Source organism: Triticum aestivum, chromosome 3B, assembly GCF_018294505.1.
Source record: "Triticum aestivum cultivar Chinese Spring chromosome 3B, IWGSC CS RefSeq v2.1, whole genome shotgun sequence".
Lineage (NCBI taxonomy): Eukaryota > Viridiplantae > Streptophyta > Magnoliopsida > Poales > Poaceae > Triticum > Triticum aestivum.
In genome coordinates, this window is record NC_057801.1 from 632,359,576 (window position 1) to 632,431,287 (window position 71,712).

Consider the following 71,712-nt stretch of genomic DNA (forward strand, 5'->3'; position numbering starts at 1 on the left):
AAAGAAACTAAGGTATAGAAATGTAGAATAATCCTACACTATACAATAAAGAAATTACAGCCGATTATACCCACTGGGCATCATGGTTCGGCACAAGTGATAATAAAGCATACACAAATAGCAAATTACATACACTGGGCAAATACAACTCATACATCATGGACGCGCATCAACAGAACTTACCATTTGAACTATAATCTCTTCAGAAAATAGGATTGGCCGGATAAATATAGCACAAATTCCAGTCTGCAAAATCTTCAATTCCTTCATGGTTACCTCTCCAATTCCTTCTGTAGGCACTGAAATTATCGGTAACAGATAGTTTGGTAGTAAGATAATTCGTAACGGGTAACAAGTAACAAGTGTAACAAAAGTGCAGCAAGGTGGCCCAATCCTTTTTGTAGCAAAGGATAAGCATGGACGAACTCTTATATAAAGAAAAGCGCTCCCGAGGACGCATGAGAATTATTGTCAAGCTAGCTAGTTTTCATTTATGCTCATATGATTCGCATTTGTTACTTTGATAATTTGATATGTGGGTGGACCGGTGCTTGGATGTTGTACTTACTTGGACAACCCTCCCACTTATGAATAACCCCTCTTGCAAGCATCCGCAACTACGAAAAAAGAATTAAGATAAATCTAACCATAGCATGAAACATGTGGATCCAAATCAGCCCCTTACGAAGCAACGCATAAACTAGGGTTTAATCTTCTGTCACTCTAGCAACCCATCATCTACTTGCTACTTCTCAATGCCTTCCTCTAGGCCCAAATCATAGTGAAGTGTCATGTAGTCGACATTCACATAACACAACTAGAGAAAAGACAATGTACATCTCATCTAAATATCGAATCAATACCAAATTCACATAATTACTTATAACAAGACTTCTTCCATGTCCTCATGAACAAACGTAACTACTCACAAAGCATGTTCATGTTCAAGATCGGAGGGGTAATAAATATCATTAAGGATCTGAACATATGATCTTTCACCAAATAAACCAACTAGCATCAACTACAAGGAGTAATCAACACTACTAGCAACCCAGAGGTACCAATCTGAGGTTCTGAGGCAAAGATTGAATACAAGAGATGAACTAAGGTTTGAGAGGAGATGGTATTGGTGAAGATGTTGATGAAGATTTACCCTCCCACGATGAGAGGATCATTGGTGACGACAATGGCTTCGATTTCCCCCTCCTGGAGGGAAGTTTCCCCGGCAGAATCACTCTGCCAGAGCCCTAGATTGCTTTTGCCCAGGTTCCACCTCGAGAAGGCGGCACTTTGTCCCGAAAGCTTCTTTATGATTTTTTTTCTAGGTCAAAACCCTCCATATAGCACAAGATGGACACCGGGGGCTGGCCAGGGGGCCCACAAGCTCGGGAGGCGCACCCCCTAGGCTTGTGGCCACCTGGTGGGTCCCTTTCTGTTGTTTCTTCGCCCAATATTTTTTATATATTTCGAAATAATTCTCCGTGAAGTTTCAGGACATTTGGAGTTGTGTACAATAGGTATCTCAGATTTGCTCCTTTGTGGTCCAGAATTCTAGTTGCCGGCATTCTCCCTCTTCATGTAAATCTTATAAAATAAGAGAGAAAAGGCATAAGAATTGTATCTTAAAGTGAAATAACAGTCAATAATGCAATAAATATAAACATAAAAACATGATGCAAAATGGACGTATCAACCCACCTTGGTCACATTCAACGGAGTGGCAATGCCGAACGAAGACAACACGGGGACCGACCCGACCCACTACTCTGGCGACGACCGACGACCGATCGCGCCGCCAGGGACGACGCCAACAAGACTGGCCAAAGCCCACACACTCAGAGAAGATGCAGCCTAGGGACTTGTCGGGGGTGCCATCGTGTCAAGGAGGGAGCAACCCGAGTGGAGAGAGAGCAGGGAAGGGAAGGAGGCTGAGAGACCTGGGCCGGTGGCGGCGAGGTGGGCGCTCGAAGGGGGTGGGCGGGTGGCGACGGCCTTGGGAAACCTAATCGCCCCCCGAGTCATCACACAAGGATGACACAAAAAAAGGCTCATTCGCTTTTGGTGTTTACTCAACAAGACATTTTGGACATCCTTGACTCTCCCCCTCTTTTTATACATGTATCTATAGTCACAAGATCGATGGTGTACCAATCATCGACATGGCTTCTCAAAAGAAAAGAAAAGGAGATGAGAGTTCATGTTAAAATCTACCGTGAAAGTGAGGTCATAACTATGCTCTCAATAGAAAATTGACAACCTCAATCGTATGATCCGAATGACTACAGAAAATAATATCCTAGCTTAATTCTTCAAAAATGCCTGTAGTGCGCCTGAGCTTGCAATCATTCCTTGGTTCCAAAGTCGTGAAAAGAGTTATCATCATGACTATTCTACCTTGAGGTCCTTGGTCTAGCACGCACATTGTGGGTGCCTTTGCCAGCGCTAAAATTTCCCACATCACGCTTTGCACTAAAGTTTCTCTTTGTATCTAGTGTCTAAAACTTTCTCTTGAAGAGAAGAAACAAAATCACCTCTTTCTCCTACCACATTTTCCTTTCTCCCTTTTCATTTCTCCTAGTTGCAATGTGCAGTACCGCAACCAGGCAATCTGTCTCGTCTCTGGTTCCAGTCACAATGCACACTGCGCATGCTCTATGGTGGGATCCACGCAATAAAACAGTATCCAAGTTCGCCTCCATGGATTCTGGTTAGCCAAACCTTGGAACACAAATTTGTTGGTACTAAGAGCAACTCCAACTAGGCGACTCATTTCGTCCGTTGGCGTCCGTTTGGGTCGGCGCGGACGCGCGTCCGTTTTTTATCCGCGGGCGATCCATTCCCGGTCATTTTTTAGCCGGATTTACGTCGACGCGGACACGAGACGAACGCACGCGCGCTTGCCTTCTCCTCCCTCCGGACCCGCTAGTCGGTGGCACATTGGCCTCCCCCCATCCAATAGCAACCACGCCTGCCTCCTTCATCCTCGCCGCCGCCGCCCATTTTTCGGGGACTCTGCCAGTTGTCGGCGCCCGCAACATCCTCTGAGCAACGCCGCCACCTCCGACGTCGCCACCGCCGTCTTGCCGCCGGGAACCGACTGCTTCCCACCCCGAGACAGCCGCGGCCGCGACCAAGCAGACGCCTCGCCGTCCCCGGCCAGATCCTCACCGGCACGCTTGTCGGACATCGGCCCGCTCGTCGGGTGCCGGCAAAGCAGCTAGATGGTCCGTGCGCGCCGCGACTCCCTTCGCCAGCCGTCTTCTTCGTCGACGCCCGCAAGCTGTTCGACAGTTTGCCAAGGTACAAAATGGACTCCGCCGACGAGTTCTTTTTTCACAATTTCCTTTGCGACTCCGACGATTCGTCGTCCGATGACGAGGAGGAGATATTGGCTGTCGTGTTGGTCCATCACCACCTCAATAGCCGGCGGCCGTTGTTCCGTGGCTCCATTCCGGGCCACCATCCAGTGTTGAATCGCAACCGGGAGAGCGGGCATTTCCTTCTTTGAAAAGACTACTTTGATACAATAAATCCGTTGTTCAAACATCAGATATTTCGCCGCCGTTTCCGTATGAGTAGGCATCTTTTCAACCGTATTAGAGAGGGGGTGGTCGGCTACGATGACTACTTCGAGTGCAAAGAGGATGTCGTTGGAAAGATTGGTTTCTCCTCTTATCGGAAATGCACTGCCGCCATCCGAATGCTTGCATACGGAGTGCCCGGTGAACTCATTGATGAGTACGTCGGTATGAGCGAGTCTACATGCCTAGAGTCCCTGTATAAGTTCTGTGAGGCTGATATTGTTGTGTTTGTCCCTGAGTACTTGAGAGAGCCGACTGCTGAAGATACAGCCCGTTTGTTGGCGATGAATGCCAGCAGGGGCTTCCCAGGGATGCTTGGCAGCATAGACTGTATGCATTGGGAGTGGAAAAACTGTCCTTCTGCTTGGCAAGGGCAGTATAAGGGCCATGTCAGGGCTTGCACTGTTATATTTGAGGCCGTGGCGTCTCAAGATCTCTGGATCTGGCACTCTTTCTTTGGCATGTCCGGATCACACAATGATATCAACGTGCTTCAGCGCTCGTCGGTGTTTGCTAGGCTTGCCGAAGGCAACAGCCCACCGGTGAACTTTACTGTCAACGGGCACAACTACAACAAAGGATACTACATGGGTGACGGTATCTATCCTCAGTGGACCACTATTGTCAAAACAATCCCCAACCCTGTCGGAGAGAAGAGGAAAAGATTTGCCTAAGAGCAAGAGAGTGCTAGGAAGGATGTCGAGCGTGCCTTTGGTGTTTTGCAATCTCGATGGGGCATCATTCCGTATCCTGCTAATACTTGGAGCACGAGAAACTATGGAAGGTGATGACTGCTTGTGTGATCATGCACAATATGATCGTAGAAGATGAGCGCCCGGAACGTCTGTACGATCAAGGGTTTCAGTTTCAGGGTGAGAATGTTGTGCCTGAGCATGGAGGGGCGGCAATGTTTGAACAATTCACTCAATTCCATCATGACATGCGTGATTGAGAAACTCACGTGCAACCGTAAAATGATTTGATTGAGCATATGTGGACTCATGTTGGCAACCAATAGATGTATCTTCGTTGGCTTGCAAAACTATGTGAGACATTTTTACCTGTATTCGGCTTGTAAAACTATGCTATTTTATTCGGTTGAAACTATGTTATTTGAATGCAAAAGCAATGCAAAAATGAGCTATTTGTTGAAATAGGGCGGCCAATCGGCCACGCCGGCAGATATGGGTCGGCACACTGGGCGCACTGCCGACCCAAATCTAAAACAGGGCGGACGCCGGGCGGGCGACCGACCCAAACGGACAAAAAGCGGACAAAATCGTCGTCCGTTTGGGTCGGCCCGTTGGAGTTGCTCTAAAGGCCCACTCCAACGCACGACCCTAAACGAACATCCCTTTTGTCCGGATTTTATCCGTTTGGATTGGTAATGGGCGACATTTGGCCGTTTTTCTGGATGCGCCGGCCTGCGTCCAATGCGCAGACGCATCTCGGCCGATTGCATGCAATTTTTTGCAAATGTAATTTTGTCAGCGGACGTAGCTCTTCATGCCAGCGGCCATAGTTCATGTCGACAACAAAGCCAGCGGCCAGTAAACATATGCGAGCCTACAAAATGGTCAAGCCCCAAGTTTCACGCCGGCAACAAAGTCAACGTCCGGCACACTATTCAGCCTTCAAAATGAACAAGTTTTCTCGCCGACAACAAAGCTAGCGGTCGGCACACTTGCCAGCCTTCAAAAAGAACGGCCATAGTCCATGGCCGAGGCCTCCGTAGTGCAGGCCTCCGGTGCTCGCAAACTTGTAGGGCGCAAACTTCCTTCGCTCATGAAAGGTTTTATGAACTATCATCCAGTTGTGGTGGAGATGGACATCACTGAAGCGGTCATGATGTTGAACGCTCGGTCTGTGGACCGTTCACAATCGCGTGCAGTCGTCACGGATATCCAGAGGCTGATTGCGGATGATCCTAGGGAGATTTCGATTACTGCTATTAGATGCTCGCAGAATAAAGTAAACCATGCTCCTGTTGTATATGGTACAAATACGCCTCGTACTGCTGTTTGGTTGGGCTCGGGTATGAGCGACATTGTAAAACTGGTAGTGGCTGACTTGCCACCTTGAGTTAATAGAAATCTCCCTTTACCCCACAAAAAAAATATCGTCCAAAAGACGAATCCTTTTTGCTCGGCACCGGTCTTGGGATCTTGGCCTATCTCCAATTCTCCATCCAATTCGCGCAAATCAAAGTGCCCGCTTCTTTGTTGTATGATCCCGTGTGAATGCTTTGTTTCCTTCTTTGTCTCTCGGCTCTTTGGGTGAGCACATCCATAAACAATGGCTCCTCCGCAATGTCGACCTCTTCTTCCTCATCTGCGCAATACATGTCATCATCTTCATGCCATGAGTTGCCATGGCCGTCGGCCTCTTCTTCTTCATGGGCATCGAAGTGGTCGGCACCATCTTGGCCGCAGTCGTCTTGGCTTTGGGTCTCGTCGGAATCGTAGGCATGGCCTTGGCCATCGACGTGGAAGGCTTGGCCACAACCCTCGTAGATGACGTTCTCCATGAACGCGGTGTAGTTAGGGTTGTCGCCGTCGGGATTGGCATTTCGTCAAACATCTTGCGGGTGTGGGAAGGTTGGCCATAGGAACCGACCAGGGCTGCTTCCTTTGCATCCTGTCGGACGACTGGCCAGCGCCACTGAACCCAGGCGTGATGTTGAGGTCGATGAAAGCCGGGGTGGCCGACCCGATCACGTTGTCGTCCAGCGACGTGGAGAACCGGGTCTAGCCATGCAGTCGAGGCAGATGAAACCCGGGCGTCTCTGGTGTTTTGGTGGAGCTCGACGACTGGTACTGCGGAGGGCGAACGGCTGACGAGCCTGTGCTCACCGCTGCCGGGCGGATGAAACCCGGGCGTCTCTGGTGTTTTGGTGGAGCTCGACGACTGGTACTGCGGAGGGCAAACGGCTGACGAGCCTGTGCTCACCGCTGCCATGGTGGCAGCGGAGAGAATGGCCGGTCCGGGTTGGCACAACCCTAGAACAAGGAGGGTCTGCGTCATCGCCGCCTGCATGGCCTTTGCGAGGATGGCCTCGTTCTGGTTGACGACAGCCTTGTGTTGCGTGGCCTACTGCATGGCCACGGCCTCGGCGGTGAATTCGGCAGCGACTTTCTTCTCTGTCGTGCCCTCCTCTTGGTTGATTCCTAGTTGAGCCACGCAAGCTCCGCTGGCGTCAGCTCCGACCGCGGTTTCTTCGGGTTGTTCTTCTTTCTCGTGGGGCGCTCGGTGGCGGTGGGGGCACCGGGTTTCTTCGGGGCGCTGGCCATGGAGGGAGGGGAGAGGGAGCGCAGGAGGGTTTTTGGGAATGGGGGGGAGTGGGCGCGGTGTGTCCCCGACAAGCGGGCCAGGGGAGGACAAGAGCGCGCGTACCGCCCATCCACACGTTGTCCATTTCGACGCAAACACGGTCTAAATTTTGGCTGGGAATGGGTCGAAATTGGACATTTGAAATGTCTGCTTGTTCTCGCGTGTTGGACCATGTTTTGTGTTCGTTTACGCAGATACGAGCGGACCATCTGTGTCTCGTGTCTAGCCTCTAATCTAGCTACAAGTGCACTTGTCTCATCTACCGCCTCTATGCTAGCTAAAAGTGCACAAACATCTACTAAATCGGGATCTATCAATATATCGATGCACTCTTCTTCCCAATACCAAAACTTGCATCCATGCTACACAATAAAATTTGAAGTTAGCACAACTAGTCAAATCTAGAGCACAAACCGAAGCTACAAAGAGCACATACCACATCGTTTAAGCACTTGATGACCACCCATCCGGGATGTTCCGGCGTTGTAGACACGCGGCGCACGACCTTTTTTGGGCAGTGGTCACACTTAATGAGTGGCAACGGTGCGCCGACGAGCTTTTGGGCTAGCACCGAGCCCAGCCGACCGCCATTCGTGTATCTTTCGGCGGACCACCAACGGTGCAGATCCGAGCGACTAGAGGAGGAGCCACTGCCTACGTGTGGCCTTGCGGCCCTGCCAGGGCCTTTCGGCCAGGTGCCCGGCCAGTCCATGGCGTGGCGCGGCCTCCCACAGTCGGGCGAGCTCAAGACCTACCGTATCCGCCCGAAATTCGGCCGGCGGGTGCGCAAACCAGGTGGCCGTGGTTGGGTAGCTCGGGGGCGCCGAGGGGAAGGGGCTAGGCGAGCGCGCGTCCGAGCTGCACAGCTGCAATGCCAGCGACGGCGGCGGCGAGGGGAAGAGTCTGGAAAAGTGAAGAAGAGTAGAGGGGATGCGACCGGAGGGAGGATAGAAAAAGGCATCCCTGTGCCACCGGCGGACGAGCCAAGGGAGGACACGCGCAGACGGCCCGCGCGTCCACGTGCTGTCAGTTTCCCCCAAAAGCGGCGCAAACTTGGGTTGGAGATGGGTCGAAAGCGGACAGAAAACGGACAAAAGTCCGTTTGCACCTACGCGCTGGGCCATCTGGTTCGTCCGTTTTACCCCAAACGAACGCACGGTGGAGTTGGCCTAACGGAGGTAGCAGTACTTTTGTTTAGGTGAAAGCGCGAAGCCCTGCACTTTCATGTTACCAAAGCAGCAAGAGGACTGAACTTTTCTTTATGAGGTCTCGTCTTCCGACTGAACTTTTCTTTATGAGGTCTCGTCTTCCAGACCGCGCAGGACGTTGAGCCCTTGATTTACTTGCAGTTGGCAGCCTAACTGTAGCAGAAATCCGCCAGAGATTTCAGGGGAAGAGCAGAGCAGCCCACCAGCTTGTTTTCACAAAGTATCCTCGTAATGATGCAAGCAGACTACAGGCTCCATCTACTGCAAAACATCCAAACCGGGCATGTGACCGGCCTCGACTATGAAAGCTGCTTTACATTACTGCCGCTTACGTCCTCTACATAATAATAAAATAAGAGCATTCACTCAACAAGCGCAAAGAAATTTAAAAAAAATGAGGTACCTCACTTGTTTACCTGTGTACTCGATTGATGATTGCTCAGACAATCTCCAGATGATGTTTCCAACATGAGACAAAAGCCAACGACAGAATTTTCACCTTTTGGTGCTCTCCTTCTTTCAACTGTCCAGCTAATAATTCGGGGGCGTCTCTGGTGCTCTCCTTCTTTCAACTGTCCAGACAAAAGCCAATCTCCAGACTAATACAATCTACCCCACATTGGATTACTCCAAAGAAAAGATATTACAGTGAAACTGGGCACATTAGAATAAAATCATCGACGCATTAGAATAAAGTGAACGTTCTGTCTTCGCTTCAAGAATTATATATTATGATTTGTGTTTGCTTCCTAGCCTAGCAATGTACAAGGGAACACTACAAGTCTACAACCACACCAAGAAGGCCTAGAGATGGTTAAGACCTAAGAGATACATCATCTTTTGTAGATGAGGATCGGTGTATTGTTAGCCCCAGAATTAGCCTACATCAAAATAGCCTGAACATGTCTCTACAAAGGTCGACATGAGGGCCATGGAATGAACAACACTGCAACGGGGGTGCTTGACGACGGAAAATCACACCACCAGACTGCACGCAAAGAATGATCACACTATACAATGATGCCAAAATGAATCAGGATCAATCAAACCAGTCATGGCGGATGCTATCTAGCCTGGATGGATTTAGGGCGTTCTGATTTATTTGGATGGCACATGCAGTCAGGGCTTGGAAATGTGTATACAGATTCATTTGCTCTTTTCATTTGAATACCCTTGGCATCGCTGTGCGATCTCATATTAAGCAGCTGGCGTTTTAATGACTTCCATCTGCATAAAAGGGGAGTGCAGTTTTAACAAAATAATACTGTAATTATGATTCCAAAAGTGAAAGATATATAGGAATATCCAGGTCGTGCAAAGTGAAGCAGTATTCTTTTACTGGCCATGAACTACAATAACATACCCGATACGCGGACTGTCAAAGAGTATGGCCAATCTTCTTTTATCAGGCTTAATTGTCTTCGAATGCCCACCATACAAGTATCTTCTATGACCAAGAAGGAAATGAGGAAAATTTCCACCTTGAGTAGTCACGAAAACCTCACTATGGACACAAACGCTGTAGTCAATAGCTGCCATCCTCGAGGAGAAATTCTGGAAAACATCGCGCTATGTTAGAGCAGCATACTTCAAAGTTCAGTAAATAAGACTTTAGAGCTCCAATTCCTACAAACCTTGAACGGAGCAAGTTCTTCATCTGATGCCAATGTTTCTTTGGTCTGTAAGAGAGGGAACATTTCAAGGAGAGGAGCCATGTTCTTCTCTGCTTTATATATTCTCCCAGAAGCCAAATAGATTGAAGTCTTATTGCTGAAACCCATTCCACGAAGCATTAACCCAACCTAAACAACATACAGCATGGACATGTAAATGACTGTAACAAAAAGAATCGGCAACAACTGCTGCTGGAATCAGACTAGATTTGCTGGAAATATAGCTTGTATTCACTTCATAATGAAATTTCTGAAGCATCTTTTGAAGCAGTAACACCAACATTACATACTAGCATACCTCCAAAGGTGTAAGTGGGCATTTCCCATTCATCCTTATTGCTCCAGGCCTTATTACACGTCCGGGCCTTGTAAATTTTCCACGCCAGCCTCTTTCCCTGGCCTCATCCAATTCCTTTTTTTCCTCATCACCACCGTCAAACACACAGCAAGAGAACGCAACCATATCCTGCAAAGACAAAAACAATGGATGACAGTTTTTGTTTTTTTTTTTGCGAATTGGATGACAGTTCTCGTCTGGTAACCATGTGCCTGCCGATATTTCACAAATGAAATTCAGACAGAAGAATGAAGAAACAGTCTTTTAAAGTAGAAGGCCAACCTCTTCAAAACGGAGATGCACTGCTACATATTTCCCGTTGTTTTCCACACTTTTTTCTCTCATTCGAGAAATTAAAGTGTCAGATAAAGCAGTGATTGGTTTAGAAAACTTTAAGGCTTCAAAGTTAGCCAGGCATCTCAGTCGCTGAACAGCAGGCGGAGCATCAACTGAAAGCCGATTTGCAAAAGGTGATATCCTTATGAGCCTATAATTTATTCGCAGACAATAGCGTTAAATGGTCATATAACAGTTAAACACAATAATATCAGAAGAACGTTTTCTTCGGAGCTGCAATAACCAAATTGGCTTTAACTCACCTTTCTTCAATCAACTTCGGAAGAACAACATCTTTGTAGTATTGAATAGGAGACCAAGCCTTTATCTTGAAATTATAAACATTACTCAAATTGTTACTAAACCGCTCCATTATGAATCCAGGCACCTTGTCAACCACTCGAACATCATTTTTCAAACGTTGGACAAAGTGGTCCTGGTCATAGATATCATTGAATTTGCTGTATCAAAAAATAAATATTAGTATCAAACCTTGGCAATTCTAGGCAAAATTAATAGGATTTGTTCATATTAAAGTTGCCCTAAGAACAATAAGTTCCGAGAAATCCCCTCATCCAAACACACCCCTGAGATTTACATTTTATGAACAGCACATTATTTTTCAGAATTGCCAGAACCTTGAAGTTCTGCATAGCTAACAAAAGGCCCATGCATGAAACACATGCCATCACAAATTTATAAAATGGAAACATGCTATCGTGTACAATAGTATATTAAGTGACACATGTATGTGTGCTAAATAAGTGACACATGTATGTGAACTAAAGCTAAAGTGACTAAGTATGTATTTGTGTAGTTATATTGATGTTTGAATCCATTGACCATAGCATGGCACTACAGCAAACAAAAACAAGGATAACAGTTCATAGCTAACAAACTGAGCTCTCTAGTGTGAATCTACCGCAATAAAATGTTAACATGATATACATGTCATCGTTTGTGAAGTCTTTTATATTGTAGAGAATGGTAGAAGTTAAGTACAGTGCAACTGTCGTTGTTCAGAAAAAGATATCAATAACCATGAATTCATTTTTGTCAACCCTAACCAAAAGACATGGTGCTAAAAGACTATATACAGATAGTGGTACGGCCTATGAAAACCCAGTAGCGTCAGCATTAAGGATTACAATCAACATGATGCATATCAAAAAGAGAGAGACCTAGGATCCCTCCAAATGCTGTGGTAGTGAAAATTTGGGATTACAAGAGTTGCGTTCAGAAAACCAGCAACTGCGACTGCATTGCATATCTGCAGAATGGTAGGAAATATCAGTGAGCAACACTTTGTACATTACAAACTTTACAATACAAATTTATTTTGGTAATTGTCACAAAGAGCAACTGATGGAAAGTACCTACCGATGTCCTTTGCTGATTCAAACCACCATTGGCCTCCACATATATGTAGCCGTTTGGTTCGGGCAAACCTACCAAAGTACATAAGTAACCAATTATTGATCTGAACTTCCTTCAATATGAAATGCTTTGTGCGAAATGGCATCTGCTATAAACTAAAATAGCAAAATAGAGCAATGCATACACTGTGGCCAAATTGTCAAATACATTAAGTACTCCCTCCGTTTCTTTTTAGTCTGCATATAAGATTTGGTCAATGTCAAACTACACAAAGTTTGACCAAATTTATGTAAAAAAAAATCAACATCTACAATACTAAAGCTATATGATATGAAAATTCATTCCATGATGCATCTAAAAATATTGATTTCATACTGTGATTGTTGATAATTTTTCTTATGAAGTTAGTCAAACATTTACAAAGTTTGACTTTGACCAAATTTTATATGCAGACTAAAAAGAAATGGAGGGAGTATATCGTTTTCCAACTATTAACTTTTGAAGGACTCATACCAGGGCAATCAAACATAGAAAATGTGCTTACGACAAATCAGAGAACGCTCAATTGTAAATGTGCAGAAAAACAAAGATAAGTTTCGTTGAACTTCATCAAGCCATATATCATTAGAATGATACCAGTACATGAAATTAGAAACGCAGAGAAATATTCAGAAGTTTTGAATTGACATACCATAGGTATTATTGCTTATGCAAGGTTGCGAAACACCACCTTTGTAAGCATGCCGCCATACAGTTGCTAGCTACAAAAATGTAGCAATATGAGAATACTAGTAACACATGTATGTGAACTAAATAAGAGACAGAAATAGGTAACACAATGCAGCAAAAAAACGTATCTCATAGACAGATAGAACAAAATACTAATTCTCTTATAGCATACAACATGAACATGAGCTACTACTGAAAAAAAGTCCTTAGAAATTGAGAGGCCATCAGGTATACACAAGTTTCATACACTTGAATAATATGAAAAGCCATGTTCGACCAGATGCTCCTAACCATGTGCATTGTGTACACACATTCATAAGATTCAACTTTTAAAAGCAGTTGTTTTAGACCAGCAGAATTGCAGACTGTTGGATGGATAGTTCACATCGAGTTTCCATAATTCCGTTCAATTAACAATATGTGATGCCGCAATATTTACAACATTTCGGCACATGCTATTGCTTGAGGCAGCTAATCTGACAAATTGTCAAACCGCAATTATCTGATTCTGACCAAGATACACATCTTCTCCCAGTTGACAAAAATACTAGCGCCCCACCGAATCTGAAGTATGTTTCAACCTTCAACTGGTGAAACACCATTTATTTGCCCTGTTATCCACCCTCACATACATTTCCACAATTGTATTGTAGTAATTCTGCAGCAATTGGAGGTAAAACTAACCCATAACTGTCCTAAGACTCCTAACCAGCACGCACCACATAAAGCAAACGAGTATACACACCACTGGCCACAAGCACAAAACGACATGGTTCGGTGTCTGAAGACACGCTGAAAGTCAGCTCACGCACAATGATCCAAGCACCCAACGCCGCAGCTACCACAATCCGAGCATCGACAGAACTCGCTCGTCACCCAAATCCAGTAAACACTTTGATCGCAAACGCAAAGTATTAGCCCAGCGGGCCCGGGCCAGAGACGAGCAGGGTGAAGGGGAAGCGCGGCACTCACCGCGTCCGTGGCGTTGTCGGCGTCCATTTCGGGGCGCAGGCGGGCGTACAGCTGCGGGCTGCGGTAGAGCGAGCCGGGCACGGGGCGGGAGATGATGCGGGGCACGCTGTCGAGGGAGATGGAGCCCATGTAGAGCAGCATCGCGGCGACGTAGAGCAGCGGGGCGAAGAGGAAGACGGCCTGCCGCCGCAGCAGCGCGGCGAGCACCGCCCGCGCGGCCCGCCGCGCCGCGCCTCCCCCTCCCGCCGCCTTCCCCGCGCCCGCGCCGCCCTTGGCCGACGGCCTCCTCCCCCACGCCCGCCGCGGCGACGACGGCGGGGACGCCGCCGCCCCCGCCCCCGCCCCGCCGCCGCCGAGGCTCCCCAGGCGGCTGTACGCGTGGTGCTGCATCGAAGCCCCCGGAACCCCCCGCAGCAGCACAGGCGGCCGCGGACCGCTCCGGCTCGGGGCTGGGGCCAGAGAGCGCTTTGCCAGCCCAGGACTCGCGCCGCGCGGCCGATCGGGTCTGAGCTGAGCGGCGGGCGACGCCGAGGGAGGGGAGAGGGGGAGGCAGAGGAGAGAGGAGGCGCTGCTATGCTGCGACTGTTCAAAGAGGGGGAGAAGGGGGGGGACGCGCAGGGCGTGCGGGTGGGCGGTGGACCTCCTTCCTTCCTTCCTTCCTTCCTTCCTTCTCCCCCTGCTGCTCGGGCGCGTTGGAATTCAAGAGAGGTTTTGGAGTGAGGGGCCCGTCCCCGTCTCCGCCCGTCGCTGACTCGGTATTTTCTGGCGTCTGGTTGCGGGGGCGGCCGGTGGGCGTGGGCGTGGCCGTGTGGGGCAGCAGCACGGGACGGGATAGAATGACGTCGAAGTGGAAGGTCTCTGAGGTTTGTTGCGGGTTTGGACTGGTGGACTGCTTGTGAGTGAGCGAGCGTGCGGGGTGGTCGACAGACGGGTGTGCGGAGAGATACGTTGCGATCATTCGCGTAGTTCTAGGTCGATAATTTAACTATCTAAATATGTATTATATGTGACAAAAAATATATATTTAAAAACTACATCCGTGTGAAAATCTAGTGGCAAGGGCAATAACATGCTTCCCTTTATTCCGGATCCTTCGATAAGATTTATCGCTTTCCCTTGGTTCGAAGCCTCTTAGCTGCGAAAAGGGTGTGCTTGCTGAATAACGTCAAATCCCCTCCAGAAAGGAAAGATGCTAAGCTGCAAAGGGGGGGCCAGGTACAAACGTTTTCTTGTTCTCCTTGCAAGCTGTCGCGTGCGGACGCAGCTCCTCTGGCGTACAGCGCACTCGCTGACGTGTGGACCCGGACCCACGCGTCAGTGGCCCAACGTCAGGTGGCCGTACGTCAGGGAATCCGGCTCCGTCGCGTGCATAGTTGATGTCGATATTCCTTTCCATTCTTTAGACAGATTTTTTTAGTTCGATCATGGTGGCATTTATGTATACGTACGAAAGAGTTCGACTAATAGTGCCCAAGTTCGTATTCACTGAGCAAATAGTATATGGTTGTACACGCCAAGTTTTCTTTCGGACGGAGGGAGTAAATTTGAAGGTCACGCACTTTTTTTTCTGCGAGACATGCAATGACTAACCTTTCAGTACATTTTATTCACAAAGCCCGTCTAGCTCAGTTGGTAGAGCGCAAGGCTCTTAACCTTGTGGTCGTGGGTTCGAGCCCCACGGTGGGCGATCATTTTTTTTCCCGTGCTGACTTTTTTTTGTTTCCTTTCTGACACTCCAGGACACATTACCTCAAACGAACTGGAAATGGTGAGTGAGTATGAACTTTAGGCTCCACAAAACTGGACATGGCAAGCACAGAGCACCTGCAAGAGACGCAGCTCAAAACGAATCCCCAAAGCTTATTCCTCATCATAAACACAACAGATCAGGAGGAACGAAAAGCCTTGAATCCTACGTCCAACTGCTGCCCTATTCGATCGTCTGCTGGCCGTGTGCAACGCGGCATCGATGACCCACCAACAACTCAAACCTCCACTCCAGAAAGGGTAGCAAAAACCCGATCAGGTGAAGCAAAACAAAAACCCGATGTCCGCGACCACGGCCGAGGCCGTGCGCCGGCGAGCTGCGGTCAGCGCTAGCGCATCTGGCCCGCGGCGCGAAGGCGGGCGACGGGGAGCTGGACGTGGCCGCGTGCACGGCGCTCGTCCACGCCTGCTGCAGGACCGGCGACCTGGCGGAGGCGCGGAGGGTGTTCGGCGCAATGCCGCGCCTGGGGCTGGCCCCGAACGAGGTCACCTTCACCGCCCTCATCCACGGACACTTCGTCCGCGGGCGCAGGGACGAGGGCTTCGCCCTGTTCGAGGAGATGAGGAGGGGCGGGGTCGAGCCAAACATCTACACCTACAACGTCCTGGTCGGGGAGTGGTGCAGGACGGGGGAGTTCGAGGGCGCCCGCCGCCTGTTCGACGAAATGCCCGTGAAGGGCGTCGCCCGGAACGCCGTCAGCTATAACACCCTGATCGCGGGGCTGTGCAGGCACGGCAAGATGAAGGACGCTGCCCGGCTGCTGGAGATGATGCGGAAGGAGGGCATCCGTCCGAGCATCGTGACGTTCAACCTCCTTGTTGATGGGTATGGCAAGGCCGGGCAGATGTCCAATGCGGTGCATTTCTCCAACCAAATAAGGGCGGCCGGGTACCAGCCCAACACTCTGACGTACAATGCGCTCATTGCGGGCTTCTGCCGTGCTAGAGATATAGCCCGTGCAAACAGGGCATTCTCTGACATGAAGGAGCGAGGACTGACACCCACAAATGTGACCTACACCATACTGATTGATGCATTGGCCCGAGGCGGTGACATGGACAAAGCTTTTGAGATGTTTGCAGACATGGAGAAGGCTGGTTTAGAGGTGGATGTGCGCACTTACGGTGTTCTGGTGCATGCCCTCTGCATGGAAGGGAAAATGAAGGACGCCAGGAAGCTGTTCCAGTCGATGGAGGAGAAAGGTGTTAAGGCGAACGGTGTGATCTATGACATGATGATTTTTGGCTATGGACGAGAAGGGAACTCTTACAAGGCTATGAAATTAATCACGGAGATGAGGAAGAATGGCTTGGTTCCAAATATCGCTAGCTATGGCCTGACGATCCGTAGTCTTTGTAATGATGGTAAATGTCCGGAAGCTGAAGCTCTTATCAAGGACATGGTGCGAGCTGGTCTACAACCAAACGAATCGGTCTCCCAAGCACTACTGAATGCCAAGGCAAGACAGGGAAGCTCGACCAGTAACTTTTTTACCTAGGCAGTCAAGCATGTGTTTTGTGTTTCTGTGCCAATTCATATGTTGTATGTTTGTCTTGAGAAAGTGGGAAGAGGAAGCACACCCTCTGGTGGAAATCTGATGAAATTTCTTTACTAAACTGAAACACTGCTCAGTGATTTACTGGACATTGCCAAAGCTTAACCAAGGGCGATACGATAGTTATAAGCAAATTCAAAGCAACAAAAAGTAGATGTATGTGCAGAGCACTCTCAGCGAGATAAAGGTCAGTGCATCCATACTTGTATAATTTATGTTGGTTGTGTACATACATTTTTGTTGTATAGCAGCGACCAGGTGATATGCAAGTTGGATAATTCGGTTTCTTCTTTTCCGGATGCTAACAGTAATTCAGTAAATATGCTATATGAATGCTTTCTTTCTGTTTTTCGTTTTTGAGGCAAATAGACATGTTATTTTGAAGACAAATTATTTACCAACTGATTGCGGTCTTCTTTAGACAACAGGGAAAATAGCTTTACATTACCGTAGTTTTCCTTATCTCTGTGATGTAGTCAAATGTTAGTGCAGGTATGTACATTGTGGGATGCCTGGTTTCCCTGGTATTTTTTGTTGCTTTTAACATGCTAGAGCTGGGAGCCGATGCTTGGAAAAACGAGAGATTGCTCACTTATCAGCTTTAAACAATCTAAGAATGGGGGTAAAGAAAAATACCAGCCCATCCAATAATGACTCTGCAGGCTGCCAATTATTACATGAGCGTTCCTGATGAAACCCCAGTTGACACCCTTTTGGGCGTCCCTGTGACCGTCTCTGCAGATTGGCATCAACTGCTTCTTGCTCGATGGCGCCGGCCCTTGCATACATTGACACTGAAGTCTGGTTGTTTTTCTAAGTTGGTGTTGGCGCAGTCACGACCATCAACACTCCTCGTTGCAGTGGCAGGATCGGCGAGCCGCTGGAGGTGGTAGCAGCGATGATAGTTAGTACCGGCTACCGAGGCACCTAGTGTCGGAGAAGAAAACTATGACCCTCACTCCAGCCTCGATGGGTAGTCAGCAACAGGATCAGTCAGCCGGTGGAGTTGGTGTAGATTTTGCCGGAGACATTGGTTAGTCTTAGAGTGAAGTCTGTGGATCGGCCACGGCAAGGTTAATTATGCAAAAAAAAAAAACTCTATGCAAACACGACAATCATTACAGGAAAATGCTTTAGATGAAAGATTTTTTTTTAAAACAACTCTCTCCATTTTGCAAAATAATTTAAGTTATAGGTTTGTCCTAAGTCAAATTTGTTTAAGTTCGACCAACTCTATAGAAAAATGTGATAAGATCTACAACATCAAATACATATACTAAATATATTTCATAAATAATCACATCAGACTCGGTGTTCTAGATGTTAATGTATTTTTCTATAGACTTGCCAAACTTAAACAAGTTTGACTTAGTACAAACCCATAACTTCAATTATTTGGAACAGATGTAGGTACAAAGTAACTCTTAAAACCAAGAATTTCAGTGAAATCTCTGATATACATTTTCTCTGTGATCATAATTTTTGAAAGAGGAAATTCTACCAAAGCTTCAATAACGACGCTAGAATTAGACTGCTAAGGCACAAGATTTTCATCAAAATATCGAGGAAATATTTCAGTTCCACAAACAATCAAACCAAAGAAAGCACCAACACACATCGACAAAAAATCAACAAGTAAGAGTATGAAAGATCGGTTTTCGGAGGACACGAACTCAAACTCAAGAATAGATGAGTCGACCCTATAGAGAAATCTTAGATCCGAGGCTGTTTGATAAATCATCACCGCAGCTAGGAGGAACTATATGACCTTTTTTTTCGACGACACCGTGCACTCCCAAAACATCGATGTCGAAGACAACACAACTCATCTTGAAAAAGTCTCTTTAATACGAATAGCGGGGTCCCCCCCCCCCCCACACACACCCACAAACACCAAAAACGACGGATGGACGCGAGGGGAACCAATTAGATTCTGAAGACAATTACGTTTCTAGGATATCCTATAAACCCTAACCGTGTCTGGGAGGTTAGCACTGGCGCAATTAAGATAGAATGGGAGAAATTAGTTGTTAAGGCATCTCCAAAACGAATCACCAAAATGCCCGCAAATGTCCGGACCGAATGGTTCAGGCATTTTTGGGCTACAACGCGGGTCGCCAAATGGGCCAGCACAAAACCCATTTTAACCAATTGGTCCGTATGTCATAGGCGATCTAACGACCCCCCCCCCCCCCTCGCCCCTCCTCGTCTTACTAGACCACTTCGGACCGGTCTGGATGTCTAAAAACTTGCAGTCGGGCCCCCAATCGAGGGGGGGGGGGGTTCTCGGGGAGTCTGGATGTCCGTGGTGTCGGTCTCCGACACCCTGGACTGACCCCGAGAACCCTCTCCCGTCGTCGAGCTCTACAACATTATGTGCAAAGGTGAAGGAAGATGGGGAATGTTGCTATGAATCGAGCCGTGGGGCGGCTAAGTAGTATGGTGCCCGCAGCTATGGCAGCTAAGGCGGCCATTGCACGGGTGCTGCCACCAGCCGGGCGACGCGCTTTGTCTTAGGAGGTGGCAGGTGACGACCATCAAAACTATGTCCTCCCTCTTCTTCCGTGTGTGTCGTTGGCCTTGCGAGCAGCCACCACCAACGGGTCTCCGACTCCAGTGGCATGGTGATCGTCTCCATTGGCTCCTTCAGCGGCTCCATCGCATCGGTGGATGGTAAAACGGGCGAGAACTGGGGTGGGGACGCGGACGATTGGAGCAAAGACAGCGGGAAAGGGCGGGTTATCGCGCGGAAACAGTGTAGTTGTCCAAATGCGCGTGTTGTGCCTTGTTTTTGGTCGGGTCTCGGATGTCAGGCGCCCGCAAATCCCTCGTTCTTTAGATTTATGGAAATTTGGACATCTAGACACATCTACACGATGTTGAATAGCAAAAATTGTCCGGAACGCACGGTCCGAACATTTTTTTTGCATGACAATACGTGTCTCATTTATAAGATGAAATCAAGTTACAAGGCACGTACATACCGACCTTACAGGCCTGAAAAGATAGGATAAACCTATGCAAAAAACCAGTGCCTATCTCCCTCCTTCGACACCACCGAAGCGACCACCAAAGAGACGGAAGACAGATCACCTCTACACCCGAGCTCGACGCAGCTCCATCGCTGATCAACAGTTTTACGGACCTCCAAAGTTGTTTGCCATAAGCAAAACCATTACCGTTGAACGAATCAGACCGGGGCAACATGTCCCCGGACACGCCATCAAGCTCCAGAACTGACATCCCCGCACGACTACAACGTCGGAGGAAGAAACCAGAACTGTCAGCCTTCAACCACAAAACCAGCACAGGATACACCATCTTCCAACTGTGACATGCGCAAACAGCAGTCTGCGCGTACTCCTGGACGACCTCCCGGGCTCCACTCCGACGTTGGAGAAAACGTCGTCGCAACGACGAAGCCCCAGAACACAAGTCCACCACGGGAAAGATGCCGCCGCCACACCATCCCCGCTTGGACACACTTTCCTCCAGATCCCTCACCGACCACAGTGTAGAACACCGCATCGGAGAAGAAACTGAAATACTTTTATTCATTGCCAGATCTGAAGAACGACGAGAAGACCAAGCTGCCGATCTACATGACCGAACAACATACGTTGCCATCAACTCCGAGACGCCACGGTGAAGGTCGCCGCCGGTGTGGGAGTGGAGTTGAGGCAGATTTATTTGCCCGGGCGTCGCTCCCACCACCCCAACGGCGCCCTAAGGAGACACTAGACAAACCCTAACTACAGGCCGACGTCGAAGCGCCGTGGTCCCCACCTCCTCGTGTGGCCGGAGTGGCCAAACAGAAGAGGCAGGGACCGGCGGCGGCCGGTGGAGTTGGCCTCAGATGCGATCGCCTCCACGATCGCTTTTCTCGTGGAGCGAAGCGGTTTTTACGTATGGTCCGAACATTTGGAGGTGTTCTAATGCACGGCATTGGCGTGCACTTAGACGCCGAGTTTGTTAGATGTTACACGTGCCCGCTCAAAAAAAAAAAGATGTTACACGTGCTACACGGTGCTCAGTACCGTGCATATTAGGAGTACTTGCCTAAAATATCGATGATTGTTGGCTCGCTGCCGTTGGTGATACTTTTTTCTGTTTAGAACAGGGGTATTCATGCTCATCATGCCGGGATCCGGAACGGACGGGTGAGATGGTCGTTGTGCCTCGACGGCTAGTCAACCCACTCGCATGGTCGCGCTCGCACCTAACCGGGGGATCCGTTAGGGCCTCGAACCCGCAACGGTAACTGGCGACGTTGGCGGCCAGCCAGCCGCGTCCATCCTCTCAAATCCCAACCACGCCGTCAACCCGCCGTCATAGATCCCTCGCGCAGGCGTCCGCTGCAAGCTTCCATCGGTCTCCTATACTCGTGTTGCATTTCTGTTCTTCTTCTTCTTCTTATCTCACCCCTAGCTTCTGTGGGTTTTTGGTTTCGACACCTAAATGGATGTTCTTCGCAAGAAAGAAAGAAAAGGCCTAAATGGATGTAATGCACTAAGGGGCTGTTTGGACGAACTTCGCCGACTTTCTCAACTTCTTACGTGCACTCGATGGCTAGCAATCGGTTGAAAGCCGATTTTTCAGATCTGCGCCAAAGTTTTGGTCGCACATTCAGTTTTTGTGACATGTCGTTGCGAGCCGGTGGCGGCAAAAACGTGCGCCAAAAAATTGGCTAGCCCAGATTTGATAAGGCTGACATGGACGACACCCAAACAATCCCTAATGCCTAACGATGAACAATTTATTTTTGGGGAACTAAACGATCGACATTTGGGTGTACACAATTGATAAGTTCTATAGTAAAAGAAAATAGTCCTTGAAGATTAGTTACATATGATGGTACGACATACACTAGCTACTGAAATACAAATGGTGAATAGATTGCAAGTTGTTTTAAAAGACAACTACAATGTGACAACAATATCTGTTTTCCTCCCTAAATTTTTCTCCTTCCCACATTGAGGAGTTAGAATATAAGGGCATCTCTAACTGAACCCTCAATATTTAACTCAAGCTTCTTAAATCTTAACTCCTCAAATGTGAGGAGTTAAAAAAATTTATGGAGCTAACCGAACCCCCAAACTTAGCTCCTCAAATGAACTATACCCTACATGGAGGTCACTCTTCCCTTCTTCTTCTTTCTTCCTTCTTCTTTTTTCCTTCCACACGATGGTTCGTAGGAGATGATGTCGTGTAGCTAGCTATGAACTACGGTAGTCGGTAGATGATCTACAAAAGTAATTTGACAAACGCTCAACGAGCGCGGCGTACGCGTGCGAAGGAGTCGAGACAATCGGCGAAGTTCATCCTTCATGGGCCAGATTTGGGCACTTCTTCGTCTAAATGGGTTTATCTCATCTTCCCTCTCCTAGTGCCATGATGGTGTAGTCCGAAATGCAACGATTCGTCGAAATCAAAGAAAAACTTTCTCAGTTCTCACTGGAATCTCATCGGAATATTGCCGAAGTTCGGCGGGGGTGCATGGGTGTGATCATTGCAATCGTCAGATGGGTCGCCGAGGAGGTATTACGTGTTGTTGGGCGTCATACGTGGAGCGAGGCAGAGAGAGTCTTTTAACTAGAAGTGGAGGCGGCTGCTCAAATTTGAGGCCTAACTCCTCAATTTTTTGAGAAGTTAACTGTTTGAGGGCTCGGTTAGTTAGGGCTTAACTCCTCAAAAAATGATTCTTTTAAGGAGTTAACTGTTTTTGAGGGTCCGATTAGAGATGCCCTATGCAAGCATGCAAACATGGTTTTGGGAACTTTGTGTGGACTATAAATATTTTGTAGAAAAATTACATCCCGCCCTAGTGAGCTTGATGTCATGGATAGTCTCTATACCCCAGCAACTTCCATGTCACCACTTTTCCCTTACCCTTTGTCTTCCCTAAGCCTTCCTCTTATCTTCTTTCTTGTATCACTCACAATATCCTTCCTCTCTTCCATCATTGTTGCATCACATTCCTCCCCGCCATTGCAGTATACACCGCTCATAACCACCGCCAACATTGTGGACGGTCATCGATGAGACTTTTCTTTAAGTCCAACAGAGCGCCCACTTCAACCTCATTGTCGGTTGCCGATGATCATCACCGTTAGGCCCATTCCTTCTTTGTCCCCTCTTCTCTCCTCCTACCATTCATTTTCCTCTTTGTCCATTCTCTTGTAATAGCTTTATTTTTATTTTTTCTCTTTGGGTACAAAATCAGTTGTGATGACCTTAACTATGTATTCTTCTAACCGCTTTACTTTTTGCAGAAAGGATCGAGTGTATTATAGATGTTCACTAGAAGTACAAAGCATTTCAATCAAAGATAATAGAATTCATTACATCGAGATCCCAGATCCACCAAACGAGCACTACCATCGCCAAAATAGACTGCAATTATCGCACTCCTACCGGGCCCGTCCCGACCTTGTCAATGACAGACGAAAATTCTTCATGCTCCTTAAGGACCAAAACCCTGGAGTGTCATAGTTATCTTCGTTGAACCCTTGAATCAATCTGAAGTGTCACCAAATACCGCCATTGCGCACACACGATGAGAAACCTTATCCTTGTCGCCCAAGGAGACGACTTGAATGGCAATGAATCTCTATCAACTCCATCCTTATGGACAAACTCGAGGAGGACTGGGCCCTGTAAACCAGCTTGAAGACGAAGTGTCACCATATTTCCAAGCGTCGTCCGTGTGAGGACTAAAAAAACATAACCTAAACTACTAGCCAGAGCCGAGGCGTTGGATTCCCATTCCGCCCCCGACCGCCATAGCGGCATGAAAAGGGAAGACGAATCCACATGCTCATTAGAGGAGTTTGGAGGAGACAAGTTCTTTGTCATAACCGTTGCCTTCACGAAAGGGAAGGGGAATATTATGGAAATGACGATGCTATCGTTCGCCAAATAATATGACACAACCACAACCATAAATCACTCAAGGTGAACACGAGATGTACTAGATGGGTCCAGCTATAATAATAAGAACGTAAATTGAACGTTTGCGGTTATGTGATCGTTCCTTTGCACACTGCATCTCAAACGCGGACCCCTATCCCGACACACTATTTGTCCGCGGGCTGGTTTGGACCCATCTGCAAACACTGGAGCCGACCATTCAACCATGCTCGCATACATTTCATGTATTTAAACAAAAGGGAAGGTTTTCATGCAAAGTCATCACATTTCAAACTAGATTTAAACAAATGGGATGGTTTTCATTTAAATCAGACCAAATTCATTATATTTTCAACATGTTTCAACTAAATAAAAGCGGACAAGTCTTTTTGAACCAAATCTAAATGATCGTCGGGCATGGCGGAGTCCATGTCGGATGTCTTGTCTTCCCCATGTCTGGCAAGCTCACCTGCAGTGCATCAAGGAGGGGCAAACAATAGAAGTGTCCCTCTTGGGACCCAAGCCGCGATGGGTAATCTTATTCTATGGAGTCCGCCCTGTCGACGACGCAGGGCGTGGATGGGTCGACCTCGTGGTCATGGTGGCGGGGCACGAACCACGGTGGCGGCCAAGCCGCCGCTTAGCTGGCGCCGTCCGCGGTTGCCTGCGCCTTCTCTTCGTCTACATCCACGTCGATCTCCACGAACAAGGCGACCCTCCCCTCCTGCAGGACACGCAACAAGCATCGCTCCGCGACGGATCTCGCGGGTGCTGCGCATGGTCTGGTACATTGCCTATTGATCACCCAGAAAGCCCGGATCCTCCGCGACCATGGCCACAACGACATCATCGAAACACTGACACCAGCGATGCCTGTAGCTCTTTCGTCATTAAGGTGTTGAAGTGCGCCTGCGCCTGCTCCAAGGTGATGCAGGCATGGATCCACGAGGGCGTGGCGTCGGCTCATCATTGTACGCCTCCTTCATCTTCTTGCCTGAGTCGTTGCCCTCCGACAAGCTCACCGGCAAGCCAACCTCTTATCCGGTTAGCACAGTGGGCCTGCTATGAGGTTGCAATGCTGACCAGCCCTGCTTCTGCTCCATCGAGAGCCTCTCCCACATCTCTATGATGGTCATGGTAGAGGTGGTGAGGTGCTGGTTGTGTCAGGCGAGGAGGCATCGTTTAAATAGCGGCTGCCAGCCATGCCAAGTAGCGGGCTGTGTCAACACGGACGTCAAAGTGGGTTTCTCGTCCGCCACGCTTCTTTAATGCCGGCAGTCGGACGAACGGGGGCGGTTTGAATGCGGTACAAAGCCGTGCAATTCTGTCCGTTCACGCGTCCCCGACATTGGAAACAAACACGGAGACCAGGCGACGCTCTCGCCCGGCACACCGCTTCAATGTCAGCTCCAGTGATAGGCTGCGCCCGCTCCGAGCCGGTATAAATGCGGTGCTGGGCCTCTGAAACGATGTTGACCGGCATGAATGTGCAGGAACCGCTTTGCGCGGGAGGGCCATGGGCGCGGAAGAGGGTTTTGGGATGGGTTCGAGTGTCAAATGCATAAGTGCAGTGGTCTGAACTCCTCCAAAGCCCTCTGATTTGTCTCCGGTTTGTGGGAAAACGAACATCCGAGCTAGTCCTTAGAGCATCTCCAACAGTCGCGCTAAACTAGTGCCGCGTCGCAAATTCGTCGGTTTTAGCGCGCGCAACGCGGCGGGTCGCTCCAGCAGGCGCGCAATAACGGCGGCGCGCTATACCGAGTTGGGCGCGCTGTCGGAAACGCCATCCCGCGCGGCGTATTTCGGGCGCCTGGTACAGCGCGCGGCACACTCGACCGCTCGCGCCGCACTCTCTCCTTTCCTCCTCCTACGCCCCGCGCGCGCCGGCGCCGGTGCCACCCATGGACGCGCACACCGGCGCCCCGCTCTCCCCGCTATACAGCCGCGACCCCCCCCCCCCCCCGCCGCCGCCGCAACCGCCGGAAACCCTAGCGCGGGTAGCGTTGGCGTCGCCACCGCCGGAGCTCCGCCGAGCGCCGGCCTCGCACGCAGCCTCTTCTTGCCGCTGCGGATGACCACGGCGACGGGTGGCATTGCGCCGGCGCCGTCCCGTGCCGCCGCCGCACCGTCGAAGCTCCCCAATGCGGCGCGGTCGAAGAAGGGCAAAACTTCGGCGAAGAAAAACAAGGCGGCGGACGGCTCCGGCGCCACGAAGGCGAGGGGAAAGAAGCTTGCAGGGCGTTCGACGGCCGCGGCGGCTACCGAAGCGCCGACGAGCTCAATCGTTGAGCCGGTCGCCGACGCGCACCATGTGTTCGACGAAATGCCCCCAAGGTGAAAAAAATTCTAACTTTTATTTTCTTCTTGTTTTTCAATGCATCATCACATATAGATAGCTTATTTGCATTGTTCAAAAAAATTTGTAGTCTCAATGATGATGCATACATGTCAACGATGGGTGTTGGGTCCAACAATTCGCATTGGTCTCAAACCAATGACATCCATTTGGAAGACCATGAGTTTGAGGTGGACGAGGAGGGTGAGGGCATTGTCGATGCGCCGAAAGGAAGAGCGGGCAATTACAGCACCAACGATGACAAGTTACTATGCAATACTTATTTGCAAGTGTCAAGGGATCCATCCATTGAAGGTGATCAAAGTAGAGATGCGTATTGGGGGCGGACGAAAGAATACTTTGATGCTCACAACATGAGTGGAATTGACCGCTCGGAGAGATCACTTCGGTCCCGATGGTCCACAATCAACTCGGATTGTCAAAAGTGGGCGGCCGCACAAAAGGCAGTTGACAAGATTAACCCAAGTGACACAAATGAGGATGATAGAGTAAGTGGCATCTCATATATGTTCATCTCATACTTGTTTTTGGTGTCCGAAGTGCTAACTTGTTTTGTTTTTCTTGTAGTTCAATATTGCACAAAACTTGTTCAAAGAAGAGACGAGGAAAACCAAGAAGGAGAAGATCAAGAAAGGAAGGTTCTTTACCTTGTCTCATTGCTATGAAGTGTTAAAGAATGATGAGAAATGGAAGAATCGTGATGGTTTGGATGATTTGCATTTGAGCAACAAACGCAAGGTGGATGATGATGATGAGGAGGATGATGCATCAAGTGATGACGGCAAGAGAAGCCCCACACCCAACTCGGTTTCATACTCGAAGCCAAAACGACCGGATGGGTGCAAGAAAGACAAAACCGAAAAGAAGAAAAGGAAAGGAGATGATGAGCTCAAAAATGCTATGGAAGCTATTGTGAAGGCAAGAAAAGAAGCCAACGAGGTGAGGAAAATGACAAGGAACCAAGATGCCGCGGCCGAGGAGAGGAGGGTGGCCGTCGAGGAGAGGAAAGTGGCATTGGAGGAGAGGAAGGTGGGCATGGAGGAGCGATCTAGGTTGTTGGAATGGGAGAAGCACTTGTTCTTCTTGGACACATCTTCGTTCAATGGTGCACAAAAGGAATATGTCAACCTTGCTCGTGAAGAAGTCTTGATCCAAAAAAGAGCCATGATCCGCACAATGGGTGGCGGTGGCCTTGGCGGCATGGGTGGCGGCACCATGGGAGGCATGGGTGGCTTCGGCGCCATGGGAGGCATGGGTGCACCTCCGGCCGCCATGGGAGGTATGGGTGGCTTCGGCGCCATGGGAGGCATGGGTGGCTTGGGCGCCATGGGAGGCATGGGCGCACCTCCGGCCGCCATGGGAGGCATGGGTGGCTTTGGAGCACCCTCCGACACTATGGCCGCCATGGGAGGCATGAGTTTCGCTACTCTTATGGGAGGCATGGATGCACCTCCGGCCATGGGTGGAATGTCTTTTGATGTGCCTCCTCACACACATTCCCGTGAAGATGCCGTTGAAGATCTTGCCAACACCGTCGGAGCTTCACGTGATGCGATGCGTGATGAGGATAGGGAGGAAGATTCATCTTCGGAGGCGGAAGAATCGTCTTCGGAAGATGAGGACGAAGACGAGGAAGATGTTTGATGTGTCTTTCATTTATATGTCTTGAACTTTACTTTGCATTTTGAATTTGGTTGGATGAACTTGTGGGTATGAACTTGTGGACATGACTTGGTTAGAAGATGTTTGTGGACAAATTTCACATGTTCATTGCATTTTGATAATTGTTTCAAATTCATTTTGTAGCTAAGTCGCGCGCGCCCGACGAGTCGCGCGCGCTGTATTTTTGCGCGCTGCTGGAGCGGCGCGCGCGCTGCATTATAGCGCGGCTGCTGAAGCCAGCGCTCGCGGCCGCGCTAAACCAGCCGAAGCGCGCGCGGCAAACAGGTTTTTTGCGCGCGGCGCATAGCGTGGCTGTTGGAGATGCTCATAGTCCTCGGACCGATCGCTACCGCATTAGATAACAAAAAATGCGTCCGAACTTGCCCTCGATACATTTTTCTTTGTACACAAGCTCACAGATTTGTTTCCTAGGAAAAGAGTTGTAACAGAAACCCGCGCCCCTTTTCCATATCTGATCTGATCTGATACGATATACAGAACAAACCCAGGGACCGACTCGGGAAACGGCGCGGGCCAGTAATTTATGCCGCCGTCGCCTCCTCCCCTCCCCTCCCTTCCCCCATCGTTTCAACGGGCGAGGTTTTTTGAAAGCGTCCTCTCTCTCCTCTCCATCAACAACTGCCCCCGACACCCAACGGCAGCCGTAGCGCGAGCGAGGAGGGGGGGGGGGGGGCGTGATAAAAAGCTCTGCTCTTTAACGCCCGCCTCTAGGGTTTCGAGCCACCGCGCGCCCTCGCTCCCTCCCTTCCTTCGCGCCATCTCCCGCCCGCCCGCCCCCCGATCGGCTCGCGCCCTCCCGGATTCGATCCCCCGCCCCGCTCGATCTGGTACGCCTCGTTAGATTCGTGAGCCGCCTTCTTGGCTCGATCTGCCCGCGGCGGTTCCTTCTGGGGCTTTCTTGATCTGAACTTCTCCCTTTTTTCCTTGTGGTGATTTCGCCCTGTTGCTGGCAGGTTCTCCCGGTGATGAGGGGGCGGTAGATGGGGGCCATGGCGGAGGCGGAGCACGAGGGCTGCGTGGAGAACCGGCAGCCCCTCGCGGCGTCGAGCGAGTCGGTGTCCGAGGGCAGCAGCTATGGCGGTGCCGGTGGGCCCGCGCGGATGTCGCCGCCCGTGTCCGGCTCGGTGAATTCCATCTCCGGTCTCAGGTGAGGAAGCTATCTCTTTGCTGCGCTTGATTGGCCCGACGACGGGAGGGATCTGGGCCGGTCGGTTGGGTTACCGTTAGCTTTACCTGGGTCGGATGATGCTTGCTCGGGTCGTGGTCCTGGCCTGGTGGGTGTTGGGGGTGAGAGAATTTGACCCTTTTTGTGGGTTTCGTTGTGGGTTGTGGCTCTATCAGCGACAATTTCCTGGCTTGGTGAGCGCTTTGGCTGTAATTCTGCGAAAAGGTGGGTTTTCTTGGTCAAGGAATGGCACAGGAGTGGTATTTGTGGCTGTTTGTGTCAAAAGATAGATTCTTCGGGGCAATCCATTAGGTTCTCGAGGCATTCTTGGTTCTTATAGGTTCCATGAACTACTATGTCAGCATGCTGTCTTCAACCAGAGTTTCAAGCATGGCTTAAGCATGTTGTAGTGGTGAATTCCGTGTTAAAAACATGTTCTTATTTGGCATGCTCTTGTTATTAAAGGTTCAGTCATTTGCTTGGCTTGGCTTAGTTTAGTTTGTGACTTTGTGTAGATCGATGCAGTTTGCAAAAGATGCCTGCTTTGAGTGCGGATTTAGTTTAACCATGGTCGCGGCGCCGTGCAATATTTGTTATCTTGATGGGAAAGTTTATTTGCGTTTTGTCATGGTGTCTGAGGTTTTAGACTTTTAGTAGCTTTAGTATTAGTATCCCCGGCTTGTATAACTGGAGATACCGTTTAGTTGTGCTTAGGCAGCAGCAAGATAAGGATGGAGTTCTTTTTTTGCTTTATTAGCTTCATGGTTTTAGTAGTCGCAGTCACCAATACCCTTCTGTCTTTGAAATGCTTCATCTACGGTATGTCTATATTGCTAGCAGTTTCTTGTATGGGAAACCTTTATTGATTGAAATGTGCTCTGGAACAGTTTCCATGATTGAGCACCGGTATGTAGTTTCTTATATGGGAATTGTGATAAAGCTTCCTAGCTTTTGGTATGAATTTAGTGATGCGTGTTCATAGCTGAGGGCATTCATAGCTGGGGGCATTCATTTGTATTGTTTGTGGGGACACTGGATCACAAAATTTGCTGCCCTGGATCACTCAGGCATCAAAAACTGGTTCCCATGATACTTGTATGCTAGACTTTACTGGGTATATCTCAACCAGAATATGCAGGATCCTGGCATCTTTAAGGTTCCAGGTAGGATGTGAGTGTTCATCTATGGGAAATTTATATTAGCATATTAAAGGGCAGCCCGGTGCATGTAGCTCCCGCTTGCGCAGGATCCAGGGAAGGGTCCGACCACTTTGGGAATTAAATACCTACAAATTTATAAAGATAAAAGGCTCCACAGGGGCGATTCACATGGTAGGACTAGCAGTACATTAGTCAGCATCCCTGTTTCAGGTGCACACTACACGGCTTCCTTAATGTAGTCCTCTTCTGCAAAAACCACATTTTTGTTGTTATTGTATGCTAGTGTATATCTGCAGATTGTGCTTCATATCCATCTTCTTGGACTAGTATGGTGTTCCTTATTACCTTGAACTGACAATATTTCACCTTATTTTTGCTGACAAAAACTTACTTATATTAGGCGAACAAGTGGGCCTATAAGGAGAGCGAAGGGTGGCTGGACATTACAAGAGGTAACTATCTCACTTTCTCTGTTAACAAGACTAGTCTATTACATGCAATGCAAAACTGTATTCATAGTCCGGTATTCATAATGTATATATGCCAATGTACAATATTATATAGTTTAGTTTGTATATCTAATTTATCTATCTAGTGCAAAAAAATTCAGCTGTAATATCATCCAGTACGTAATTTTTCAATCAATTTGCCATGTCTGTCATTCTTGGTCTTGCTATTGGAAGACTAGATTTTTATATCGCATGAAATTTCTCCTTTTTTCCTATTGAAAAGTATTTTTACTGTTTCATTCCAACGCACACGTGGATTGCTGCTAATTTGGCATCAACAAATGACAACAGGATGAAACATTGCGGAAGGCAGTTGAAACTTTCAATGGTAGAAGCTGGAAGAAAATAGGTTTGCCTCTTCTTTGCTCTGTACCAACTCATATGCTCAGGTCTCCTTGCATTTGTAAACTGCTATTTATATTTGCTGTCATTTGCATTATGACGTTGTACCAAACTTGATAGACTTTGAAATAAGTTTCTACATTGTCCATTCTGTATAATACCTCAAAAAGGTGCTAAACTGTTAATGACTTTTTCCACTGGTGTGGGGCCCTGTCGCATCTTACATATTTGCAGCATCATTTGAGGAAAAAGGGATAGCAGAGATTAAGAGTAGTTACTGGTGCTATTATAGTTCATTCAACCAGTTGTTTAATGCTGAAGCATGATATTTATCTCAGGGCTGGTAATGGTTACCTTATGAATGCACATCCCACATTTTAGTTAGTTATATAGTAATATAGTAATGCCATACTTCTTTGGTTTTTGTTCTGTATATGCAAGTGTGGTGAGCTCACTTATTGCATTGCTATCTACCTACGCAGCTGAATTCTTTCCGGATAGGACAGAGGTACAATGTTTACATCGATGGCAGAAGGTTCTTAACCCTGAACTCATCAAAGGTCCTTGGACTCAAGAGGTTTGTCTCTTCACTCCTGACTTTGCTTGAAAAAAAAAGCTTTTGCACATTTATCGTTATATTTACATATTTATGATATTTTTTCTACAGGAAGATGATAAAATTATTGATCTTGTAAAGAAGTATGGACCAACAAAATGGTCCGTCATTGCAAGGTCACTACCTGGACGTATAGGCAAGCAATGTCGAGAGAGGTATTCTTTTGATTGTTTTATTTTTATATGGTTTGCTGAAATGCATTCCCCCCTTTGTGCAAGACAAATGGGGGGAAGTTTGCTAATTCAGAAGCATACTGGTTACATAAAGAGCTGATTGGTTAAATATGAGGCTGATTTTGAATTCATGCAAAACATTGTAGGTGGCATAATCATCTGAATCCAGACATACGGAAAGATGCTTGGACTGCCGAGGAGGAACAGGCACTGATTAATGCCCATCGGGAATATGGGAATAAATGGGCAGAAATAGCAAAAGTTCTTCCTGGAAGGTACTGCCAAACAGCTTACATCCTGTTGGATTTTTTCTGCGTAAACCTAGCGGCATGGTGTTGAAATGGCATTGAGTTGCTGCTAACAAACTATGCTATCTCATGACTTTAATTATTCAATGATCACCCCATTTTACTAGACCTGCGATGATGTAAAATAACATATGGACCATTTGTAGTTTTTTGCGTTAACTCGTTAGGTTGAACTTTTTAATATTGGATTTTCTTTTTAATAAAGATGCACAATGTAAAGGGGGCCCTGGCCAACCACCACCCACATCTGTGAATAAACCTGAATAAATATGCTTTTAAACGCTCTACTGTTGGTTCTGATAAACAGAATTGCAGTTACAAGATTATCATAAATGGAATGGATCTGCCAAATTTGAATAAATAATCGAATTCTCCAAAAACTAACTACAGGCTTCTGTAGCTGAATGATGATAAATCTGTAAGCATGCGTATTACTCATAATGCACACTTATTTAGTTAGTTTGTTTTTGATTCTCTGTTCATAACTATGCAAAGCTTTGTTATGGTCTTCAACGATTGTTTCCTTGTAAGTATGAGTTGTGTCTTTACTGTCTGCACCCTGTACACCTTAGTTTTCCTTGTTCACTTCACAAGATATTGTATTCGTGCTGATAGTATGTTGCTCTTTACAGGACTGATAATTCTATAAAGAATCATTGGAATAGTTCTTTGAGAAAGAAGTTAGATGTCTATGGCACCAGAAATATTTTGGCAATTCCAAGACTAGTTGGTCATGATGACTTCAAGGATAAACAGAAGCCGGTGGCTTCTGAGGGCCATCTTGATCTGAACACAGTGCCGGGCATCACTTCAAAAAACCTGCCTGAAATAGCTCATCATTCTAATTTTAGCTCACATCTACAGTCATACAAACTGGATCATGCCAAGGCCGGCTCAGGGTTCCTATCCATTTCTTTTTTACCAACTGTGCAGCCACTAACTTCATCTGAAGTGTCATCAGTGGTCAATGGCTCTGCTGTTACTTTAGCGGCACAAGGTCTGGAAAGTGATTCTGTTCGTGACAAGGCTTTGGAAATTGTTTCTGTTCATGAAAAGGGACTCAAGGTTGATTCCACACTTGATACCCTGAGGGAACCTGGTAGCACTCAGCTAGAGGCTGTACCAGCTAAAGGTGAAGAATCATCTTTGAAGAATGACGCACAGTCTAGCCTTGGTCCTCTTTGTTACCAGATTCCTAACATGAATGATGTAGCCCCTGCCAGTTCCTCACTCTTTTCTGAACATCAAACCGTGCATCAAACATCTGAGCATTGCAGGAATGGAGCACTATCCCCCAATGGTTGCACGACGCCAACGAAGGGAACAATGTCAGTCCAGTTAAGTGTTGATTCAATATTGAAGATTGCTGCTGACAGCTTCCCAGTCACCCCTTCAATATTAAGAAGAAGAAAACGAGAAAGACCGACACCTGCTAGTGATTTGAAGTTTGGTGAACCGAACACTGATAGCTTTTACACCCCTGCTGGGAAGCGCCCTACTACAGACACCCCAGAGTCATTTAGAACTGCTTCCTTTCTGTCACTGGGTTCTCTTGATGGGCTATCGAGTTCTGCAAGGGGCTTTGATGTTTCACCTCCATACCGGATAAGGGCAAAGAGAATGTGTCTCACAAAAGCTGTTGAGAAACAACTAGATTTTTCATCAAATGGATTGGGCACTTGTGGTTCTGAGGTCCTGAACTCACCTCACCAGAATTCTCAAAGCACACATAGTTTAGGTGAAGCCTCAATAATGAAGGAAAAGGAACTTAACGGGCATGCTATCCAGCTGGAAACTCAAACCAAGAACATAGCGTATACGACAAACATGGATGTAACCTAATCCTACATTGTGCAGGTATACCACCACAGATATATTTAATATTGCACTCCTCATGTAATGCATTTTCTTTGATGCAGTGTTCACTTGGTTTTATGCTGATCATCAAACATGTGCATAATTGATTTTCTCCCTTGTCCTGTAGGAGCTGATGCCAATCTGATGAAGTATGACAGTAGAGCACAGCAGAAAGGCCTTGAGAGCTCGCCGATGTGATCGGCTCTGGTGTATGTAGAATCAAACCAAAACTCATACCAAACACAGCTCTTGGAGGACAACGAATCGGATCGAAGGACTGAACAGAGAAGGGCCCAATGCATGCCCACCCTGCCATCTCTCTTAACAACGAGTGTACAAACACGGTCTTTAAATTTGATTTGATGGTGGCTCTATAGAAGATTTTACTTTGCTCGTTGCAGCTTGTATACTTAACAGATAGGAATTGAGCTATAGAAGAAGCCCAACTGTAGAAAGATTTAAACCATAGAGCTAGTAACTCATAGCTGAATAAGGGTCTCATTGGAAGGGGTGTCTAGTTTGTTCTTCTCTTTGTAATAGTAGTAATAATAATAGAGGTTGTTTTACTGTCTTCAATCTGACAATTGTTTGTCGAGAAACTGTTTGCTTGATTTGAGTCGTCCCATGCATGTCTCTGTGGCCAATGTTTGAATGTTCAGTGTTTCTTCGTGAGGATGAATATCTGGTAGATGCTTTTCCTTTTGCTTCTGGAGGATGAATGTGGTTTCGCTAGTGATATGAGTGAACACTTCATAGCTCAATGCTGTCTTATTGGCTATTGGTTGTACCTTCTGTGCCACGAATGAAAGGAGACGAACATGGAAACTTATTACACTCAAAAGCTAGTGTGGGTCATCATCATGTTTGGCTTTTATCTCCTCCCCAAATTATTTATATTACTGCAAGTATTATATTAAAATGTAATCAAGTCAGATCGACATGCTACCATGGATATTATTTTAACATAATTTATGTTTTTTTACACCCAATTAGTTCACATCGTGTCATTGTCCCATCTGGCTCCAAATCTCTTGCGAAATAAATAAACAAACAAAATAAAAAGCATAGTTTGAGCGGTATATTAAACCAAAATTAATTTGAAATGATATACAACTGACGTCAGCTCACAACATTTTTTGAGCAAACGCAAGCGACATCTGATGCGTCCTCGCGCGAATCTTGATACAAGGACGAATTCGCAAGCTGGTGGGAGATTAGAGGGTACGACGAGCAGAAGCAGGGGGGTCGTGGTCGTTGGCGAAGCAGCAACACATGGACACGGCGGCTTAAGAGTACATTTTGCCATGCTTAGTACTCCATCCGTTCCTAAATACTCCCTCCGTCCGAAAATACTCGTCGGAAGAATGGATGTATCTAGATGAATTTTAGTTCTAGATACATTCATTTTTATGCATTTTTTCGACAAGTATTTCCGGACGGAGGGAGTATAAGTCTTTTTAAAGATTCCACTACAAACTACATACGGATGTATATAGACACATTTTATAGTGTAGATTCACTCATTTTGATCTGTATGTAATCCATAGTGTAATCTCTAGAAAGACTTATATTTAGGAACGGAGAAAGTACAAAGTTGCCGTGTTTTTTCCAAAGTACATTTTTTTGCCCTTCTTTTGTGATAGCCAGTTCACATGTGTTCCCACTGCAAATTTGCTATGGTTGATAAGACACAACAAAATTGTTAAATTGCCATGCATCAAGTAAAAATCATCCTACAATTGTCACGATCTATATAGCAATATTTCTGAATTTGCCATGTGACCATGTGTCTCTTTATTCAAAAAGTTACCACTCATCTACTCCCTCCGTTCGGATTTACTCGTCGTGGTTTTAGTTTAAATTTGAACTAAAACCACGACGAGTAAATCGGAACGGAGGGAGTATGATTTTCCTACCTTTGCCATCATCTATATATATGTACAGGGAAAAGTTGTACATACATGGATCCCCCCCCCCCCCCCTTGCCATGTAACTTTTTCGACAATTTCCATGGCAAATTTGAGATAAAATCATCTTTTTAAAGTTTACCCATGTGATTTTTTTAAACAATTTCTGTACATTTTGCCATGTCACCAATAGATCCCCTCCCCCCTCCCCCAAATTTGTCACATATGGGCTATTTTTTGGAAGTTAGCCGTGTCTTTTTTCTTACAAACATATGCAGTTGCCATGTTCATTGAGGATTTCCCCCAAAATTCCCATGTAATCGTACATTGTTTCTTTGTTTGCCATGCCCTACAGATCAAAAATTTAAAACTTTGCCATTTCACTTGTACTATGTTTTTTACTAGATTATCATCATGCATACTACTCACATGGCAAAGCTTAGATTTTTTGTTTTTCTACAACTGCCATGGCAACTTCTTTTTTGTGTATAACTTTTGGAGATCCTCAATTTCTGGTATGGTCACATGGCAACTTTAAGACCACCTTCTGGAATTGTCGCATGCCAACTTTCTACAACATTTTTCTAACTGCCACAACACAAACTTTTTAGAACATTTTTTTCTGTAAATCATAACATTTTTTGGGTGTGTTTTGCTCTATGTTTCAGTTCTATAGACCGGTGTTGGTTTTATTACATATATCATGGCAAATTAATCATCAAAATGATGACACCTTTTTTTTTGATAGTTCTAATATGGAGATGTTTGACTACAGAACATGGCGACTTTTTTTATCACACTTACATGCATTTTAATATTCGTGGCGAATTTATCATCCATGCTTTTTGGTACTATGTGGACCACGACAAATTATATGTATACACCATGGCAAAAATTATTGTATATATCATGTGAAAATATTTGTTTTTGTATGTAGCATAGTTTCTGGACAGTTTTGCCTAGTTTTATTCTCAAAATAAATGCGAGGAGGTGTGACGGGGTGGGAGAGGGGGTGATGATTTTTTTCTCAGAGACATTTTTTCTGGTTTTTAATGCCCACTTGTTTACCTTTAAATCTTTGTTTTCCCAGCGAGTTGGTGCCCGGGAGGCCTAGGAGGGGACCCGCCACGGTGGGGGCATATCCGAGGGAACGAAAGCCTTCACTCGTTCCCTCTTCGCCGGGGGAACGACCCTTCACTCTGGCCACCCCCATGGGGGAAGGTCATATGTGTATTGGTGTCCATATTAATACCAATATAATATCATGATCCAAAATGCAAACAAAGAATTTGAATTTCTCAGTTTGATTCAGAAGCAAATTTCTATGGAACTCAAAATATAATATATATTTATATAGTTTCTACAAATGCGCTGCCTCGAGCCTTGGCTAACAAAGCCCATGGCATAAGGGAGGACTAAATAAGAAGTTATTGCGCATTAAAATCGAACTCTAACAAAAAATGTTAGATGCTGATGGCTCATTAGATAGGCAATAATGCTACAGCTACGTGATGGTTTACAAAAGGTTACGTAAATTCATCCCACGCTAACTAATCAAATAATGCTACACCTAACTGATGATTTTCAGGATGGACCCGTGTGGCGAGGTAAGGCCCAATATAATTCCACCACGTCGGATCGTACGTAAGGTATGTAGAAATCTTTACGTAAGTGTAGCATCTCTCTTAGATAGGCGCTGTTGGATGTCGCTCTCGTTACGGGCATGGTCCGGCGCACAAATTTTCATAGGATTTTTGAACAATTAAGACGCATAAATCTTTTGTTCTGTTGCCACTAGAGAGAACCAAAGGAAATGCCGAATAGTATTTCATTCTTTAACTTTCTGTCTCGGTGCCACCGATACAAATAGATTACAAGCCATTAATTTAGTTGATACTATGATAATGAATATTGCACCCAGGATCATCTCCCGCAAGCACGATGTAAAATATAAATAGATTGATAATGAGCTAAGAGATCGGTGTCCATCCATGCATATAAATGGATTAATAGATAGTCTGACTCTCACGGACTATGGATCTTGTCTTCTTGTCCTCAGTAAGGGAAGCCCATGTTCGGCCCGGGCCCCTGCTGCGCCATCTTCATCCCGGCGGCGACCCCCGGCGGTGAAGGCATCCCCATCCCAACAGGAAACTCCGGCTGCGACGGTATCGCCATAGTCATCTGCTGCATCTCCGTCTCGGCGGCAAACACTGGTTGCGGCTGCTGCTGCATCGCCATAACCATCTGCTGCATCTCCATCCCGGCGCCAAAAACGGGCGATGGAGGGATCGACATAAGCGTCTGCTGCATATCCACCCCGTAGGCCAAGCCCGACGGCGGAGACATTTCCATTAGCGTCTGGTGCATATGCATCCCGACGGTGAACCCCTGCGTCGAAGGCATCACCATCTGCATCTGTTGCATCCCCATCCCAGCGTTGCCACTGCTGCTGCTGCCAAACTCAAAGGTACTACCACCGAAGAGCTGCTGCTGCGGCGGCGGGGGCGCCTGCAGCATGCGGCTGACGTTCTGCGCCTCCAAGAGCACCTGGTATGCGCGGTCCGAGATGGCGGCCCGCGCCACCATCAGCTCGGCGGCGAAGGCCATCATCTCCTCCTCCCCCATGTCGCCCAACTCGGGGTTGAGCCACGCCGCAATTTGATCCCCCGCGGCGCGCTCCTTTGCCATGGCCTCCTCCACGCACCCTTTCTGCGCCTTCACCTCCTTCAACTGCGTGCGCAGCTCACCGTGCAGCAGGTGCAGCTTCTTCAGCTCGTTGTCGTCGTCGGCGGCCTGGACCAACGCGCTCCCCCCCGCCATGAAGCGGTCGATGACGGCCTCGGCGGAGGGGTGCCCAAAGGAGAAGGCCTTTCCGCCGTCCGAGAAGGTGACGGCGGCCACCTGGGCGCCGCACAGCACCGCCAGCTCGTTGGCCTTGTTAAACAGGCCCTGGCGGCGCTTAGCGAAGCATACCTGCCGGGCGTCCTTCTTCTCGATCCGCCGGATGGCGATCTTCTGCCGCCCATTGCCAGCCCTCCGCTTTGGCGCCGCTGCTCGCCCGACCATTGCTCGCTCGTCGCTCGCTCGGTGGCTCGGAGAAAGGAAGAGGGGAGGAGGTAGATGTGTGTCTGGAACTCTGGATACGTCTTCGCCTCGGGGTCGTATGTGCTTATATAGCAGTGGTGAGAGGAGGATGAGGATGGAGGAATCGCTAGCCCTAACCATTGACAACTCATGATTGGCAACGAGGTATTATTTGGTATTCTCTGCATGTGAGCTGTCACGCGTATAAGCGTAAATTTACCAGTAAGCTCCAGCATTTCAAGTAAGTTTTTTCTATGGCCCCGTTCTGCTGCGCGTTTTCATTAGGCAAGGATTAAAATTGAGTGCCAGGCCTGCTGTTGGGTGCAGCTGAGAACCTTGACACAATTAGTTGCCTCACGTATGTACGTTTGTTTCCTTCTATTTCATTTAACAGTTAAAGGATGTTGGCCAACTCGGTCTCACGGAGTTTCTCTGATTGGGGTGTTCCTGGCCATCGGATCGTCCTTGTTTTGAGCTTGGACCGTCAGATCTTCACTTCCTGGCAAATCTAGTTTTCACCCGTCGGTAACATTTCCTGGACTGTGACCGATGGGCTCGTTTCTGGCGCTTAATGACTGGGTGAGACATTGGGCATGTGCAAATATATTTTGGCCAATCCTCGAAGCCCATTGGTACTTTGGTAGAAACCCTAGACTATTTTTTCTCAATCTTGCAACCGCCATGCCACTCTGCCTCCATCCTTTAGTGCTCCACCATGCAGCCGCCTCCTCATCCTCTATCCACCCGTTGTGGTTTTGGATTGGGGTCAGGTCATCGTCGTGGAGAGAATAAACGAAGGGTCTTCATGGTGGGGTGGAGCTTTCGGGGAGGGGGATGAAAGGATGCTGATGACAGGGCGAAGGAGGTTGACGAGGATGGTAATCAGGAAGGAGAAGGGCTACAACGAGCCCAGCAGGGAAAAAAATAGGGCGAGAAATGAAGAAGATCATGGTGAATTTTCTCCCTATTGTAAGCATAATTAAGTTTGTTCTTGCATTTTGATACTATGATTTGTGATAACGTAAACATGAGCTCAACCTCTTTGAGAAAGAAGAAAATATGACGAAGCTAGAGAAGATTTATGGTGACAAGATTTATTTTTCTTTTGTTTACCATAAATCTTGAACCCATTGCCTGATTAGCCTAGTTCAGTTTATGACTCCATACTATAGAAAAAGATGAGTTAAGATTGCTATCCTATGTTCATTTCTTTCTTTACCTAAAAAAGTACATAATCATTTTATATTTCAGTGTGGTTCTTAGATTTTCTTTGTTTCAGTCAATCTAGGATTGTGTTGATGTTCGCTCGACCAGTGTACATGTATATTTTTGACTAATGAATTTGTCTTATAAAGCTTTAATTTCAAAATGCTTGTGTTGTGGATAGAGAATGTGACCTCCCATGGGTGCACTTGTGAACTACACAGGGGATTATCGATCAACCATATTATATGTTTTGACCCCCTCTCTTATTGCTCATAGCCGTTTTCACTTCTGTAATGTGTAACTTGGTGTTCTTTTAGTTCATATGCATAGAGTGCTATACATTGTGTCATCTGCTAAGCTTCCCGAGTAGTTCTTACATGCTTGTTGCTTCTACTTGACTTGTGATACATCTTCTCTACTGGAGTATGCAAGGATTATTTTTGTGCTGAGGTTTTGAATGCCGCTTTCCTTCTCTTTCAAGTTTAGAGAGGTGATTTCCTATGCATGGGGTAGCTACACACGCATGGTGGCAGCCACACACCCTTTTGCATAAGTGGTTTTTTTTTATATATGAGGTGTTGGGTTTCTTATGGCATTAGCATAAGTGCATATTTGTTGTATAGAAATGATTTTTCACTTCTCTTTGTCCTTTTTGTTACCTTTTTGACACAAGTGCCTTTTCGTTGTGTAGAAAGGGCCCTTTCCTACTTTTCTCAGTCTTTTTGCTTGCCTTTTTGGCATAATTGCCTGCTTGCTTGCCTGGCTGGTCCAAAGTCACAATATTTTCGTTATAGAGTTATTTTTCATAGTCCAAAATAGTTTACCAAAATAATTAGAGATAAAAATTAGGATTGTGCGTAGCTACCACAATGGGTAGCAAATTATTTTCGATAATAAAAACTTTCATGTAGATCACTTAATGTGAAGCGTATGATCAACAATAGTGAAGTTATAATATGGAAGCTTACTAGTTAATAAACATTAGTTGGTAAGAATATTGGTGTTAAGGTTTGTGATTGACTATTTCACTAAAGTGTCGGCCTTGAGATGACCACGAAGTTGGAGTGTTCTGTATCCTTGATTGATATCCTTTGTGTCATCCATGCCGGGGGTGCGCGATGGTTAACTCCTCCCAACCTCCTCCCTAGGGGTATTGCGGGTAGTACTTTGCTTCGAGGGCTAATAGCCTTCACAATAAGTATTTAAGTTCTTTACGACTAAGGTGAGTTCGTGGACTATAAGTACTTCTATCTACCCATATTTTGCTACCTCTTCGGTACCGTGCATTGCTCGTTCTCACCTCGAGACTTGGTGCAAACTTTGCTGGTGCATCCAAACCCCCTAATATGATACACTTTATAACACATAAGCCTTATTATATCCTTCCTGAAGACAACCACCATACCTACCTATCATGGCATTTCCATAGCCATTCCAAGATGTATTGCCATGCAACTTCCCTGTTACTATTCACATGACTTGAGCATTCATTGTCATTGCTTTGCATGATCATACAACTGACATGATATTTGTGGCACAAGCACCGTTCATCATTGTTATACATGTTATGCTAGATCATTACACATCCTGGTACACTACCAGAGGCATTCATATGTAGTCATATCATTCAGTTTTATCGAGTTGTAAGTAAATAGAAGTGTGATGATCATCATTTTAGAGCATTGTCCCATTGAGGAAAAGAATGTTGGAGACTGATGACTCCTCGAAAATTGGGGATGAGGTTCATGATATTGTTCTAAAAATTGAGAGAAAAAAGAAAAGAAAAAGAAAAAACAAAGAAAAAGAGAGAAGGGGCAATGTTACTATCCTTTACCAAGGCGCCGGCGAAGATCCCCCCATTTGGATGGATCTCATCCACTCGGAGGCATCAAGTCCACTTGGCTGCCTCATGACTACTTGGACAAGGGAAGGCGGACGCCGGTGTGAAATCTGGAGCGTCAGGAGGAGCACGTCCATGCGTTACTAGCATTTGTTGCATCCGTTACCATGCAAAATACCCATCATCAACACTACCCTTTAAATCCCTTGTAACGTAGCTAGACAAAGACCTGACACACTTTATATAAGCCGCCTGATAGCTCATGAACAAGGGTTCACATCCTTTGTAATCTTCAGACATCAGAGAAAGCATAGTCTCAGCCCTCAGGGCTCGAGACGTAGGGCTGTTACCTCCTCCGTGAGGGCCCCGAAATCGTAAAATTTGTGTGTCACACTTGTGTTGTAGCTAGGTTCAGCCTTTGTTTGTACCCCTACTTCTTACTATCAGAGTAATCCCTACGACATGTAGAAAAAGGGCACCAAGTGAGAAGGATAGCTCATATAACACACCGGCACCTAGGGAGGATACGAGCAAGGTAATGTCTTTATTTTGCAAGAACCCATGGCATTACGCCAGACATTGTCGGGAAACGTAGTAGTAAACACAAAAACAATCGCCCTACAAACACCCATGAACAATATGTAGATGCATATAAGGTTTGGATCAACGATCGTTACCGACTCTGGAGTGCAGCAGAAGTAGACAAGTCAGTGTAGATCGTACTTGGAGTCCCTCGAACTGTCGATGAAGATCTTGCAAACCGCCCTCGATCGACCCCTCGAACGGAAGACTGAAAGCATGACCTCTCTACTTGGTTGCAAGCATACATTCTTCACAATCTGGCAGGGTTTGCCATCCAGAGCCAATCAGCACCGGAGAATTAGAGGAAGGAGATTAGAACCGCACCGGGCTTCTAATTATGAGGATTAGAGGAACTAGGTCTAGCTCTAATTATCAACTAGGATCAACTAGAACTAGAACGAGATAAACTAGAGGAGGGTCCAAAAACTTATGTTCAAAAGGGCCTAATACCTCAGGTGTATATAGGCTGGGAGGGGAGGGGGTGCCACATGATACATCTCCAACGTATCTATAATTTTTTATTGTTCCATGCTATTATATTATCTGTTTTGGATGTTTTATATGCATTAATATGCTATTTTATATTATTTTTGGGACTAACCTATTAACCTAGAGCCCGGTGCTAGTTCCTGTTTTTTCCTTGTTTTTGAGTTTCGCAGAAATGGAATACCACGGAATGAAACCTTCGCAATGCTGTTTCTTGGACCAAAAGACAACCAGGAGACTTGAGATGAAGTCGGAGGAGCCACAAGGCGGCCACAAGGACGGAGGGTGCGCCCCCACCAATGTGCCCCCCCATGACCCTCCCGACCTAATTCTTTCGCCTATATATTCCCATATATCCCCAAACCACTAGAGGCATCCATGAAAACACTTTTCCGCCGCCACAACCTTCTGTACGCATGAGATCCCATCTAGGGACCTTTTCCGGCACCCTGCGAGAGGGGGATTCGATCACGGAGGGCTTCTACATCAACTCTATTGTCCTTCCGATGAAGCGTGAGTAGTTTACCATAGACCTACGGGTCCATACCTAGTAGCTAGATAGCTTCTTCTCTCTCTTTGATTCTATATACCATGTTCTCCTCAATGTTCTTGGAGATCTATTCGATGTAATGCTTTTTTGCAGTGTGTTTGCCGAGATCCGATGAATTGTGGATTTATGATCAGCTTATCTATGAATACTATTTGAATCTTCTCTGAATTCTTATATGCATGATTAGATATCTTTGTAATTCTCTTCGAACTATCGATTTGGTTTGGCCAACTAGATTGGTTTTTCTTGCAATGGGAGAAGTGCTTAGCTTTGGGTACAATCTTGCGGTGTCCTTTCCCAGTGATAGTAGGGGCAGCAAGGCACATATTGTATTGTTGCCATCGAGGATAAAAAGATGGGGTTTTCATCATATTGCTTGAGTTAATTCCTCTACATTATGTCATCTTAGTTAATGCATTACTGTGTTCTTCATGAACTTAGTACTCTAGATGCAGGCATGAATTGGTCGATGTGTGGAGTAATAGTAGTAGATGCAGAATCATTTCAGTCTACTTGTCACAGATGTGATGCCTATATTCATGATCATTGCCTTAGATATCATCACAACTTTGCGCTTTTCTATCAATTGCTCGACAGTAATTTGGTCACCCACCGTATTATTTGCTATCTTGAGAGAAGCCTCTAGTGAAACATATGCCCCCGGGTCTATTTTCCATCATATTAGTTTCCGATCTACTATTTTGCAATCTTTATCGTTTATCGTTTATCTATCTCTATCAGATCTCACTTTTGCAACTAACCGTGAAGGGATTGACAACCCCTTTATCACGTCGGTTGCAAGTTGTTGATTGTTTGTGCAGGTATTCGGTGATTTGTGTGTTGTCTCCTACTGGATTGATAACTTGGTTCTCAAACTGAGGGAAATACTTATCTCTACTTTGCTGCATCACCCTTTCCTCTTCAAGGGAAAAACTAACGCAAGCTCAAGAAGTACCAGGAAGAATTTCTGGCGCCGTTGCCGGGGAGATTTCGCCAAGTCAAGACTCGTCTCCCGTCAACTTGCCAATTTCTGGCACCGTTGCGAGGGAGATCTACGCCAAGTCAAGACATACCAAGTACCATCATAAACTCTCATTTCTTGCATTACATTATTCTCCATTCGCCTCTCGTTTTCCTCTCCCCCACTTCTAAAACGATTTTCGAAAAGATTCGCCCTTTTCTTCGCCATTTTTATTCGCCCTTCTCTCGTTCATCTTTCATTTGTTATCTTTGCCTGTGTGCCATGTGTCTTCTATTTTGCTTACATCTTCGCTTGCCAAAAATCTATTGACATGGATCCTCATCCACTTGCTTATCTTTTTAAGAGATCCAATTATGATGAACCAGTTGCTAGTGAGATGAGTGCACCAGATTATCTTTATGAAGTTTTGCTTGAAATTCATGAATATTAAAAGTGTGGTGAAGTTTTGAAAGAAGAAAATTATAAAGTGATTCACGATAGCTCCTTGAATGAAAAGCACGATTGCAATAATTTTATATAAATTCTATTAATGTCAATTGTGCTAATAATATGCAAAACCCTAAGCTTGGGGATGCTAATTTTGCTATGTTTACTACTTCTTGCAATGATCATGATTGGGGTGATTTTTCTTATGATATTGAAAATTTATTTAAGCCCCACGATGAATATGAGATTGATAATAATGTTTGAAATAATATTGAAAGTGGGTTTGGAAGAGTGTTACTTTAGATCTCACATATTTGGAGAATGTTCAATCGTATGAATTTTTGATAAAAGTGGGTTTGAGGAGGTCATGACTTTAGTTAATGTTAATCCCACTATTTTGGAAGAGAGTCAACTTCACATGCATGTGGATTGTGTTGAGAATATGTTTCGTGATAGCTATATTGTTGAATTTGATTATGATCCTACATGTAAATACCATGAGAGAGGAAAATATGGTTGTAGAAATTTTCATGTTACTAAATTACGTCTCTTCATGTTGAGATTGTCTATGTTTTATTCTTCTTCCCTGCATATTCTAGTTTTTGTTTGCATTGATAATTTGTTTGCTTATAAAATTCCTATGCTTAGGAAGTATGTTATACTTAGATGGGTTTGTCGCATGTTTTATGATGCTCTCTTTGTGCTTCAATTCTTGTCTTTCATGTGAGCATCATTAAAATCTCAATGCCTAGCTAAGGGCGTTAAACAATAACGCTTGTTCGGAGGCAACCCAATTTTATTTTTTTGTTCTTTGCTTTTTGCTCCTGTTTTGCTTTGAATAATTCATCTACCCTCTGGTTAGATGTGGTTTTGTGTTTTAATTAGTGTCTGTGCCAAGTAAGACCTTTGGGATAGCTTACGGTGATAATTGTTTTAATCTTGCTGAGAAACAGAAACTTTTGCGCCCGGGATAGTAATTTTTATAATTCACAGAAGCGTGCTTTTGATCTGATTCTTTTTGAACTGGATTGGTACACAAATTTCCTAGGTTGTCCTAAATTTTCAGAACTTTTGGAGTTACAGAAGTGTCCAGATTGCTAAAGACTGTTCTATTTTTGACAGATTCTGTTTTCTCTGTGTTGTTTACTTATTTTGATGAATCTATGGGTAGTATCGGGGGGGGGGGGGTATGAACCATGGAAAAGTTGGAATACAGTAGATATTACACCAATATAAATAAAGAATGAGTTCACAACAGTACCATAAAGTGGTGATTTATTTTCTTATACTAACGAAGCTTATGAGATTTTCTGTTGAGTTTTGTGTTGTGAAGTTTTCAAGTTTTGGGTAAGGATTTGATGAACTATGGAATAAGGAGTGGCAAGAGCCTAAGCTTGGGGATACCCAAGGCACCCCAAGGTAATATTCAAGGACAACCAAGAGCCTAAGCTTGGGGATGCCCTGGAAGGCATCCCTTCTTTCGTCTTCGTCTATCGGTAACTTTAGTTGAGACTATATTTTTATTCACCACATGATATGTGTTTTGCTTGGAGCGTCTTGTATGATTTGAGTATTTGCTTTTTAGTTTGCCACAATCATCCTTTCTGTACACACCTTATGAGAGGGACACACATGAATCGTGATTTATTAGAATACTCTATGTGCTTCACTTATATCTTTTGAGCTAGGCAATTTTGCTCTAGTACTTCACTTATATCTTTTTAGAGCACGGCGGTGGTTTTATTTTATAGAAATTGATGAACTCTCATGCTTCAATTATATTATTTTGAGAGTTTTTAAATAGCATGGTAATTTTCTTGGGTTATGAATTTAGTCCTAATATGATAGACATCCAAGAGGGATATAACAAAAACTTTCATATAAAAGTGCATTGAATACTACGAGAAGTTTGATTCCTTATGATTGTTTTGAGATATGAAGATGGTGATATTAGAGTCATGCTAGTGAGTAATTGTGAATTTGAGAAATACTTGTGTTAAAGTTTGTGATTCCCGTAGCATGCACGCATGGTGAACCGTTATGTGATGAAGTCGAAGCATGATTTTTTTATTGTCTTCCTTATGAGTGGCGGTCGGGGATGAGCCATGGTCTTTTCCTACCAATATATCCCCCTAGGAGCATGCACGTAGTACTTCATTTTGATAACTAATAGATCTTTGCAATAAGTATGTGAGTTCTTTATGACTAATGTTGAGTCCATGGATTATACGCACTCTCACCCTTCCACCATTGCTAGCCTCTTTTGTGACGTGCAACTTTCGCCGGTACCATACACCCACCATATACCTTCCTAAAAACAGCCACCATACCTACCTATTATGGAATTTCCATAGCCATTCCGAGATATATTGCCATGCAACTTTCCACCGTTCCGTTTATTATGACACGCTTCATCATTGTCATATTGCTTTGCATGATCATGTAGTTGACATCGTATTTGTGGCAAAGCCACCTTCCATAATTCTTTCATACATGTCACTCTTGATGCATTGCACATCCTGGTACACCACCAGAGGCATTCATATAGAGTCATATTTTGTTCTAAGTATCGAGTTGTAATTCTTGAGTTGTAAGTAAATAAAAGTGTGATGATCTTCATTATTAGAGCATTGTCCCAGTGAGGAAAGGATGATGGAGACTATGATTCCCCCACAAGTCGAGATGAGACTCCAGACGAAAAATAAAAAAATAAAAAAAGAGAAAGAAAAGAGGCCAAAAAAATGAGAAAGGCCCAAAAAAGAGAGAGAAAGAGAGAAGGGGCAATGTTACTATCCTTTTTGCGCACTTGTGCTTCAAAGTAGCACCATGATCTTCATGATAGAGAGTCTCCTATGATGTCCCTTTCATATACTAGTGGGAATTTTTCATTATAGAACTTGGTTTGTATATTCCAATGATGGGCTTCCTTAAATTGCCCTAGGTCTTCGTGAGCAAGCGAGTTGGATGCACACACGCTTAGTATTTCTTTTTAAGCTTTAATAAACTTATAGCTCTAATGCATATGTTGCATGGCAATCCCTACTCACTCACATTGATATCTATTGACGGGCATCTCCATAGCCCGTTGATATGCCTAGTTGATGTGAGACTATCTCCATCTTTTTATCTTCTCCACAACCACCATATTGTATTCCACCTATAGTGCTATGTCCATGGCTCATGCTCATGTATTGCGTGAAAGTTGAAAAAGTTTGAGAACATCATAAGTATGAAACAATTGCTTGGCTTATCATCGGGGTTGTGCATGATTTAAATATTTTATGTGATGAAGATGGATATATGATTTTGTAGGGATAAGCTTTCTTTGGCCATGTTATTTTGAGAAGACATAATTGCCTTGTTAGTATGCTTGAAGTATTATAGTTTTTATGTCAATATTAAACTTTTGTTTTGAATCTTATGGATCTGAACATTCATGCCACAATAAAGAAAATTACATGAATAAATATGTTAGGTAGCATTCCACATCAAAAATTATGTTTTTATCATTTACCTACTCGAGGACGAGCATGAATTAAGCTTGGGGATGCTTGATACGTCTCCAACGTATCTATAATTTTTGATTGTTCCATGCTATTGTATTATCTATTTTGGATGTTTTATATTAATATGCTATTTTATATTATTTTTGGGACTAACCTAGTAACCTAGAGCCCAGTGCCAGTTCATGTTTTTCCTTGTTTTTGAGTTTCGAAGAAAAGGAATACCAAACAGAGTCCAAACAGAATGAAACCTTCGCAATGATTTTTCTTGGACCAAAAGACAACCAAGAGACTTGGAGATGAAGTCGGAGCAGCCACGAGGCGGCCACAAGGACGAAGGGCGCTCCCCCACCCTTGTGCCCCCCCGTGACCCTCCTGACCTAATTCATTCGCCTATATATTCCCATATATCCCCAAACCACCAGAGGCATCCACGAAAACACTTTTTCGCCGCTGCAACCTTTTGTACACGTGAGATCCCATCTAGGGACCTTTTCCGGCACCCTGCTGGAGGGGGATTCGATCACGGAGGGCTTCTACATCAACTCTATTGCCCTTCCGATGAAGCGTGAGTAGTTTACCACAGACCTACAGGTCCATAGATAGTAGCTAGATGGCTTCTTCTCTCTCTTTGATTCTCAATACCATGTTCTCCTTGATGTTCTTGGAGATCTATTTGATGTAATATTTTTTTGCGGTGTGTTTGATGAGATCCGATGAATTGTGGATTTATGATGAAATTATCTATGAATATTCTTTGAATCTTCCCTGAATTCTTATATGAATGATTTGCTATCTTTGTAATTCTCTTCAAACTACCGGTTTGGTTTGGCCAACTAGATTGGTTTTTCTTGCAATGGGAGAAGTGCTTAGCTTTGGGTTCAATCTTGCGGTGTCCTTTCCCAGTGATAGTAGGGGCAACAAGGCACGTATTGTATTGTTTCCATCGAGGATAAAAAGATGGGGTTTTCATCATATTGCTTGAGTTAATCCCTCCCCAATTCAGCCTCCCTCCCTCCTTCCAATAGGAGAAAGGGGCATGATGCAGAGCATCCTACGGACATTACCATGTCAAGAGCCTGTTTGGCGAGTGACACGTGCGGCATCTACTTCACATACCCAAAGGTGAATCATCACCTTTGCATGTGCTCACTTCACCCCTTCGAGGATGGTATACTACTTGACACTCTAGTCGTGTGCATACATAGGTATTGGCGGAGCACCACAGACTACGAGGAGGAGTGCGAAGTGCACAACTACACCATGCGCGAGGGAAGGATGGAAGTGGAGACGGAAGAAGACGATGCTGCTGAAGCTACAACGGCCGGATATCCGGCGCCTGTGCAGCCGCCCAACAGCTGCACCAACAGATGGCCGAAAAAGCTTCAGCAACTGGACATCCGGCTCCTCGCCACCACCCAGACATCTGGCCCTCCCCCGGAAATCTGGCATCAACAACAAAACGCCTCAAAAGTTTGGACACCTTTGTGCCAGACATCCGGCCAGTGCCCCGGACATCCGGTGTCCTGCGAAGCCCTGGACATCCGGCCACCCCGAACATTTGGCGCCTGCCTGGGCGCATGGAGAGGGCCCGAGGCCCATGTATTTCCCCTCTCACTTACCCCTTCGTGGACTAGCCTATATATACTCCCCCTTCCTCTAGCTAGGGTTAGAAAAGTGATAGCTCATTTGTATGTGAGCTTTGCTCCTACCTACTCTTCTCTTGAGAGAGAGAGAGATAGATAGATAGATAGATAGATAGAGAGAGAGAGAGAAAGACCACTCCCATGGAGTTCAAGACCTCCATGTGAGAAGATCCCTAGTGGATTCAAGACCCCATCTAGGGAAGATCCTCCAAGGATTCAAGACCTCAAATACTTCAAGGATTGGGATGAACTAGTTACCTCTTGTATCTTCTTCGGTTGGATTTGGACCTTTGTCACCTCATATGGATTTAGCATATGTGTGATCGAATATCGTTGATTTGAGTGTTTCCCCTCTCTTGTGTTCATCATGTTCTTCGCGTTCTTCGGGAATCCCCCTCCAAATCGTGAAAGATCGGCCCCTAGGTTTCCACCCTGCATCATCTTGGTATCATGATCCATGTTGATCATGATTTTAGAGCCTCCCCCATAGTTTTCTAGCCTAATTTTGCTTTGTTTTGTTCCAATTTTGAAAATCCCCACAAAAAATAGCCCCCAATTTTTTTTGTGATTTGTTGGTTTGATGATGTTTTGTTGAATTTTATCCATGGATTCATTGTGTCTTGACTAGATCTAGCTTCTCCCAAATTTTCCTCACTTTTCATCCACAAAATCTTTCCAATTTTGCCCTTGGAATCTTCAATTTCCGCCCCCAAAATTGAGTTCATCCTCGGATTTGGAGCCCGGACATCCGGCCCGTGGCCCCGGACATCCGACCTGTAGCCCCGGACATCTGGCTCCTGGAGCACAAAATCGTGCGCGGTTCTGGACACCAGGTTTCGGAAATCCGGCCAGGCCCCCGGATGTCCGGCCCCTAGGGTTTCAACCTTCTTTGTTTAACTGTTTTAACCATAACTAATTCATCTGGAGTCCGATTTTGACGTTCTTTAGCTCGTTTTGAACCTATTGACATCCCCCATCACGCAAAAATACTACCACCATCATTTGAATCAATCAAAATTTTGGAACTTTGGCATCTTTGCCTAGGGCTTCCACCATATCATCTGCATTGCCACTTATGCGGCTTGAAACTCCGTCGCTAATCCCCCAAAGTGGAAGGGATGATGTAGTACAGCTACGATATGCATTTCCCTCAGTTATAAAACCAAGGTATCAATCCATTAGGAGGACCAAGCAACACTATGTAGACGGTACTTGCACACAAAAAACAAATACTTGCAACCCGACGCGTAAGAGGGGTTGTCAATCCCTCCTCGGTAAAAAGATAGATTGGTTTGTATGAGATTGGATAAATAGATCTGAATAAAATATGAAATAAAATATGCAAATAAAAAGTTCAGCAAAGTAATTTTGGGTTTTTGCAATAATAGACCTGAAAACAAATGCGATGAAAAATAGATTAGAAAGCAATATGATAAAAGATAGACCCGGGACTGTAGATTTCACTAGTGTCTTATCTCGATAAAATAGCATACGGTGGGTAAACAAATTACTGTTGGGGAATTGATAGAAGATGGAATAATTATGACGATATCCAAGGCAATGATCAGTTATAGACATCACTTCCAAGATTACTAGTCCGACTCGTGCCTGCATATACTACTATTACTCCACACATCGACCGCTATCCAGCATGCATCTAGTGTATTAAGTTCATGGAGAAATGAAGTAATGCAATAAGAACGATGACATGATGTAGACAAGATCTATTCATGTAGGAATATACCCCATCTTGTTATGCTTAATAGCAATGATACATGCGTGCCTTGTTGTCACTTCTGTCACTGGGAGAGGACACCGCAAAATTGAACCCATCACATATCACCTCTTCCCATGGCAAGAAAAATCGATCTAGTTGGCCTAACTAAATCAAAGATTCAAAGAAGAAATACGAGGGTATAAATAATCATGTATATAAGAGATCAAAGAAACTCAAATAATATTCATGGATAGAGATCTGATCATAAACTCAAAGTTCATCGAATCCCAACAAACACACCTAAAAAAAGTTTACATCAAATAGGTATTGAGAAGTAAAAAGAGAGAAGAAGCCATCTAGCTACTGCCTACGGACCCTTAGGTCTATGGTGGACTACTCATGCATCATCGGAGAGGCACCAATGAGGATGATGAACCCCTCCGTGATGGTGTTAGACTGGATCTCGTGGTTCTGGAACTTGCGGCGGCTGGAATTGTGTTTTGCCGACTCCCCTAGGGTTTCTGGAATATTTGGGAATTTATAGGTCGAAGAGGTGGTGCAAGACCTTCATGAGGCCCATAACCCACCTAGGCGCGTCCAGGTGTCTTGTGGTCCCCACGGGGATCCCCTCTGGTCCTTCCTTGGCTCCCAAGTTTTCTTCTGGTCCAAAAAATTCTCCAAAAAGTTTTGTTGCGTTTGGACTCCGTATGGTACTAATATTATGTGAAGTAAAGAACAAGCAAAAAACAGCAACTGACACTGGACAGTATGTCAATAGTGTAGTCCCAAAAAATGATATAAAGTTGATATAAAATAATTTTAATACATCCAAGAATGATAATATAACAACATGGAACAATAAAAAATTATTGATACGTTGGAGACGTATCAGCCTCCACCGACTTCCGCAACCTAACCTATTTTCTTCGCCTTTGCTTTTGAGGTTGTTTGAGTTGTGGTTTGTGTACCCTAAGGTGTTTCGGCTACTTAGGGACTGTGCCTTCATCTCCCGTGTATAGTCCATCATACCCTTCCTACACCTTAACCCATTTTGACGGGTTTCCGTCTATACTTCCGCAAGCACCACCGCATTCCTCTACCACCATTTGACATTTTCCATTTGAGATTTTGAGTTCGCGGTTTTTCCGTTTCCTAAGGTGTTTCGGCTAATTAGGAACAGTTCGACATCGAGAACACCGCCACTCATCATCGCCACAAGGTCGCCATCGACATTGACCACTTCATCATTTTGACACCACCACTGGTATGCGTCGGTGCTATACAAATGGTTTTAAACCCCTTTTCGCGACGACATTTGGAACCGTTGCCTAGTGAGTGTGGGCGATTAGGGGGTCCTTACCACACGACCCATAAACTGTCGGGGATACGCCCTCCTGGTACACACGGTCATGTGCGATTGGCGAGCGAGCAAATGCGGTTATATATACAATAATGCTCAAAAAATACAACTATACAGGCGAAATCATTTCCGGTCATAAATACATCCCACACAGTCAGTCCCCGCGAAACGTTTCCATTCGTATATACATCCCACATAGTCGCTACAAGGAAAACGTTTCTGTTCGTAGGTACATCACACACAATTTTCCCCGTTAAATCATTTATGATGGCGTTCCCATCGCACACAATATTAAAAATTTATCTTTTGTGTTATTGAATGCATCACACACGACGCGTAGAAGAAACTGTGTGGCAAAGGCTGTCCATCACACACAGTTTTTATGCGGTAAACGTTTGTGCAAGGTGGCTTAACGCAAACAGTTTTGAAGAGAATGTCGTGTGTGATTGTTCATCGATCCAACACGGTTTATTCCTAGAAACTGTGTGCGTTGCCTTAGGTCATCGCCCATGGTATTTTCTCAACAACTGTTTGCAATAGCAAAAACCAATTAGCAGGCTAATTCACCATTAGCATGCTAATTGCCCTATTATTAATAATCCATTTATTAATATAATTGACATTCATATTAAACACATAATATATTTCATTCCCATATTAAGGAAGCAAGATTTCATAACTGAAATAAATCAGAGTACAACATGATGTAGCTTCAGCACTCAGCTACCCCATTACACAACTTCACTAGCACCAAGTTTCACATGCAACATCTAGAACCTTTTGAAATTAGCATCATATACGGTACATAGACAGATGCATCTCATCGGGAAAACTGCTGAAGCGGAAGGTGAATATTGAGCCTTCATTGATGTTGAGGGTCTTTGCAACTTTAGGCCAGTGCCTGTGGATGATTGACCGTCCATCCTTCGTCCTCTTCAGGAACACTTCAATGTTGAACCGTGGGTGTTGTATGAATACCTTCCTAGCCTCCTGTCCATACAGGTGGTTTGAGAGGTAATTGATAACCCACACGTGTAGGGGATCGCAACAGCTTTCGATGGTAGAGTATTCAACACAAATTTATTGATTCAACACAAGGGGAGCCAAAGAATATTCTTAAGTATTAGCAGTTGAGTTGTCAATTCAACCACACCTAGATAACTTAGTATCTGCAGCAAGGTATTTAGTAGCAAAGTAGTATGATAGTAATGGTAACATTGGCAAAAGTAAAGATAGTAGTATTGTAGTGATTATAACAGTAGCAACGGTAAAGTAGATAAGCGAAGCACAATATATGAAAAGCTCGTAGGCATTGGATCAGTGATGGATAATTATGTCGGATGCGATTCCTCATGTAATAGCTATAACATAGGGTGACACATAACTAGCTCCAATTCATCAATGTAATGTAGGCATGTATTCCGAATATAGTCATACGTGCTTATGGAAAAGAAACTTGCATGACATCTTTTGTCCTACCCTCCCGTGGTAGCGGGGTCCTAATGGAAACTAAGGGATATTAAGGCCTCCTTTTAATAGTGCACCGGACCAAAGCATTAGCACTTGGTGAATATATGAACTCCTCAAACTACGGTCATCACCGAGAAGTATCCCGATTATTTTCACTTCGGGGTTGTCGGATCATAACACATAATAGGTGACTATAGACTTGCAAGATAGGATCAAGAACTCACATATATTCATGAAAACATAATAGGTTCAGATCTGAAATCATGGCACTCGGGCCCTAGTGACAAACATTAAGCATAGCAAAGTCATAGCAACATCAATCTCAGAACATAGTGGATACTAGGGATCAAACCCTAACAAAACTAACTTGATTACATGGTAAATATCACCCAACCCATCACCGTCCAGCAAGCCTACGATGGAATTACTCACGCACGGCGGTGAGCATCATGAAATTGGTGATGGAGGATGGTTGATGATGACGACGGCGACGAATCCACCTCTCCGGAGCCCCGAACGGACTCCAGATCAGCCCTCCCGAGAGGTTTTAGGGCTTGGCGGCGGCTCCATATCGTAAAACGCATTGAAACTTCCTCTCTGATTTTTTCCTCCGCAAAAAAGAATATATGGAGTTGGAGTTGAGGTCGGTGGAGAAGCAGGGGGCCCACGAGATAGGGGGCGCGCCCTATAGGGGGGGGCACCCCCGTGGATAGGTTGTGGGCCCCCTGGCCTTCATCTTTTTCGAGTATTTTTTATATTTTCCAAAACTTATCTTTGTGGATTTTCAGGTCATTCCGAGAACTTTTGTTTCTGCACAAAAATAACACCATGGCAGTTCTGCTGAAAACAGCGTCAGTCCTGGTTAGTTCCATTAAAATCATGCAAGTTAGAGTCCAAAACAAGGGCAAAAGTGTTTGGAAAAGTAGATACGTTGGAGACGTATCAACTCCCCCAAGCTTAAACCTTTGCTTGTCCTCAAGCAATTCAGTTGACAAACTAAAAGTGATAAAGAAAAACTTTTACAAACTCTGTTTGCTCTTGTTGTTGTAAATATGTAAAGCCAGCATTCAAGGTTTCAGCAAAGATTATGAACTAACCATATTCACAATAACACTCAGGTCTCATGTTTACTCATATCAATGGCATAATCAGCTAGCGAGCGATAATAATAAAACTCGGATGACAACACTTTCTCAAAACAATCATAATATGATATAACAAAATGGTATCTCGCTAGCCCTTTCTGAGACCACAAAACATAAATGTAGAGCACCTTTAAAGATCAAGGACTGACTAAACATTTTAATTCATGGTAAAAGAGATCCAGTCAAGTCATACCCAATATAAACCAACAGTAATGCATACAAATGACAGTGTGCTCTCCAGCGGGTGCTTTGTAATAAGAAGGTGATGACTCAACATAAAAGTAAATAGATAGGCCCTTCGCAGAGGGAAGCAGGGATTCATAGAGGTGCCAGAGCTCGATTTTAAAATAGAGAGATAAATAACATTTTGAGCAGCATACTTTCACTATCAACGCAACAACTATGAGATGGAGATATCTTCCATACTACATGCATTATAGGCAGTTCCCAAACAGAATGGTAAAGTTTATACTCCCCCACCACCAACAAGCACACTCCACGGCCATCAGAAACAATGGGGTACCGTCCATACCAACAACAACCCTGGGGGAGTTTTGTTTAATTATTTTGATTTGCTTTGATCTTTTTGATCATGGGACTGGGCATCCCGATTATCAGCCATTTTCTCGTGAATGAGGAGAGGCTTCCACTCCTCTTGAGAATAACACACCTAGCATGGAAGATACAGACATCCCTAGTTGAAACATGAGCTGCTCGAGCATACAGAACAGAATTTCATTTGAAGGTTTGGAGTTTGGCACATACAAATTTACTTGGAACGGCAGGTAGATACCGCATATAGGAAGGTATAGTGGACTCATATGGAATAACTTTGGGGTTTATGGAGTTTGGATGCACAAGCAGTATTCCCGCTTAGTACATGTGAAGGCTAGCAAAAGACTGGGAAGCGACCAACTAAGAGAGCGACAACAGTCATGAACATGCATTAAAATTAATTTACACTAAGTGCAAGCATGAGTAGGATATAATCCACCATGAACATAAATATCATGAAGGCTATGTTGATTTTGTTTCAACTACATGCGTGAACATGTGCCAAGTCGAGTCACTCAATTCATTCAAAGGAGGATACCATCTCATCATACCACATCACAATCATTTTAATAACATGTTGGCACGCAAGGTAAACCATTATAACTCATAGCTAATTAAGCATGGCATAAGCAACTATAATCTCTAAATGTCATCGCAAACATGTCTACTTCATAATATGCTGAATCAGGAACGATGAACTCATCATATTTACAAAAACAAAAGAGTTCGAGTTCATACCAGCTTCTCTCATCTCAACCAGTCCATCATATATCGTCATTATTGCCTTTCACTTGCACGACCGAATGGTGTGTATAATAATAATAGTGCACGTGCATTGGACTAAGCTGGAATCTACAAGCATTCAATTCAAGAGAGAAGACAAAGTAATATGGGCTCCAAGTTAAATCAATCATCATGCATATGAGAGCCACTAAACATTTTCAATATGGTCTTCTACTCTTGACCCCCAAAGAAAAGGAAAAAGAAATAAAACTATTTACACGGGAAAGCTCCCAACAAGTAAAAGAAGAAGGAGAAATATTTTTGGGTTTTCTTTTTAATTATTTCTATTACAGGCATGAAAATTAAACTAGCTAATTTTTTTTTGGTTTTTTATAAGGTTTATCAAGCACACAAGAAGAAAACTAGAAAAAGAATTTAAACTAGCATGGATAGTACAATGAAAGAGTATGAGCACCGACGACTAGAATAGTGTGTGAACATGAATGTAAAGTCGGTGGGAAATACGTACTCCCCCAAGCTTAGGCTTTTGGCCTAAGCTGGTTTATGGCCGTGAATAACCTGACTGATATCCGTAGTTGTAACCGGGGTCATACTGAGATGCAACAGTCATTGCCTCCTCAGCTGCTGCCTGACGGCGGGCTGCTTCCGCCCTCCTCTCGTGTTCATTTGCCTCCTCCCTGGTGACAACATATCTTCGTTTTGCCTGATAATAAAAAAGGGTAGGAGCAGAGAGAGTAATATGGAAATCATGACGTCTGTCAAAGATTAGTCGATATTGGAGGAATTTGTCATTCCTTTCAAGGAATTGATGACTAATCATAGCATTATGATCTAAATAAGAAGGGAGCAACTCCGTATCATTTTCATGTATGGGTATCTCAAGATAATAAGCCACACGGGTTGCATAAATTCCTCCGAAAAAGTTTCCAGCTAAACCATTATGATGCAACCTACATGCAACAATTGCCCCTAAATTGTATTGTTTATCACCTAATACAACACTCTTGAGAACACAAAGATCAGGGACACACATGTGACAAGCTTCATCTCTACCATTAATGCATCTACCAATGAAGAGAGCAATATAATGTATAGAAGGAAAATGAATGCTCCCTGAGGTAGCTTGTGCTATGTCCTTAGATTCTCCCACAGTGATACTAGCAAGAAAATCTTTATATTCAAATTTACTAGGTTCATTAATACTTCCCCACTGCGGGAGTTTACAGGCAGTAGTAAAATCTTCCAGGTCCTTGGTATATGATTTATCATAAATATCAAACATGACACTTTGAGAATTGCGTGAAGACGTAAATTTAAATCTTCTCACAAATGAATCAGTTAAGTACTGGTACTGCGGGCACTTATCTTGCATGAACGCCTCAAGGTTGGCATTATGCACATATGCATAAAATTCATCCTTGATACCCGCTACAACCATAAATGGCTCTGACGGCCATTCGCAAGGCCGTACATAAGCTTCTCTTGGTAATTTGTCATCGAGCTCGCGTATTGCGAGCCTGGGTCCTTTCTTCCTTGAAGAACCACCTTGGTACATTTTCCTGAACATATTTCTTTTTCTGCAATATTTCTGAAATTTTTAGTAACTTCAAAATAAAAGTAAATAAAACTAAACAAGATTGGTAGCAACTACTCCTACAAGTGCCTAGAGCCTATATCATGCATTAAAATCACTTGGGAACTCATAAATTTGACATGCAAGCTCAAGAATAGGGTCACCTATGCAGCAAAAATTTGCAATGAATAAAGCACTAGAACAAAAACTAATTGGACCAATGGAGGAGTCACATACCAAGCAACAATCTCCCAAAGCAGTTTTGTGAATGGGGCTTTGAGCAATGAGATCGAAAATCGCAGCAAAATGAGCTGGAACTCGTGCTTGAGCTGGATGGTGATTTTTTTGGGAGGAAGAGGAAGTGTGTGGGTGCAGGAATAAGTGGAGGGGGTCCACCATGGGCCCACGAGATAGGGGGGCGCGCCCTATAGGTGGGGGGGGGGGCGCTCTCCACCCTCGTGGCCAGGTGCTTGACCCCCTGCAGTGTTCTCAGTGCCTAAAATCCTCAAATATTCCATAAAAAATCATACTAAATTTGTAGGGCATTTGGAGCACTTTTATTTTTAGGATATTTTTTATTGCATGGATAATTCAGAAAACAGACCAAATATTTTATTTCTACTTTATTTATTCTAAGTAACAGAAAGTAAAAATAAGGTACAGAAGGTTGTGCCTTCTATTTTCATCCATCTCATGCTCATCAAAAGGAATCCACTAACAAGGTTGATCAAGTCTTGTTAACGAACTCATTCCGAATCACATAAAACCGGAGAAATTTCAAAGTGACACTAGGTTACCTCAACGGGGATATGAACATCCCCAATAATAAGAATATCATACTTTTTCTTTGTAGTAGGAAGAGGAAATTCAAAACCTCCAAATATAATTGATGGAATTTTCCCAATATAATTTATGTTGTGAACTTGAGGTTGTTTCCTCGGAAAATGTACCGTATGCTCATTTCCATTAACATGAAAGGTGACATTGCCTTTGTTGCAATCAATAACAGCACCTGCAGTATTTAAAAAGGGTCTACCAAGGATAATCGACATACTGTCGTCCTCAGGAATATCAAGAATGACAAAGTCTGTTAAGATAGTAATGTTCGCAACAACAACAGGCACGTCCTCACAAATGCTGACAGGTATATTAGTTGATTTGTCAGCCATTTGCAAGGATATCTCGGTGGGTGTTAACTTACTTAATTCGAGTCTATGGTACAAGGAAAGAGGCATAACACTAACACTGGCTCCTAAATCACATAAATCAGTTTTAACATAATTTCTTTTGATGGAGCATGGTATAGTGGGTACTCCGGGATCACCAAGTTTCTTAGGTATTCCACCCTTAAAGGTATAATTGACAAGCATGGTGGAAATTTCAGTTTCAGGTATTTTTCTTTTATTAGTGATGATATCTTTCATGTATTTAGCATAAGGGTTTGTTTTAAGCATATCAGTTAAGCGCATGCGTAAGAAAATAGGTCTAATCATTTCAGCAAAGCGCTCAAAGTCCTCATCATCCTTTGTCTTGGGTGGTTTAGGAGGAAAAGGCATGGGTTTCTGGACCCATGGTTCTCTTTCCCTACCATGCTTCCTAGCAACAAAATCTCTCTTGTCATAACGTTGATTTCTTGATTGTGGTTTATCAAGATCAACAACAGGTTCAATTTTTATATCATTGTTATTACTAGGTTGAGCGTCTACATGAACATCATTATTAGCATTATCATTAGGTTCATGTTCATCTACGGATTGTGTTTCAGCATCAGAGATAGAAGTATCATTAGGATTCTCAGGTGTTTATACATTAGGTTCACTAGAAGCATGCAAAGTCCTATCACTTTTCTTCTTCTTCTTCTTAGAAGAACTAGGAGCATCTAGATTATTATTATGATAATCTTGTTCAATCCTCTTAGGGTGGCCTTCAGGATACAAAGGTTCCTGAGTCATTTTACCAGTTCTAGTAGCCACTCTAACAACAAAATCAAGTTTATTATTTAATTCATCTAGCAATTCATTCTGAGCCTTAAGTACTTGTTCAGCTTGAGTGGTGACCATAGAGACATATTTACTAGTAAGTTTAAGTTCACCCTTAACTCTAGACATACAATCACTCAAGCGTCCAGTCATATAAGCATTATTTTTCAACTGTCTACTAACATAATCATTGAAATTTGCTTGTTTATCCATAAATGCATCAAATTCATCTAAGCATTGGCTATGAAACTTAGTGGACGGAATTTCAACTTTATCATATCTATAGAGAGAATTTACCTTTACTACCTGTGTGGGGTTATCAAGACGATGTGTTTCTTCAGGTGGTATATTACGACCATGTATCTCTTCAATAGGAGGTAAATTCTTAACCTCTTCAGATTAATACCTTTTTCTTTCATTGATTTCTTTGCCTCTTGCATATCTTCAGGACTGAGAAATAGAACACCTCTCTTCTTCAGAGTAGGTTTAGGAATAGGCTCAGGAGTTGGCTTAATTGGTTCAGGAATTGCCTCAGGAATTGGCTCAGGAAGAGTCCAATTATTTTCATTTGTCAACATATTGTTCAATAACAATTCAGCTTGGTCGACTGTTCTTTCCCTGAAAGCACAACCAACACAACTATCCAAGTAGTCCTTGGAAGCATCGGTTAGTCCATTGTAAAAGATATCAAGTATTTCATTTTTGTTAAGAGGGTGATCAAGCAAAGCATTAAGTAATCGGAGAAGCCTCCCGCAAGCTTGTGGGAGACTCTCTTCTTCGATTTGCACAAAATTATATATTTCCCGCAAGGCATCTTGTTTCTTATGAGCAGGGAAATATTTAGCAGAGAAGTAATAAATCATATCCTGGGGACTACGCACACAACCAGGATCAAGAGAATTAAACCAAGTTTTAGCATTACCCTTTAATGAGAACAGAAATATCTTAAGGATATAATAATAGCGAGACTTCTCATCATTAGTAAACAGGGTGGCTATATCATTCAACTTGGTGAGATGTGCCACAACAGTTTCAGATTCATTGCCATAAAAAGGATCGGATTCAACTAAAGTAATAATCTCAGGATCAACAGAGAATTCATAATCCTTATCAGTAACACAGATAGGTGAAGTAGCAAAAGCAGGATCAGGTTTCATTTTAGCATTAAGGGATTGCTGCTTCCATTTAGCTAATAACTTCTTAAGATCATATCTATCATTGCAAGCAAAAATAGCTCTAGCAGCTTCTTCATCCATAACATAACCCTCAGGACAACAAACAATTCATAATTAGGGGGAGAACCTTCATCATCGCTTTCATCAATTATTCCATTTTCAATAATTTCATTCTCCCTAGCCCTAGTAAGTTGTTCATAAAGAAATTCACCTAATGGCACAGTAGTATCAAGCATAGAAGTAGTTTCATCATAAGTATCATGCATAGCAGAAGTGGCATCATCAATAACATGCGATATATCAGAATTCTTAGCAGTAACAGGTTTTGGTGTCGCAAGCTTACTCATAACAGAAGGAGAATCTAGTGCAGAGCTAGATGGCAGTTCCTTACCTCCCCTCATAGTTGAGGGATAAATTTTAGTTCTTTGATCTTTCAAGTTCTTCATAGTGATCAGAAGATATATATCCCAAGTGACTCAAAGAATAGAACTATGCTCCCCGGCAATGGCGCCAGAAATTAGTCTTGATAACCCACAAGTGTAGGGGATTGCAACAGCTTTCGAAGGTAGAGTATTCAACCCAAATTTATTGATTCGACACAAGGGGAGCCAAAGAATATTCTTAAGTATTAGCAGTTGAGTTATCAATTCAACCACACCTGGATAACTTAGTATCTACAACAAAGTATTTAGTAGCAAAGTAGTATGATAGTAATGGTAACAGTGGCAAAAGTAAAGATAGCAGTGTTGTAGTGATTGTAACAGTAGCAACGGTAAAGTAGATAAGCGAAGCACAATATATGAAAAGCTCGTAGGCATTGGATTAGTGATGGATAATTATGTCGGATGCGATTCCTCATGTAATAGCTATAACATAGGGTGACACAGAACTAGCTCCAATTCATCAATGTAATGTAGGCATGTATTCCGGATATAGTCATACATGCTTATGGAAAAGAACTTGCATGACATCTTTTGTCCTACCCTCCCGTGGCAGCGGGGTCCTAATGGAAACTAAGGGATATTAAGGCCTCCTTTTAATAGAGTAGCGGACCAAATCATTAACACTTGGTGAATACATGAACTCCTCAAACTACGGTCATCACCGAGAAGTATCCCGATTATTGTCACTTCGGGGTTGTCGGATCATAACACATAATAGGTGACTATATACTTGCAAGATAGGATCAAGAACTCATATATATTCATGAAAACATAATAGGTTCAGATCTGAAATCATGGCACTCGGGCCCTACTGACAAGCATTAAGCATAGCAAAGTCATAGCAACATCAATCTCAGAACATAGTGGATACTAGGGATCAAACCCTAACAAAACTAAATTGATTACATGGTAAATCTCATCCAACCCATCACCGTCCAGCAAGCCTACGATGGAATTACTCACGCACGACGGTGAGCATCATAAAATTGGTGATGGAGGATGGTTGATGATGACGACGGCGACGAATCCCCCTCTCCGGAGCCCCGAACGGACTCCAGATCAGCCCTCCCCAGAGGTTTTAGGGCTTGGCGGCAGCTTCGTATCGTAAAACGCGTTGAAACTTCCTCTCTGATTTTTTTCTCCGTGAAACAGAATATATGGAGTTGGAGTTGAGGTCGGTGGAGCAGCAGGGGGCCCACGAGACAGGGGGCGCGCCCCCACTCTCGTGGACAGGGTGTGCCCCCCTGGCCTTCATCTTTTGCCAGTATTTTTTATATTTTCTGAAACTTATCTCTGTGGATTTTCAGGTCATTCCGAGAACTTTTGTTTCTGCACAAAAATAACACCATGGCAGTTCTGTTGAAAACTGCGCCAGTCCGGGTTAGTTCCATTCAAACCATGCAAGTTAGAGTCCAAAACAAGGGCAAAAGTGTTTGGAAAAGTAGATACGTTGGAGACATATCAGTAATCATCAGTGAACTATTTTGGAAAGGCCTGAAAACAAGGATGTGCATAAATATCTTCTCTATAATGGAAATGGGGCAAAGGAATAAAAAAGACAAGGTATAATAGTTAGTACCATCCTGTAGTGAACTGATGTCTTCTTCATTGTGCAGACAAAGATCTTGTTGTTTTTTGTCGCTAATTTCTTTATCCTAACAATCTTTCCGAGTTTCTTGACTTGATTGATATTCATGGACAACTCATTTCCCCATATGCAAAAAGGGTCAAACAGTGGGTCAAAACCTCTGACAGCAGGACCTACATGTGCAAGACCAAATGGTTTAGAACCTAAGTATTATAATGGTTCCTGCAATTGCACAATAATGTGCTACTAGACAAAGGACCATGCATGTGAAAACCTCGATTGTAAACTTCAGTGCTTCTCATTGCTTCCCTGCAACACATATAAGTTAGTTAGTGATTAGGTTAAGTGAGGGTTTGCATGCTATTAGTAAAATATGTTGATGAAAAATAAGCACATTGCAGATTCATCAGATTAATTCAAGCCACATGGAAAACCCATTTATCCAAACCAAGCATCATTAAGAACTAGGAAATATAGCAATTGTATATGTTTCCCATGTATTAAGTGCAGCCAAAATCGATTATTCCTCACATGCACAACAATACAAAATTCTACCCACGACAATTGGACATTGCATTGCAGAATTGAACCAAGCAGTTAACTAAACACCACAACAAATGAACCAAACATTAACTGAGCACCACATTGCACAATATAACATACTCCTAATAGGAGATCAGACAGTTAACCAAACCAAGCATGCTTAACAACTTGGAAATATAGTAGTTGTATTTGTTTCTCATGTATTTAGTATAGTTATATTCAATTTATTTCTCACATGGTATACAATAACAGAATGTACCCACAGCAATTGAACATCTCATTGCAGAATGGAACCAAACAATTAACTAAACACCACAACAAATGAACCAAACATTAACTGAGCACCACATTGCACAATGTATAACATACTAGAAGATCAAATAGTTAACCAAAGCAAGCATGCTTGACAACATGGAAATATAATAATTGGATTTGTTTCTCATGTATTTTGTAAAGAAAAATTCAATTTATTTCTCACATGGAATACAATACAAAATTGCACCCTGAAGAATTGAACATCACATTTGCAGAATTGAACCAAATAGTTAACTGAACACGACAACTAATTAACCAAACAGTTAATAAGTGAGCACCACATTGCATGACATATAGAACATATACGCTAGAGCAACAGATTGCATGGTAAAAGTAGATAGCACATTTCAGTACAATTTATTAAGGAAAGGAAGGAGCGGCACATGCAACGGGTAAACCGAGCATGCTTAACCGGCGTATCTAGCAAATGGCAAGGTGCTCCTCCAAGATCTGGTGGTCGGCACGAATGGCAGCCATCGTGACCTCATCCACGCGTGCGGCCGCGATTTGCTTCTCCGCTACCAAATGCTCCTTGAGATCCTGGCTATACTGCTTGCACCATGGCTTAGGGTGGAGCTTATTTGGTGGAGGGGTCGGTGATTTGGGTGGAAGGTATCGCGCTCGCACCGGCGGTTGGGGCATGTGGGATGTGGAAGGAGGAGGAGGATGGGGGTCGGGTGTGGATTACCTGCCTGGATAGGCGAGGCCGAGCAGCGCGAAGGAGGGTCGCCGGCGAGGGGGCGACGCTGTGGGCAAGGAGTGAAGGTTTCAACCTGGAAAGGAAGGCCGAAACAGGGGAAATGTGGCTTTTGGTAAGGGGGAGGGGGCGGGGAGGTAGATATTTCCACAGAAGCCGAAAATTTGGAATCGCTTCAGCGAAAAAACTGGCGCGCAAAGTGTCATCAGACATAGTCCCTTATTTAGAACTGTGTATGATATGTGAACATCACAAATGATTCAGATAGCTTAACCCGTGTTCGATGAGTTTGAACGTCAAATTTTTTTGGTTCCAATTTCCCTGGTTACAGTGCTCATCCACGTCATTGCATAATTTGGGTACGCAAAGGAGACTACAGCACACCCACACTTCTTAATCGAGCAAGTTCAGCAATTAAACAGAGCTAGCTGGCGTAAATATTACTCTAACAAATTAAAGACCAGTGATCTTAATTAAGCAAAACAAAGAGTACTACTACGGCTGGTGCTCGTCGATCTCCGCCGCCTCCTCCATGTCCAGCTCGCGCCCGACGGTCGACTGGGGAAGGGGCTCCATGGCATCCATCACATGATACTTGGCAATCATCTCGCCATCCGTGTCCTCCATCTCTTTGGAAAAGGCCCCATGAGCCGGGCGTGGGAGGCCACCATCCGGGCTTTGACGGGCTCCGTTGTGGCAGGTATGCAGCGCAGGAACGGATGGCTGCTCGAAGGCTCTCGGCGATTGCGGCCGTGGGTTGCTGACCATTGTCAGAGAACATTCTTTCAATTTATGCGGTGACCGCCATGAGCTAGGCGTGGGCGGCCTCGACATGGTCTTGGGCGGCCTCCATTAGGGCTAAGGCCGCTGCTGCAGAACGGACAGCTGCTGTGCCGCTCTCACCAGTTGCTATCCCTGAGGTAGATGTTGCTGGCGCCGCCTGAGAAGCAACATTGACCATTTGGGATGCCTTGGCCGCTCGGTCGCAGATTCCGGTCGCCTTCACGAATCTTGTTAGCACGCGCCTGGCGGCTACGGTCGTGCTCTCACCAGAGTGGGCCGCCAAAGTTGCCCTTGGGACGCAGGTCCATGCCCCCATCTTTCACCGGCGATGATTGAACAGTGAAATGATATTTGGGGAGCGAGCTAGTGTGCTTGACACACCGGCCGTGGACTGTAGCCGATGAACCTTCTTGCGTAAGCCATACGTGTACTATACACCGACGGTGCTCGAGGATATTTTGTACTGCATCTCACACGGTTGGTGATAATAAACTGTGTGGGATCTACCTGATTTTTCATCTTGATTTGAATTACATAATGGGGTCACAACTGCAAAGGATGGTGTATGAATTTCTAGAACTTCTATCTGTAGTGAACATGCAACTATAGGTGTGTCGTCAAATTTTTTGGAATTATTCAGGGTTCGTGTGGACTTTTTATATGATAACTTGGTTTTCTAGGCATTTCAGGTGCACAATTCAAAATTAAACCACATGCATATTCTCCGGTGCACCAAAATGGGTTGTAAAATGATATATGTGTCCACGGGTTGATGCTTACGTCCCATTCAAGAAATGGGGATGAATTTCAAACACCACGGCACCATGGTTTTCTGGCAAATGTTGAGGTGCTTGCTTTTGTAATTCTAGTAAATACAAAACTCGTTTGGAATTCATGAACCTTGGCATGCTATCATGGAACGACATCAAGATGCTGGGGTAAAAAAATATTGTCCCATTTGGGCCAAGTTATGGTATAAGCTTCTCGCAAACCAGAGCTTCTCTCACAAGAAGCATGATGGTTTTGGTACGGAACGTGCCACCTTGGGGGACGAAACGATATTTGTTGCATCTTCTTACTTTCAAAATTTTCTCTTGTCAACATAGAACAACATGAGTGTTTGCAATTTTTTTTGGATATTTCGGGGTTCACATGGACATTTTTATACATTAACTAAGTTTTCTATGCATTCATGTGCATAATTCAAATTTGAACTACATGCACATGCTCCAGTGCATATAAACAGGTTGAAAAATCAAATGTGTGTCCTTGGTTGCAACCTTAGGTCACATGCAAGAAATGGGAATGAAAGTCAAACACCTTTGCCACCGTCGCTCGACCGCTAACATTGAGATACATGGTTTTAAAATGCTAGTAAATCAAAAACTCGTCTGAAATTCATGAAACTTGACATGCTATCATGGAATGGCAGCAACATGCAGTGGTAAAAATATTGTCCCATTTGGGGCAGGTGGGGTGTGAGCTTCTCACAAACCAGAGCTTATCGCAACAAGCCTCATGGTTACGGTAGGGAATGTTTCACCTTTCTGGACGAAACGATATCCGTTGCCTCTTCTTGATTACAATTTTTTTCTCTAGTGTCAACATAGAACAACAGGAGTGTTGTGTTAAATTTTTGAATTTTTCGGGGTTCGTTTGGACATTTTTATGCATTAATTGACCTTTATGCATTTATGTGTATAATTCAAATTTGAACTACATGCACATGCTCTAATGCATATAAATTGGTTGAAAATTCAAATCTGTCTCCTTGGTTGCATGCTTAGGTCCCATGCAAGAAATGGGAATAAATATCAAACACCCTGCCACCGTCACTCGGCCACAAACATTGAGATACCTGATTTTTAAGTTGTAGTAAATCCAAAACTCGTCTGTAATTCATGAAACATGACATGCTATCATGGAGCGGCATCAACATGCCCTCATAATTTTTTTGTCCCATTTGGGGCAGGTTTGGGTATAAGCTTCTCACAAACCAGAGCTTCTCACAACAAGCATGTGGTTTCGGTAGGGAACATTTCACCTTTCTGGATGAAACGATAGCCGTTGCCTCTTCTTGATTTAAACTTTTTCTCTAGTGTCAACATAGAACAACATGAGTGTTGTGTTAAATTTTGGAATTTTTGGGGTTTGTTAGCACATTTCTTATGCATTAATTGACCTTTCAATGCATTTATGTGCATAATTCAAATTTTAACTACATGCACATGCTCTAATGCATATAAATTGGTTGAAAATTCAAATCTGTCTCCATGGTTGCATGCTTAGGTCCCATGCAAGAAATGAGAATAAATGTCAAACACCCTGCCACCGTCACTAGGCCACAAACATTGTGATACCTGGTTTTTAAATTCTAGTAAATCCAAAACTCGTCTGTAATTCATGAAACATGGCATGCTATCATGGAGCGGCATCAACATGCCGTCGTAATTTTTTTGTCCCATTTGGGGCAGGTTTGGGTATAAGCTTCTCACAAACCAGAGCTTCTCACAATAAGCCAAATGGTTTCGGTAGGGAACGTTTCACCTTTCTGGACGAAACGATAGCCGTTGCCTCTTTTTGATTTAAACTTTTTTTCTAGTGTCAACATAGAACAACATGAGTGTTGTGTTAAATTTTGGAATTTTTCGGGATTCGTTTGTACATTTTTATGCATTAATTGACCTTTCAATGCATTTATGTGAATAATTCAAATTTGAACTACATGCACATGCTCTAATGCATATAAATTGGTTGAAAATTCAAATCTGTCTCCTTGGTTGCATGCTTAGGTCCCATGCAAGAAATGATAATAAATGTCAAACACCCTGCCACCTTCACTCGGCCACAAACATTGAGATACCTGGTTTTTAAAAATGTAGTAAATCCAAAACTCGTCTGTAATTCATGAAACATGGCATGTTATCATGGAGCAGCATCAACATGCCGTCGTAATTTTTTTGTCCTATTTGGGGCAGGTTTGGGTATAAGCTTCTCACAAACCAGAGCTTCTCACAACAAGCATGATGGTTTCGGTAGGGAACATTTCACCTTTCTGGATGAAACGATAGCCGTTGCCTCTTCTTGATTTAAACTTTTTCTCTAGTGTCAACATAGAACAACATGAGTGTTGTGTTAAATTTTGGAATTTTTGGGGTTCGTTAGCACATTTCTTATGCATTAATTGACCTTTCAATGCATTTATGTGCATAATTCAAATTTTAACTACATGCACATGCTCTAATGCATATAAATTGGTTGAAAATTCAAATCTGTCTCCATGGTTGCATGCTTAGGTCCCATGCAAGAAATGAGAATAAATGTCAAACACCCTGCCACCGTCACTAGGCCACAAACATTGAGATACCTGGTTTTTAAATTCTAGTAAATCCAAAACTTGTCTGTAATTCATGAAACATGGCACGCTATCATGGAGTGGCATCAACATGCCGTTGTAATTTTTTGTCCCATTTGGGGCAGGTTTGGGTATAAGCTTCTCACAAACCAAAGCTTCTCACAACAAGCTGATGGTTTCGGTAGGGAACATTTCACCTTTCTGGACGAAATGATAGCCGTTGCCTCTTCTTGATTTAAACTTTTTATCTAGTGTCAGCATAGAACAACATGAGTGTTGTGTTAAATTTTGGATTTTTTGGGGTTCGTTAGCACATTTCTTATGCATTAATTGAGTTTTCAATGCATTTATGTGCATAATTCAAATTTGAACTACATGCACATGCTCTAATGCATATAAATTGGTTGAAAATTCAAATATGTGTCCTTGGTTTCATGCTTAGGTCCCATGCAAGAAATGGGAATGAATGTAAAACACCCTGCCACCGTCACTCGGTCGCAAACATTGAGATACCTGGTTTTTTAAATTCTTGTAAATCCAAAACTCGTCTGAAATTCATGAAACCTGGCATGCTATCATGGAATGGCACCCGACATGCCATGGTAATTTTTTTCTCCCATTTGGGGCAGGTTTGAGTATAAGCTTTTCACAAACCAGAGCTTCTCACAACAAGCTTGATGGTTTCGGTAGGGAACGTGCCACCTTTGGGGACGAAACGATACCCGTTGCCTGTTATTGCTTTCAATTTTTTTCTAGTGTCAACATAGAACAACAGGAGTGTTGTGTTCAATCTTGGAATTTTTCGAGGTTCGTTTGGACATGTTTATATATTAACTGGGTTTGCTACGCATTTTATGTGCATAATTCAAATTTGAACTACGTGCACCAGCTCCAGTGCGTATAAATTGGTCGAAAAATCAAATATGTGTCCTTGGGTGCATGCTTAGGTCCCATGCAAGAAATGTGAATGTATTTCAAACACCAGCACTATTAACCACCGGCAAAATGTTGGGATACTTTATTTTTTAAATTCTAGTAAATCCAAAACTCGTTTGAAATTCATAAAACTTGGCATGCTATCATGGAATGGCTCCCGACATGCTGTGGTAATTTTCGTGTCCATTTTGAGAGAAGGTGCACTCGAATAACAGTCAACAGAGGCATTTTGAAACAACTAGCTGCCACTCTAACATCGCAAACGTTTTGGATAGAATACCCGTATATACACTGGCAGCTTCCCTAGTAAGCCAAGGGAAAATGTGCCGAGCAGGAATTGTGCAACTCTTAATTGCAAATGTTTTAGATAGAACACTTGTATGCAAAGTGAGAGCTATGGTCTTCCGCAGTAAGCCAAGGGAAAATTCGCTGCGTAGGATTTGTGCATCTCTTCAACACAAATGGTTTAGATTGAATAAGGTATGCAAAGCGAGACTTTGGCACTAAGCCAAGAGAAAATTTGGCAAACAGGATTTCTACCTCACTTCAACACAAACGATTTTTTCGGATGAGCCGTGTGCAACCACGTACAGACAATTTGGCAAGATTTGCATCTGTCATATTGGGTATATTGCCATTTGTCAAACTGGAAAGATTGACATTTGTTGATCTAGTAACATTGCCATTTGTCAATCCTTGTAACACTGCGATTTGTCAAAATATGCAGCTAAAAATCTCTAGCACTATCTAATTTTTGCAACTAGAATTCTGTAATTAAGCATATATTTCATTCATAGATTAAGCAGTCGTGCTTAATTTATACAAACAGTTCAACTTTACAGCTGAACCGACCAAACTTTTCCCCAATTGTTGCCAACCGCGTACTCAAATAGCCAGTTCAACTATATATACTAGCTAATTTTAAGTACGTTGTACAGTTACACCACATCTATAGTCAGATGAACTGAACAAAATAGCCCCTAAATACTACTACGGAAGGGCTTTGTACTACTTCCGGCAGCCTCCCCTCTGCCGAGTGCGCTCAGTAAGAGGAAGAGGAGGAGGAGGCTACCGACGAGCTGGACAACTGCAATAGGGTGCCTGCTGCTGCTGCACCTTCAGCGACGCTCACCTCAAACGCCCTCTGCCGCTCCAGACGACCCCTCTCAAAGTGG

General features: G+C 44.4%; 4 protein-coding genes and 1 non-coding gene across 7 annotated transcripts; 3 read left to right on the top strand and 2 right to left on the bottom strand.

The window, feature by feature from the left end:
• Positions 1 to 8,810: 8,810 nt before the first annotated feature.
• On the bottom strand, positions 8,811 to 14,195 carry LOC123071378 (protein ESMERALDA 1). Of its 3 annotated transcripts, none has more exons than XM_044494918.1 (10): positions 13,544 to 14,195; positions 12,534 to 12,603; positions 11,846 to 11,913; positions 11,647 to 11,735; positions 10,729 to 10,926; positions 10,412 to 10,616; positions 10,091 to 10,258; positions 9,754 to 9,921; positions 9,483 to 9,673; positions 8,811 to 9,346 (listed from the first exon to the last, which is right to left on the bottom strand). In XM_044494918.1, the coding sequence occupies exons 1-10, from the start codon at positions 13,931 to 13,933 to the stop codon at positions 9,184 to 9,186; spliced, it is 1,710 nt and encodes a 569-aa protein (XP_044350853.1). In that variant the 5' UTR covers positions 13,934 to 14,195; the 3' UTR covers positions 8,811 to 9,183. The 3 variants fall into 3 exon arrangements, with proteins under 3 accessions (XP_044350853.1, XP_044350855.1, XP_044350854.1); XM_044494920.1 differs by having other exon boundaries at positions 12,534 to 12,599; positions 13,544 to 14,099; XM_044494919.1 differs by lacking the exons at positions 12,534 to 12,603; positions 13,544 to 14,195 and adding an exon at positions 12,027 to 12,066.
• Positions 14,196 to 14,379: 184 nt separating this feature from the next.
• Positions 14,380 to 17,803, top strand: LOC123067641 (pentatricopeptide repeat-containing protein At4g11690). Its single transcript, XM_044490359.1, has 3 exons — positions 14,380 to 14,406; positions 15,283 to 15,311; positions 15,576 to 17,803. The coding sequence occupies exons 1-3, from the start codon at positions 14,380 to 14,382 to the stop codon at positions 16,807 to 16,809; spliced, it is 1,290 nt and encodes a 429-aa protein (XP_044346294.1). The 3' UTR covers positions 16,810 to 17,803.
• On the top strand, positions 15,158 to 15,230 carry TRNAK-CUU (transfer RNA lysine (anticodon CUU)). The gene has a single exon. It is a non-coding gene; the product is annotated as a tRNA-Lys (tRNA).
• Positions 17,804 to 28,485: 10,682 nt separating the features above from the next.
• On the top strand, positions 28,486 to 34,567 carry LOC100682453 (transcription factor MYB3R-2). The gene is made up of 9 exons (XM_044494921.1): positions 28,486 to 28,641; positions 28,768 to 28,961; positions 30,540 to 30,591; positions 30,940 to 30,997; positions 31,473 to 31,567; positions 31,658 to 31,761; positions 31,926 to 32,054; positions 32,720 to 33,944; positions 34,072 to 34,567. The coding sequence occupies exons 2-8, from the start codon at positions 28,795 to 28,797 to the stop codon at positions 33,927 to 33,929; spliced, it is 1,815 nt and encodes a 604-aa protein (XP_044350856.1). The 5' UTR covers positions 28,486 to 28,641; positions 28,768 to 28,794; the 3' UTR covers positions 33,930 to 33,944; positions 34,072 to 34,567.
• A 3,339-nt stretch (positions 34,568 to 37,906) lies between these two features.
• LOC123065913 (floral homeotic protein AGAMOUS) lies at positions 37,907 to 38,920 on the bottom strand. The gene has a single exon (XM_044489105.1). It carries the CDS (start codon positions 38,918 to 38,920, stop codon positions 37,907 to 37,909), a length of 1,014 nt encoding a protein of 337 aa, XP_044345040.1.
• Between the last annotated feature and the right edge of the window lie 32,792 nt (positions 38,921 to 71,712).

Excerpts from the sequence above, each read along its gene's own strand:
- LOC123071378 (XM_044494918.1), bottom strand. The coding sequence starts at position 13,933 with ATGCAGCACCACGCGTACAGCCGCCTGGGGAGCCTCGGCGGCGGCGGG. Across the intron at positions 10,927-11,646 it reads AGCATTTGGAGGGATCCTAG|CAAATTCAATGATATCTATG; the intron begins GTCTCTCTCTTT and ends TTTTTGATACAG. Across the intron at positions 10,617-10,728 it reads CCGAAGTTGATTGAAGAAAG|GCTCATAAGGATATCACCTT; the intron begins GTGAGTTAAAGC and ends AATAAATTATAG.
- LOC123065913 (XM_044489105.1), bottom strand. The coding sequence starts at position 38,920 with ATGGTCGGGCGAGCAGCGGCGCCAAAGCGGAGGGCTGGCAATGGGCGG.
- LOC100682453 (XM_044494921.1), top strand. The coding sequence starts at position 28,795 with ATGGGGGCCATGGCGGAGGCGGAGCACGAGGGCTGCGTGGAGAACCGG. Across the intron at positions 30,998-31,472 it reads TAGAAGCTGGAAGAAAATAG|CTGAATTCTTTCCGGATAGG; the intron begins GTTTGCCTCTTC and ends CTACCTACGCAG. Across the intron at positions 31,762-31,925 it reads GGCAAGCAATGTCGAGAGAG|GTGGCATAATCATCTGAATC; the intron begins GTATTCTTTTGA and ends AAAACATTGTAG.
- LOC123067641 (XM_044490359.1), top strand. The coding sequence starts at position 14,380 with ATGACGTCGAAGTGGAAGGTCTCTGAG. Across the intron at positions 14,407-15,282 it reads CGAAGTGGAAGGTCTCTGAG|GACACATTACCTCAAACGAA; the intron begins GTTTGTTGCGGG and ends CTGACACTCCAG. Across the intron at positions 15,312-15,575 it reads CCTCAAACGAACTGGAAATG|CAAAACAAAAACCCGATGTC; the intron begins GTGAGTGAGTAT and ends GATCAGGTGAAG.